The sequence below is a fragment of the Mirounga leonina genome, unplaced genomic scaffold (genome assembly GCF_011800145.1).
Source record: "Mirounga leonina isolate KUSES-001 unplaced genomic scaffold, KU_Mleo_1.0 Mir_101222, whole genome shotgun sequence".
NCBI classification, from domain to species: domain Eukaryota; kingdom Metazoa; phylum Chordata; class Mammalia; order Carnivora; family Phocidae; genus Mirounga; species Mirounga leonina.
Genome location: NW_023270085.1, coordinates 2,039,835 through 2,100,782, shown reverse-complemented (window position 1 = coordinate 2,100,782; position 60,948 = coordinate 2,039,835). Strand labels below are relative to the sequence as shown.

The 60,948-nt window shown below is 38.4% G+C and overlaps 1 protein-coding gene across 1 annotated transcript; it reads left to right on the top strand.

The window, feature by feature from the left end:
* The first annotated feature begins 973 nt into the window (after window positions 1-973).
* FAM199X (family with sequence similarity 199, X-linked) lies at window positions 974-28,432 on the top strand. The gene is made up of 6 exons (XM_035007714.1): window positions 974-1,450; window positions 9,333-9,552; window positions 18,493-18,642; window positions 18,892-19,053; window positions 21,275-21,541; window positions 22,833-28,432. Exons 1-6 carry the CDS (start codon window positions 1,254-1,256, stop codon window positions 23,001-23,003), a joined length of 1,167 nt encoding a protein of 388 aa, XP_034863605.1. The 5' UTR covers window positions 974-1,253; the 3' UTR covers window positions 23,004-28,432.
* The last annotated feature ends 32,516 nt before the right edge of the window (window positions 28,433-60,948 follow it).

Here is a 60,948-nt window from a genome sequence, read left to right as displayed (position 1 = left end):
TATTTTATATGAAAATGGGCTTCCTTTTATAAAGTAGTAGTTTAAAAAATTGTCTTCATTTGGCGAAATAAGAAATTGGAAATCTTGTGTTTTCCTCCAAATATTAAAAAAATTTTTTTACACGTCCAATATCTGCAACCACTTGTCTGGAAAGCAGAGAAAAGAGAACGAGACAGGAGGATAGAATGCTATGTGACACCTAGTAAGTTGACTTAAGTAGCACAAGTTAAGCGCCATAATGCACTTTCTACGGGAGCACTGACAGGAATATGCAAGACTCATTGGGAGTCTGGGAAGGCTTCACAGAGGAGGTAACTTTTGAGCTGGGGCTTTAAGGATTAGCAGGGGAGAACCCGCAGGGCATTCCAAGCGGAATGCATAATGCGACCAAGAGCACAGAGCACAAAAGAGCACTACGTGTCTAGCAGCTCTGAGTAGCCTGGTGGCTGTTATGTAGAGTTCTCAGGGTTAGAAGATCAAGGGTGAGGCAGGGACTATTTTTTTTCTTACTTGGCTCATTTCCCCTACAGCTCATTGCACAGTGCTGGGCACACACACTGCAAGAGCTCAATATAAATAAATACTCATTGAATTGGGACAGGGTGGTCGAGTACGCTGGGAACCAGGGCATCTGGATTCTTTCTCACGCACTCGCAGTGTGACCTTGGCCAAGTCCCTTTTCTCAGGGCTGCCGCTTGCTGCTTATTAATCAGCCGTGGGTGAAAAAACAGAGGTGGTTGGCCTGAAGCTCAGGGCCTTTCCAGCGCCAGGAAGCCCAGGTTCGATGCGTGGAGGGCGGGCGGGCGGGCGGAGGTTCAATTCCTCCTCCGCTCCAGCAGGGGGCACAGGGAGTGGCTTCCCAACGCCTTTCTCCTCCCGGCCGGCGCCGGCGGATTGCAGCAGTAGCGAGTGGTGAGCGCGGTGGGCGGGCCGGGCGGTGGCGGCGCTGGCGGCGGCGCTGCGCTGCGCTGCACTGACTGGGCTGGGCCGGGCAGCGGCCGCGACTCAGACGGCTGCCGAGGCCACTGAGGCGCTGACCGGGTGGCCAGTCCGCTGCTGTGCCCTCTAGCAGCCCCTTAGCGCGGCCGGCATTGCCCCGGCAGCATCCGGCCACGGCGCTCAGCCTGCTAGTGAGCTGCGGTGGGCACACCCCGGCTCGGCGGCGGCGGCGGACAGGTTAGAGTGGGGGAAGGGGCAGGCGCGGGAGCAGCCCAGGGCCAGAGAGGGAGTCCAAAGCCAGGCGGTCTCCAGCCATGTCCGACGAGACGTCGGCCACCACTTCGTACGAGAAGTTTCTAACCCCCGAGGAGCCCTTCCCGCTTCTGGGACCCCCTCGCGGGGTGGGCACCTGCCCGAGCGAGGAGCCAGGCTGCCTGGACATCAGCGATTTCGGCTGCCAGCTGTCCTCTTGTCATCGCACGGATCCACTCCACCGCTTCCACACCAACAGGTATGAACCGTCCCTGAGGGCAGGGGCGAACTGCCCACACCCCTGCCTCAAACGGGAGAACGCTGGGTCGCTCCCAAACCTGGCGCTCCGCCTCGGGTCTGCGCTTCTATTCGTCCCCTCCCCCACCTTCCTCCGACCAGTGCTCCTTCCCTGGCTCCTTCCCTGTCCCCCTCCCTATTTTCACCCCTGCCCTCCGATTTTCCTTTCGGCCGGCATTTTACTTGCTCCCTTTTCCCCATTCATCTTCTGGACCAGAGTGATGCCTGCCTTTCCCCTCCTACCTCATCTGTGCCCGGAGAATCTCAAATCTGCACCCTCAATTTTAAGATGCATCTCTGTTTCCATCCACCTGAAAAAGTTTAACCCCTTCCATTTTCCATACGTTCTAGAGTAGATTTCGGATGACTCAAAAACCAATCTGTGGTTCTTTTGAAAGATGGCACTTTTAAAGCTAGAATCTTCCTTTTCCCGATTTTTAATCTGCCTCACAGCCCCATTTCCACTCCCACCCCAATTTTTTTTTCGTGAAGCTCTAGGAAACCAGACGGTCCTCCCCCCCCCCCCCCCCCCCCCCCCATGAACTCTTTGCTTTACCGCTTTAGGCCCTGCCAAAATGTATAAGCTTAGATCTGGAAGGTTCCTTCATGTAGCTTATCCCTTGGTTTGCTCCCCCAGTGGAGGGATGGAGCTAAGCTTAGGATGGGCTTGCTTATACAAATTTACTCAGAGGGTGCATTTCCTAACCGATTTTATTGGAAGCTAGAGTGTTCTGGAGAATTCTCTCATGCAAGCATTTGAGTGTTATGGGGGATGTGAAGATGTACACATAGCCCCAACCTATAATATAGGTGGATATTTGAGAGATACATACCAAGGCCTGGGAGGGTGTGTGGAGAACAAGCGAGGAGATGGGTTTAACTATGGAAAATATTGGCATTGAATTAAGGAGTTTGGTTCTGATTTCTGGTCCACAATATGAGCATGAACAAATCCTTCCACATTTTAATGTCTTTTGCATGCCCTCCCCCACCTCTTAAATCAGTCTACAGTTATACTGAGCTTCTGCCAGGTACAAGGAGTGTATAAAACATCATTCTTCCCTAAAAGAAAGTTAGAGTCTGGAAACGAGGTGTTATAGTTAAATAGAAGATCAGCATAACACATTTGAAAAGGAAGTGGTAGTAAATTTGTTACGACTTTTCCAAATCTTCATTGCAAAAATGAGGAAACTGAGGCCCAGAGAGGAAAGACTAAGTTCAAGGTCATAAAACTGAGTTAGGCAAAGCCAAGATTACTTCTTTGGAGCCAGTGATGAAACTTGGAACAGAACTAATGGCTCAGATGTTATAAATGGTTGTTATAGTTTCTTAGACTGACTCGCAGAAGCTTACTTAACCCATGATGTGATTTTAACATGAGTGTAATGTATTTATGAAATCAAGTGTGCTTAGGATTGTTTGCATTGGAAAACAATATGAAAGACTACTTTTGCACATATTTGGTATTTAAGTTTTACAGCATTGGAGCAAGTCCTATAAACAGGAAAGTGAAATGATTTCAGAATTAACCTGCTCTGATGATGAGGGCAAGGGAGTGGGAAAAGAGGCTAAGGGTAAGCACTGCCAAAATTGGTAGGGTGATGAAGAGTGAAGCAGGGAGAATACATTTCTTACAGCTTGTTCTGTTCCTTTTTCTTGTTTCCATTTTTCTCTTGTGTTTTTCTATTCCTTTTCTTAGAGACCGAGATAAGGCCAAGGTTGTTTTCCAGAATGGGGCAGTTAAGATAGAGGAGGTTCCTGTTCAGCCCGTTTTCCCAAGTGAAACATTTTGCCTGCTTTTTAAAAACCTCCATCTCCTACCCTACTTTTCTGAAGGCTTGGAATGGCACTAGGATGTCTAATGTATTTTGATTTGTACCCTTTTCAACAGAGATTAGGGCAAACAGAAGTAGCAATATTTACATCAAATGATGTTTCTGCCCTAGGCTACCTTGCTTTTTAAATTTTTTTTTTTTAGATTTTATTTATTTATTTGAGAGAGAGAGACAGATAGTGAGAGAGAGCACAAGTGGGGAGGAGAGGAAGAAGCAGGCTCCCCGCAGAGCAAGGAGCCTGATGCGGGACTCGATCCCAGGACCCTGGGATCGTGACCTGAGCCGAAGGTAGACATCCAACCAACTGAGCCACCCAGGTGCCCCTACCTTGCTTTTTAAATCTTTTCTCATTCTGGAATGTTCTTCCTTCCTGCCCCTCCTCAAGGTGGCATTTGAGAGGACCATATACTTCCAGTCAGTCCTTTTCAGGGAGAAGCAAACAGCTAAGTCATGTATGCAGGCAAAGTTTAGTTTACAGAATTCTTTTATTTTGGATTTGCACGTGTCACATCTTTTCTTCACATCACCAGTTCAAGCAGCAATTCAAAAATCAGATCTCCATACTTGAGTATTGATGTTCTGCTTTGGGTTTAGTCATTATAAAACACGTTTTATTGGAAATAAAAAGCTTGTCAGTTGGTAAATACTTGGTTTACCTTTATTTTGCGTCTTCCTTGTTACCTGATAAGAAAACTATGGAGATTATTTAATGCCATTGATAAGAGCCTTATGATGATGGCAGTTTTGTGCCTGCTCATTTACTGGACTCTGGGCTCTATTTGTAATCTTCCTTAACCAGGGGGCTCAGGGCACTATTAATTTATGATCCCTAAGTTTGAATGTTTATAGTGTTCATATTAGAGTCACCTGTGACTGAGGTTGGCATGTCACTACTCTAGGTTCAGTGGAAAATTACATGAACACAACCACTTTCCTAAGAATTCACACGTTCCTAGGAGTATCTTTTAGGATTTTATGACCGAGTTGGGTTTGTCTGGAAGTTTGGTAGAATAAAATAAATTTCAATAAACTAAGAAACTTAATTATATTTTTAAAGATGTATTTATTTGAGAAAGAGTGCACATGTGCGAGAGGGGGCAGGGGCAGAATGAGAGAGAAGAGAGAGAATCTCAAGTGGACTCTGTGCTGAACCGGATGCGGGGCTTCATCTCAACCTGAGATCATGACCTGAGCCAAAACCAAGAGTTGGACACTTAACCGACTGAGCCACCCAGGCGCCCCAATTATTTTTTAACTTAAATGTATATATGGAATATATGTGGTGTTTAAGACATTTTTCTTTGGTTTTGGCACAGGATGTTTCTGATGTAATTGTGGGTTTTCTTTTAGCATTTGTCCATGGCAGCCTCCACCATTATCAAAAAGGGAAGTCATTTACCAAATTGACAAAATTATAATGATATTGGTAAGTTCTATAATTAAATTGTGAGATGAAGGAGGTTAATACGAACTACTCGATGTGTTATTATCTTCATCTTTTAGTAGTACATCAGTACTTTGACACTGAACAATTGTGAAAAGTATGTGAGAGGACAGTGTCTCACTTTTGTTCACCCTATTGGCAGGATAGGAAATGAACTATTGTATAAAGCAGTTACTCGGTTATGTGATTTTAGAACCCTATTTCAATCATTGTTAACTAGAAGAACCCCAAGACTACTATGTACCTTTTGTACTACCCACAGTTTTCCTATCTCAATATAGAATTAACACTTGCAGCAGAGCTGTGAGTTACAGGTGGGAGAACCATTGTCCGTGAAGTAACATTATAGAGGCAGGAAGAATTTGGTTTGGGGACTTGTTGAGACAAATTGAGAATAGGGATCAGGCTTGGGAGAGCTATCCAGCCTAATGTGGATTTGGGAGCATTCAGAATGGGAAGAACAGTAGAATAGTAACGTGTTAGGGGTAGAACTGTGGGTTACAAGGGTTGAGAGAAGAAACTTTTCAATAAATTTAGCAGGGAAAGGAAGGAGAAGAGATGTGGTAATAATTTGAAAAAAAAAAACAAAAGGTGAAGGTTTCGTTGCTGTTGTTGTTTGTTTGCCTTGTTTAGTTTTTCTTTTCCAAGAATAGATATTTTTAGCTCCTTAGAAGTAGCCCACAGGAAAGGGAGAAACTGAAAATATGAGAGAGTGTGGGATGACAGGAGATGGCTGGGATGAACTCAGAACACGAATGGAATATTTATTCTTAGAAATGACATGGAATGTTTTTTACTTCCAAGACTACAGAGAGGGTAAGAGGGATGGATAATGATACCAAGACAATTGAGATCACTAGGAGGAGAGTTGGGAATGTGAGTAGAGTGGGGGGATTGTGTCATCTTCTCTAACTTGGGACCTCGATGGCCTGCTGTGCTCCAAAATTGTAGCAGAGGTGGAGGGGTGGCTATATGCGGGTTTTGGCAGATAGGCTTTGCAGATAAATGTTCTTGGCTTTACTTTTTTTAAATTAAAATTTGGGCAGCAAGCCTAGTTATTGCATTAAACTCCATTTCATTAGGATTCTTTTCAACAGTTTTCTCTTAAGGTAGAAAGTCTCCTTTGTCAATAATTTTACGGTGATAGCTAGGATCTTAGCGTTAGGTAGCTATCTCCTACTGGAATAAGATGTAAGGACTTTGTAGATTTGAATAGTTCAGTGCTGAGCACATTTACACAGTGGTCATTCATTACACATTTGAAACTAACGGAGCAGTCTAAAAGAATCACACTTAAATTTTTATTACAAAAGCTCACTTTAGAAATTGGCATATACAAAACTGTAAAGATCACTCATGATCCCTTTCAGTGAAGATGACAACAGTCAGCATTTTGATGTTGTTACTTTTAATGTTCTTTTTATGTTCATATGTAATTTTTAAAAATCAGGATATATAATTTGACCAGGTTTTTACACTTACATTGTGAGTGTTTTTCTTTTCAAACAATAGTCTGAAAATATAATTTTTAGTTTTTTTATTTTTTAAGATTTTATTTATTTGAGAGAGAGAGAGCAAGTGAGAGAGAGCACGAGCTGGGGCAGGGCGGGGGGCGGGGGGAGAAGCAGGTTCTTTTCCCTTTGTTGGCTATTACAAATGATATTGTTTGGACATACATTTTTTCCCAATTTCTATTTGGGGAAGTGATAGATTCCTGAAAAGGCAATTACTGAGTCCAAAGGAATGAACTTTTTTGAAGCTCTTGATATATATACAGTAGCAAATTGCTTTTCAGGAAGATTATGCTAATTTAACACTCTCACCAGCAATGAATAAAAGTACTACCTATTTTGTTTTTGTTCAGATTGCCTTAAAGTAATAATAATATTTGGAAATTAGAAGATAATAGAATTTTTTTAAATCTCTAGTAGTAAAAATATTATTTTTCTGTTTTGTAAATGATTGGTTCCAAGTATGAACCCAGTATTTTTTACCACTGTTAATTGAAAAAAAAAAAAGAAAAAAGAGCAAAAGCTTCTAAGAATACCCAGAATCCTGTTAAATCTGTTAGAAAGTCATGGACCTAGAAAACTGAGAAACATACTGATTTTGCCCTACATTAAGAGCACAAAACCAAGCAAATTCCTGGCTTGTCCGTGATCTAACCATTAGGTTATTAAATCTAGCATAGTTTTTTGAAAAGGAAAGTCATTATTATTCACGGAGGGAAATACATTTCTACTGAATTTTTGCAAGTTCAGAAAAAAGTTCTCATTAAAAAAAATTACCTAACAGCTTTTCCTACCACATAACACAGTACTTGGCCCATAGAAGATACTGTTTGTTGAGTGGGTGAATGAATAAAGATTGAAAAAGCTCACATGCAATTTAAAGACAAAAGAAAAAACAGTTTGCCCAGAATATGGCATAGATAATGGTTTACTAAGTCTAGGAGAGTGATTGCGATTTTTTAGCTTTTATATTGTCTTATTGGACATCCAGAACAATTTGGTTAATTCTACTAGGTTTGTTGATTTTTTAAAAAATGAGGATACTGCCTGCCTAGTAAGCATGTGATGAAACTAGGTAATATTACAAGGTATTCTAAGATGTTAGATGAATTTTAGATTTTTGCCTATTTATAAAAGCTTGTTGACATCTGTATTGATGGTTACTGAACCATAATAGTTTAGAGAGTGTGTGTCTGTGTGTGTTTTGATCCTTTAAAATATTCTACGTTTAGCTAAAGGAAAAAGTGCCATAAAATTGTCAGATTGCCCAAATTTTGTATATCAAGAACTTTGAAATTAAGATTAATAATACAAAATAAGGGGGGAGTTAAAAAATGAAAAACATGGTTCAAGAAAAAAATGGGTTTAATGAATGATGAGAAACAACCTAATAATAGGTAAATAACAGGCTTTTCTTCAGGAAGTCATTATTTCAGTATCTTATTAGTATCGGATATACTAAATCATTATCTTAAGGATTAATTCCCTAGGCTACTGCCTAAGCAATGAAGATTATCTTGTTAACAGTATGAAGCTAGTGGAAATTTACAAAAGAAAATAGATTTGTAGATTTCAAGAAAAAAGTAACCCTGCAACAAATACCACAGGCAAAATGTTAATATTCTTAATGCATCAAGAACTCATAGAATCAGTAAGGAAAACATTAACACATAGAAAAACACTAGAGCAAAATAGCTAATTAATATTTTAAAATTTGATCTTGGCAGTATTTGAAGAAATAAAAATTGATATAAAAAATTTTTTTTTTCGGGACGCCTGGGTGGCTCAATTAAGCATCTGCCTTCAGCTCAGGTCATGATCCAAGGTCCTGGGATCAAGTTCCGCGTCGGGCTCCTTGCTCAGTGGGGAGCCTGCTTCTTCCTCTTCCTGCCACTCCCCCTGCTTGTGCTCTTTCTCTCTCTCTCTCTCTGACAAATAAATAAAATCTTTAAAAAAAATGGTTTTTAGAATAAAAAAAAATTAAAAGAAAAAAAATTAAAAAAATGTTTTTTTTCCCCATCAGATAGGTCAAACTTTAAAAATGAAAATTCCAGGGGCGCCTGGGTGGCTCAGTCGTTATGCGTCTGCCTTCGGCTCAGGTCATGGTCCCGGGATCCTGGGATCGAGCCCCTCATCAGGCTCCCTGCTCAGCCGGAAGCCTGCTTCTCCCTCTCCCACTCCCCCTGCTTGTGTTCCCTCTCTCACTGTCTCTCTCTCTCTGTCAAATAAATAAAATCTTGAAAAAAAAAAAAGAAAGAAAATTCTAGTGCTGTTAAGGTTGTGGTGAAATGAGCATGTTTTATATACTGCTTTGGGGAGTGTAAATTGGTGCAGCCTTTCAGAAAGTCATTTGACTAAGTATGATATGACCTTGAGAAGTGTTCATATTCTTTGACTTAGTACTTTCCTTTCAAGTAATCTATCTTGAAAGATTATGTGTTTTGTTTTGTTTTTTTAGTCTTTTATTAAATTAATTATAAATTAAAAAGTCTCATGATCTATTTGACCTTCTTCCTTCGATAATACTTAGGCTGTTTCCATTTTTTTTGGTATTACAAATAATACTGAGACGAACCTTTCTAATTATAATTATTTATCAAAATACATGAACCCTGCGATCATGACCTGAACCGAAGGCAGATGCTTAACTGACTGAGCCACCCAGGCAGCCCTAGATACAATTTTCTTTTAAAATATTTTATTATAAAAAATTTCAGACAAATACAAGAGTAAAGGGAATAGTGTAATGAGCGTCATATATCCATCACCCAGCTTCAACAATTATTCACATATGGCAATGTGTTTTATAGCATTACTTGTTCCTCAAACCCTTATTATTTTGTGAAAAATCCCAAATATATTTCATTTATAAATGTTTTAGTATACATCTTTAAAAGATAAGGGCTCTTTTGAAAATAATCACAATATCATTGTCATACCTAAAAATATATTTACATTCTTCATAAGTGTCTTGAATGTATCTCCTATGAATATCTTAAAATTGTGTGGCTTCTGGAGTTCCTGTTGTGATTTCTTTTGTGTTGTGTTTTTAAGGTGGAACTTAACTTCTTGTGGAACAAGTGTTGCCAGCTCAGAATGCAGTGAGGAGCTATTTTCATCAGTTTCTGTTGGCGATCAAGATGATTGCTATTCACTGTTAGATGACCAAGACTTCACTTCTTTTGATTTATTCCCTGAGGGGAGTGTCTGCAGTGATGTCTCTTCTTCTATTAGCACATACTGGGATTGGTCAGATAGTGAGTTTGAATGGCAGGTAGGTTTGTTGTTTTTTTTTTCCCCCTTATATTACCATCATTACTCCATAAATAGAATAATGAATTTCTGTTTTGATATTTTCATCTCTGACAACATTAAGAATTAGATGGAATATGTATCCTTTATTTTTGCTGATGTACCATTTAGGCTTCTGATGCTACAGATACCTTTTTGTGGATTTTCATGTAATTTAATACTTGTATAATGTTCTCATTATTATATATTATCAGTACTTTTCTATGCATGAATCCAAGCAAATGTATTCTTCCTACATTATAGTAAATAGCCTTTGTGTCCTTACAGGCACAATATCCTTGCATTGGTTATGTTCTATATATCTAAGATCACAAACCATTGTTATCATAAAAACATAATTTTTGGTTCTGTTGTCAGAAATATAACAATTTCTCATTTTGTAATCTCTTCATATGTAGGGATGTTTTTTTGCCCTACAGTGTTTGTGTGTGTGTGTGTGTGTGTGTGTGTGTGTGTAGCATATATACCATGTAAAATAGCTTTGTGGCAAATTGTTGGGGAATTCTGCCATATAATGAGTGCAGTCTATCAGAAAATGTAAATCATGTTATTGCAACCCATTTTCTGATTGTAAAAGACAGTAACATTTGAGGAAGCTTTCCTTGCATAAAGCAAATGTTATATTCAACAGATACTTGAGTGCCTGCTATGTTTGAAAGCCATCCATATCTTTGAATTTATATTCCAAAAGAGGAATCAAATATTATTTTATTTCAAACATTTTCTTATTAAAATATGAAAACAGACTGGCATGAAGTTAAAGATAATTCTCCAAATCCCACTCTGCTGTGGTTACCATTGTAAGAGCTTGTGTAGATACAAGTATGTTTGCACAGTGTTAAAAACACACAAATGGGATCATACTTCAGCCACTGTTTGGCCCTTTGCTTTTTTTCAACTAATATCTCATTCTTTTCTATAGCTGTGTCATAATTTATTTAATCTGTTCCCTAATAATGGATATTTAGATTGGTTTCAGTTTTTTTTTGTTATAAAAATGCGACACTTAGGAGTTTTTAAAGAGGAAAAAATAATCTAAAACCCCTCTTTTTATATTATTTCAGATGTTTCTATTTTATGTACAGTTGTAAATACCATTTGCATAAAAATTATAAAATATTTTCAGCTTTTAAAAAATTGAGATAAAATTTGCCATTTTAATAATTTTAAAGTGTATAATTCAGTGATTTTTTATTCACAGTGTTGTACAGCCATCACGACTGTCTAACTCAGGAACATTTCCATCACTTTAAAAAGAAATCCATACCTGTTAGCAGATAATCCCAATTCCCCCCTGCCCCCATTACCTGGCATCCACTAATCTACTTTCTCTATGGATGTGCCTTCCTGGACATTTCATAAAAATGTACTCATATCATATGTGGCCTTTGTGTCTGGTTGCTTTTACTTGGCATGTTTTCAAGATTCATCCGTGTTGTAGTGTGTGACAGTACTTCATTTCTGTCTTAGCTCAAACTGCTATAACAAATATCATAGACTGGGTGGCTTAAACAACAAACGTTTATTTCTCACAATTCTGGAGGCTGAAAGTCTAAGGTCAGAATGCCATTGTGGTCGGGTTCTGGTGAGGATCCTCTTCCTGGTTTGCATATGGCTGCCTTTTGCTTTATCTTCACATGGAGAAGGGAGAGAGAGCTGTGGTCTCTTCATCCCCTTATAATTATGGTTATCAATCCCATTATGGGGGCTCTACCCTCATGTAAATGTAATAACCCAAAGCCCTACCCTCAGATCCTCCTAATTGGGGATTAGGGCTTCAAGATAGGGATTTGGTGGTGGTGGTGAAGGGAGGGTGCACACATTCAGCCCACACCAATTCCTTTTCATTCCTGAATAGATATGGACACATCACATTTTGTTTATCCATTCATCTGCTGATGGGTGGTTTCCAGTTTGGGGCTGTTATGAATATACTGCTGTGAACATTCAGATATAAGTTTTTATATGGATGTATCTTTTATTATTGAAGTATAGTTGACATATTATGGATGTATATTTGTAATTCCCTTGGGCACACACTTCGGAGTGGAATTGCTGGGTCATGTGATAACTTTATGTTTAACTTTTTGAGGAACTGCCAAAATGTTTTCCTAAGTGGCTGTACCATTTTACATTTCCACCAGCAATATATGAAACTTCTAATTTCTCCATATCCTTGCCAAACCTTGGTATTGTGTGTCTTTTTGATTATAACCATCCTACTGTGTATAAAGGGGTATTTCATTTTGGTTTTAATTTGCATTTCCCTAATGACTAATGATGTTGAGCATCTTTTCATATGCTTACTTTTCATTGATTGGTATTCTTTTTTGGAAGAAGGTCTGTTCAAATCCTTTGCCCATTTTTAAATTGTATTGTCTTTTATTGTTGCATTGTAAGAGTTTATTATATGTTATGGCTACTAGATCCTTATACATGACTTACAAAAGATCTTTCCCTTCCTGTGGGTTGTCTTTTTACTTGATACTGTCCTTTGACACACAAAAGGTTTTAATTTTAGTAAAGTTCAATTTATTTTTTTCTTTGAATACTGTGCTTATTATGTCATATTTTAAAATACCATTGCTTAATCCAAGGTCGTGCAGATTTTCACCTGTTTCCTTCTTAAGAGTTTTACAGTTTAAGTTTTTACATCTAGTCTTTGATCCATTTTGAGTTCCTTTTTGTATATGGGATACAAATACAAATGTATAAGGGGTACAAATTCATTCTTTTGCATGTAGATACTCAGTTGTCCCAACACCGTTTGTTGAAAAAACTATATTCTTTGCTTATTGAATGGTCTTGGTACCCTTGTGGAAATGAATTGGTCATAGATGTGTAGGTTTAGTTCTGGGCTGTCAATTCTATCCCATTAACATATATGTCTATCCTTATGCCAGTACCACACTGTTTTAATTGCTCTAGCTTTGTAGTAAAGTTTGAAGTCAGGAAGCATGAGGTTCTTTGTTCTTCTTTATTAAGATTGTTTTGGCTATTGGGGATCCCTTCTGCAATTCCACATGAATTTTAGGATCAGGTTGTCCATTTCTGCAAAAAGGGCGGTTGGAATTTTGGTAGGGATTGCATTGAATCTGTTATTTTTGTGTCCAAGCCTTGTACTTCCTTGGTTCAATTTATTCCTACATATTTTATTCCTTTGATGCTGGTGAAAATGTAATTGTTTTCTTAATTTCATTTTTGCATTGTTCATTGTTAGGGTATAGAAATAAAACTGATTTTTGTATATTGATTTTGTATTCTACCACTTTGCTGAACTCATTTGTTGGCTTAAGTGATTATTTTTTTCTGTGTGGATTCTTTAGAGTTTCTATGTTTAAAATCTTGTCATCTGTGAATAGAGATAGGTTTTCTTCTTCCTTTCCAGTCTGGGTAGCTCTTTTTTTCCTTGCTTAATTGCCCTAGCTAGATCGCCAGTGCAGTGTTGAATAGAAGTTGCAAAAATGGGCATCCTTGTCTTTTCTGATCTTAAGAGAGAAGCTTTCAGTCTTTCACCATTGAGCATAATGGTAGCTGTAGGTTTTTCATAAATGCCCTTTATCATATTAAGGAATTTCCCTTCTCTTCCTAGTTTGTTCAGTGTTTTTATCTGAAAGAACTATTCAGATTTTGTCAAAATGCTTTTTCTGCCTTTATTGAGATGATCATGCAATTTTTTCCCTTCATTCTATTAGTATGATGTACTACATTGATTTTTGTATGTTGTGATCCACCCTTGCATTCCTGGAATAAATCTAAATTGGTCATGGTACATACTCGTTTTAATATGCTGCTGGATTTCATTTTGCTGAGAATTTTTGCATCTGCATTCATAAGGGATACTGGTCTGTAGTTTTCTTGTGATATCTTTGTATTGCTTTGGCCTCATAGAATGGGTTAGGAAGTATTCCCTTCTCTTCTGGATAACATACTGTAATACAGTTTCCCATTTAACACATAAACTTTTTCATGATCTTCATAATGACTCTTTTAATGACTATATAATATTCCTGGTACTATTCCTGGTACTATAATATTCCTGGTGCCAGAACTTGTGAGACCATTCCTTTTACATCTGTTTCAAAATTTTTTCTACTATTGGTAACACAGCAGTAAACATCTTTGTGTGGGTACCTTTTTATTCTGTGCTTCATTTTTTAAGTGCACACTTTGTATTTAAAATCAGACTACTATAAGGATTCTTAATAAAGTATAATCGGATGGAGTTCTGATAATTCTGAGAATTATTTTTTCTGATTACTTGATTTAGAGTTTTTATCCATAATGTTGCAAAGTGGCAGGCGTTTTTGAATTTTAATTGCTGACTTCACTCATTTCATGAGTAGAGTGGAAAACTATCCCCAACTACTCACTAAAAATGTACATGGCTGACTAGAACATTGGAACAAAAAGGAGGCCTGCCTTAGCAATGTGTTTCCCCACTTCTGAAAGTGGAGTGTGGGTAATCTGTTACCATGGATGTTTGCTATTTAAATATTCTGAAAGGTTTAAAATGCTCTCTTGTCTTTGTGGGACCTTGTAATGATGAGCAGTAAATTATCCAAGAAGATAATTATAAATTATGTGTTGGGATTAATATAGATTAAAATCGTTAACTATAACTTAAAAATTCCTGTTACCTCTGTTGTGATTAAAAACTACATTTGTTTAAATCTTTTTAACAGATGTTTCAGTTACTACTAAAGTAAATATAAAGGATTCATAGATTCTCTGGGAAGAGAAATACTAACTACTTGATAAGGCAGGGTTTTAACCTTACAGTGAAGTAGCATCAAAGCATTTTGCTTTTCTGATAGTCTTCTTTGCTTGCAGTCCTTTTATTATTAAAGCTATATTTGACTAGTGTTAGAGCTTGAGAAATTATTTTACTGTTGAGCAGGGAGCCATAGAAAATTTAAAGAGTGAGTAATTCAGCTGTCACACTTGAAACCTAAAGGTGCAATTTGAAATTACACATCAGTTGTTACAGAAATGAGCTTACTCATAAAATTTTGCTGCATACTGCAGAAAATATGGCAGAGGTTTGATTTAATTCTCCCTACTTGTCACAGTTACTGATTATAATATAAATATACTAAATATTGTCCATGAAAAATACGGAATAAGAATTATTAAGCATTTTTAGCTTGAGATATAAAATGGAAAATTGCTCGTCTAATAAATATAGAGGAGCTCATACAGTTAATTCTGATGTACATCTGCAGCTCTAATCCCATATCTCCAATTGACTACTTGACATTTCCACTTGGATGACCTTATTATTTAATGTACCTATTATCTGATGCCAAGTCCTTGATCAGTAATGTAACTTCCAATTACAGTGTTTCCATGGGAAAAAAAATAGACTCCGCTTTATGACATGTCTTACAGTGTAGTGAAAAATGACTATTGTCATTTTGAAGGACATTTGCACTTGCTTCTTTCATTATCACTACAAACTTTCCATATTCCAAATTGCCTTCTTCTCTCATTCCAAACTACCTGCAAGGCAAGACAGCCCAGCATAGTTGAAAGCACCAGACTTGTGTCCCACTTTGGATACTGGCACTAGCCATATGACCCTCCCTAGACATTATTTTTCCTTATTTGTAAAATGAGGGTGTTGGACTAGAAGATCTATAATATTGCCTCAGGTCTCTTGCTATAAAAAATTGAGGTCTTTTAAGTGCATTACCCTGGATGGGTTGTATGACTGTGAAATGTGGCCAGTTTTCTTCTGGTTTCAACAAATGGTCATCTATCATCCATTCAGTTGTCAAACATCTGGCTGTCTCAGTCAGAAAAACATGTGACTCTTGATCCCAGAGTTGTGAGTTTGAGCACCATGTTGTGTGTAGAGATGACTTAAAAATAAAATCTTAAAAACAGCTTTGTGAATTGTTTTTCATTTGAAATTCTCCGTTTATTCCCATTTTTCTTTGCATTTTTATCTTAGTCCAAGTCTAGATCAAATAAGAACTTCCTGTCTGATTGTAGTCTTTCCTCACTCTGTTTTGTCCCTGTACTGCTTTTTAACTCATCTTCCCTCAAGACTAGTTTCATCAAGTTACTTCTACTTAAAAAATGTTACTGGCCTACTTCTGCATATCATATAACAGCTTGTTCATCCATTGAGCTTTCAATTCCATAGCACTGATTTTCTGTTGTTTTTTTTTTTTAAGATTTTATTTATTTGAGAGAGAGAGAGTGAGAGAGAGCATGAGAGTGGGGTGAGGGGCAGAGGGAAAAGCAGACTCCCCACTGAGCAGGGAGCCCAGACGCAGGGCTGATCCCAGGACCCTGGGATCATGACCTGAGCTGAAGGCAGACGCTTAACCAGCTGAGCCACCCAGATGCCCCTCATTTCCTTTTTAATTATATTAGTCTCCTTATCCTCATCCTATTTTTTTTTTAATCTGTGGTTTTACCAAGTTGTTCTTCTTACTTGAATGCCTTCTCCTTTTCCCCATTCTGTGATTCTGAGAGTACCTTGTGAAACTTCACCCACTTTAGCAACATGTGGCATTCTCTGATGGCTTATACTACCTTTTATAAGGGTACAAAACCATGGAAAGAGATGGAAAAAGGAAGACACATTTGTTTATTGAGGGTTGCCTTGTGCCAGGCCTATCACCTCATGTAAATTTCTCAACAATCCTTTGAGATGGGTGGCATTAACCATAACTCTGGGGCTCAAAGAAGCAAACTAACCTCCACAAGATCACATGGCTAGCGAGCAGCAGAACTGGGATTTGAACTCTGGCATCTTTTTACTTCTCCCTGAAAAAAAAAAAATAGCTGAAGAACCACTAGTTGCCTTCTTTATCCCACCCTCCACCCCCCCACCCCCAGCAAACACATAAATAGAACCAAAGGCACAAATTTAAGTGCTTAACATATAGTCTGTTACCTAGCAGATGTTCACTAAAGATTTAGATGGAAATTGTTCTTAAATTTTGAGAGTATACATATTTTGATAGTTCCTTTACCTAATACATCAAAGGAGCTTGAAGTAGGGGAGGCCTTTCATCCGATAAGGACTGTTTCATTTTGTTTTAGGAACCCCAGGGAGATCTTTAATGTAGTAGTGTTGTGATTTGAAGTCTTTCAAAGGGAAAATAGCAAAACATTTTCTTTTTTGACATTAAAGACTGAAAAAATGGCCTTCATCTATGCATTCAGCAATCATTCTTTCATGACACTGACTAGGTAACATCAAAGCTAAGGGTGAATGAACAATTCAAGCAGTGTTAGTTAATGAGATTTTAATGGAAGTCATACAAATTGTTGGTAGTCATTTATGTACTTGGACTCATCAGTGACTGTTAAAATGAAAATGTGGTTTTTAACAGTAGTAGCTAACTTAGACAATTTCATTCTAAGCATCATGGTCACCTTGCATGGTGATCAACCCCATTTTTGTATCTTCGTTTATCTCTTCTGTGCAGCTGACTCCCCATTGCCTGTCCCCTTGTAGCTCTCCTAAGCTTTAATCCTGCAGCTTTAACTCACTGCTAGATATTTCTATTGATGACCTGTCATTTCAAACCTAGCATTTGTCATTTGCTATTTTGTATAATTGTATGTTTGTGTTATAATATTATCTTCCCCAGTAGAGTATAAAGTTTTTGTATAAGGACCATGACTTAAAATCCTTTGAATCCCCTGTACCTATTAGAGTGCTCCAGGTATAGTAGTTGGCCAGATGTGTGTGATTGCAATAATCTTCGTGGCAAAAGTAGCTTTTCTCTTTTGGTAACCTCAAAAGCCTAGTAATCTTCCAGAGTTCAGATGCAATTGCAAAGGACAACAACAACAAAAAGGTGATATTTTGTACCTTGTAAAAATGAAAGCATTATCTTTGAAAATTACCTACTCCTTGTAGAAGAAATCATCTTTCTGGTGAATGACTTAAATGTATTTATTTGTTTATTTTTAAAAGTTTTATTTATTTAAGTATCTCTCTACACCCAATGTGGGACTCAAACTCATGACCCCAAGATCAAATGTTGCATGTTCTTCCAACTGAGCCAGCCAGGTGTCCATAAACACATTTAAAATTAAAACCATTCTGACTTTTGGAGGTGATCTATTTATTACCCTGATTGTGGTGATGGTTTCATGGGCATATGCTTATGTCCAAAGTCCTCAAATTATATGTATTAGATATGTACTATTCTTTGTATCACTTATGACTCAAGATAGCTGTTAAAAAATGAAATCCATTCTATTTTTATTAGGCAGTATAAAATTATAGCACTTTTTTTTTGGTGTGCATCTCACTTTAAAATGATTTTCTGTGTATTAGGCTTGCTTGCTTTTCTCCTTTGTCTACACATTGTCTCAGCATTTTTCTAATTTTTCTTTTATAATGCTTCTGTTTTTAAAGTGTTTTGCTCTATATTAACAGCATATTTTAAATTATTTTAATTGCCTTGTGGTTAATACTGACTTGAGCACAAGGACCATGGCTTATTTGTCTCATATTGACGGTATGTCCAGCATAGTGTTAGGCAAACAGCCAGGTAATGGCAGATCAGTCCTGTCTCCTGAGATGGAGACCAGTGTTCCTTATTCATCATGCTGTGTGAGCCCTAGCCTACATTCACACTGTGAATTAAAAACCCTAATGATGATTGACTCTTAAGTTAGCATTTTATTAACAAGTCTTGATTATGATTTTCAGCTTTTGGAAAGTATCTCATTGAGTAAGTGACTATATACAAAGAATATGTTGATGTTGCTGCTTTGTCTAAAATAGGAGTGATTCAGAATTAATGTCTTCTCATTCTGTATTTGTCATTAAAAAGTAATTTTTAATCAGTATGAAATATGTTGTGGTATTTAAAATGTATTTTTGAAAAAATTTTGCTTTTCCTACCCCCTTCTTATTTTTATAAAGTTACCAGGCAGTGACATTGCCAGTGGGAGTGATGTACTTTCTGATGTCATACCCAGTATTCCCAGTTCACCTTGCCTGCTTCCTAAAAAGAAAAATAAGCACCGGAATTTAGATGAACTTCCTTGGAGTGCAATGACAAACGATGAGCAGGTAGGGATCTTGACGTTCTTAATTGAAAGCATATACGTAGAGACTATGTGAAACTCAGTGTATTGCCTGTTTAAAGCTACTGGGTAAATGTGGATTGCTTAGTAAAATCTGAGTGGGAGCTTTAACTGTTTTGCAGGGAACACCTATCATGTTAAGTGCTTTTAATATTTGAAACACATTATAAATGACACACTAAAATATCAGAGGTTTTGGCATTGATCTTGTTTATTATAATTTTTCATCGCATAGGTGGAATATATTGAGTATCTGAGTCGTAAAGTCAGTACGGAGATGGGTCTTCGGGAGCAACTTGATATTATAAAAATAATTGATCCTTCTGCTCAAATTTCCCCTACAGACAGTGAGTTTATTATTGAACTTAACTGTCTCACAGATGAAAAACTGAAGCAGGTATGTAAAGAAAATACAGATTGTACAGCTATGAAGAAAACCATTATTTTATAGTATGTAGACTTGAATAATCATATTTTAAAATACACAAATAATTAAGGTCCAAATCACTGCTCTGAAATGTAGTATTAGAAAAAATGATGGCAGTATTTGAGAGCAAATGGTTGTAAGGTTTTAGGTACATCTCACCTGGCAGTGCCTTTCTGGGATCATGTGGATCTAGAACCTCCTGTTTAGTTGTGTAGGCTTTGCAACTTAATTTTACCACTTAAGGGGTGGTTATGCTGTTTGTTTATTCTAACTCACCTTAAAAAAGAGTAATTGACAGAATCAAAATACTGATTATTGAGGGCTATCTATACTTGAGTGAACATCTGAATTGGGGGATTTGAGTAGTCTTATGGAGTAATTGAGCCTGGCTAGGATAAAATGTAATTTTCCTTCTGCTATTCTGAAATACACATTTCTGGTATCTTCTAAATAGTCTGTACTGCTCTATTTTTTTTTTTTTCGGTACATAGTTGAATGAATACTTATGTTCTCTTTTCATTTTTTAAGGTTTTTTTTTTTTGCCTTTATCATCACTTAAAATTTTTTTTATTTCACTATTTCTCTCAACAGACATACTATAATTTTCTACATTCCAGCTCATTTTTCATTAGTATTGAAATTGTGCCTTGCATTTGAAGACAGGTACCATGGGCCCCTACCTAAGATTTAGGAAACACCCTAATCTTAGATATAATCAGCAACTCACTTAAATCATATTAAGACCTTTAAAAAATGCCTAATCTGATTTATTTTATTGTTAATTTCTCTGAGTGTTATTTTCTTTTTTTTTTAAGACTATTTATTTGAGAGAGAGAGAGAGAGAGAGAGTAAGCCGTGGGAGGGGCAGAGGGAGAAGGAGAAAGAGAAACCAGCAGACCACCTGCTCAGTGCAGAGCCCAACTCGGGGCTCGATATCATGATCCTGAGATCACGACCTGAGCTGAAACCAAGAGTTGGACACTTAACGGACTATGCCACCCAGGCTCCCATAAGTGTTATTTTCTTATAATCCTAAATTCTGGAGGCTTGTAGCCTTCCATTTGCTGATTATATTTTATATGTTTTTTTTTAAATTTTTTTTAAGATTCTATTTATTTATTTGACAGAGAGAGAGAGACAGTGAGAGAGGGAACACAAGCAGGGGGAGTGGGAAGGGGAGAAGCAGGCCTCCTGCGGAGCAGGGAGCCTGATGTGGGACTCGATCCCAGGACCCTGGGATCATGACCTGGGCTGAAGGCAGATGCTTAATGACTGAGCCACCCAGGCATCCCTGTTCATCTGTTTTCTGTCTTAAATTCCACATAAGAGTGAAATCATACAGTATTTGTCTTTCACTGACTATTTTGCTTAGCATAATACACTCTAGCTCCATCCACATGGTGGCGAATGGCAAGATTTCATTCTTTTTGATGGCTGAGTAATATTCTCTTATATATATATACATACCCCATCTTCTTTATCCATTCATCAGTTGATGGACATTTGGGCTCTTTCCGTAATTTGGCTGTTGTTGATAATGCTGGTATAAACATGGGGGGGGGGGCATGTATCTCTTCGAATTAGTATTTTTGTATTCTCACAATACCTAGTGGTGCAATTGCTGGATCATGGGGTAGCTCTATTTTTAGCCTTTTGCAGAGCCTCCATACTGTTCTCCAGAGTGGCTGCATCAGTTTGCATTCCCACCAACAGTGCAGGAGGGTTCCCCTTTCTCCGTATCCTCACCAACACTTGGTGTTTCTTGTGTTGTTGATTTTAGCCATTCTGACAGGTGTGAGGTGGTATCTCATTGTAGTTTTTTTTTTTTTTAAGATTTTTATTTGAGGGAGAGAGTGAGCGGAGGAGAGAGAGAGAACATGAGCGGTGGGGGGGGGGGGGGGGGAGGAGCAGAGGAAGACGCAGACTCCCTGTTGAGCAGGGAGCCTGATGGATTGGATGCGGGGCTCCATCCCAAGCCTCCAGGATCATGACCTGAGCCGAAGGCAGATGCTTAATGATTGAGCCACCCAGGGGCCCCTCATTGTAGTTTTGATTTGCATTCCCCTGATGATGAGTACATCTGTAGCACTTCTGATAATGTCTTTCATTATGTACAATGTTCTTTTTGCCAGTATTTTGAGGGAGCACGTCAAAGAACGACACTGACCAGTTTTTGTGTGTGTGTTCCAAGGTCAGAAACTATATCAAGGAGCATAGCCCTCGCCAACGGCCTGCAAGAGAGGCCTGGAAGAGAAGCAACTTTAGTTGCGCAAGCACCAGTGGAGTGAGCGGGGCCAGTGCCAGCGCCAGCAGCAGCAGTGCCAGCATGGTCAGTTCTGCAAGCAGCAGTGGGTCCAGTGTTGGAAACTCTGCTTCAAACTCCAGTGCCAACATGAGTCGAGCACACAGTGACAGCAACTTGTCTGCAAGTGCAGCAGAGCGGATTCGGGATTCAAAAGTAAAATGTCTAATCAATACAAAACTTTACCTTTCAATATTAACATTCGTACTCCTTCATATAAATATCTTGAAGAGTTCAAATCATCTTGCTCTCTAGATGCCTGTGGATTTTGGCTTTAAGTGAACAAGCAGGATACTCTGCTGTTGAGTAAAGCCCTTTAGGCTGAGTGCTTTGAAATACTGTTTTGACCCACAGCCGTATCACATTCAATTTCATCTGATTTTTGTGTCTGTTTTAAGTAAGATAAATTGATGGAAATAGTGAGTCTCAGGATTGCAGTATTGACTGCAACTCACTACTGAGCGGATCTCACTATGTTGCTGATGTTGCTGTCTATTAGCTCCTAAGAATGTTCTGCATGTCTTGTGTGTGTGTATTAAATGTTTTCTGAATGTTTTAATCTTGTATGTTCTTAGATCTTTTAAAAATATAATAACACCTTCTCTAATTTCTGCCTATTCACAGCTGAAGAATTCTTTGTAATACTTTTGGGCACATAAAAAAAATAGGGAGGTGTAAGTGTATTTAGAATGGTTTTGTGGTGCTTAGGTAAGTTCGGTTCCTTGCAGTGGTGACAGTTTGGAGCCAACTTAAGGAAGAGAAGGGTATCTCTATAACTCTTTGGGAACCCAGTGGGTGACTAGAAGATAGACAGTGATTCCTTCCCTGGCTCTTACCAAAGTAGCAGAAACATAGCCAGCTTTGTTGGTTGCCTGGGGATTCCTCTGGATATGTGGTCATTCCTTTTTTGCATCAGTTCACCAGTGACAAGGAATGGGAGTACCCACTGGGTTTCTAATGGGCTTTTAAGATGGTATTTGCCTAATATGGAAAAGACATGATTCTTTCCCAGCCATTGTAAAATCGCTTCTGCTTTTGGATAAAAGACACCTTAAAAGCATAAGCATTAGAGATTTTGGCAATGTTCTCTACATTGGTATTCAGTATTGTTTATTATGTGTTCACTCCGCAGTGACGCCAATGTACCTTAATCTGGTAAGAAAAAAAAAAAAAAGAGGCTTGGAAATGACTGATTATCCATAACTAGGCAAAATGATCGGGTTTCAATTCTTCCTAAGATTCACTGGTCAAATACCATAAAAATAGGATCTTGAAGAATCATTTTCAAGTCTAAGCCAGTGGCTCACTTACTGGAACCAGGATCGTACTGCAGAGGAATTTGAACATCTCCAGAGATTCTGAAAATATAGAATTTGATCCATAAAGTATTCTGGGGTGGATATGCCAGAACTGAACCTTACTGATTTAGAAATTTGTATTTTGACAGAAGCGATCCAAGCAGCGGAAGTTACAGCAGAAGGCTTTACGCAAGAGGCAGCTGAAAGAACAGAGGCAGGCTCGGAAGGAGAGGCTCAGTGGGCTCTTCCTTAATGAAGAAGTGCTGTCCTTGAAAGTGACTGAGGAAGACCACGAAGCAGATGTAGATGTTTTGATGTAATAAGGGTGAATTTATCAGCATTCTTTCTAAGCATTTAAGTATTCTGTCCTTTTATTTGTTTACATGCATCTTGACCAAATTTTTGGTTAGGGCTGTGCTGATGTACCATTAATTTAGGCCAGTGGTTCTCAGCAGGTGGTCCCTGGACCAGCAGCTTCAGCATCACCTGAGAAGTTGTTAGAAATGCATACTACCAGGCCCCATTCCAGATCCAGTGAATCAGAAACCCTGGAGGAGGGGCCCAGCATTGTGTTTTAACAAGCACCAGGTTATTCTGTTGCACGCAGCTCTTGTTTTAAGAACCACTAATTTAGTAAATGTTTTGACTATTTAGACTTTAGGGTGGTTTAAGTGGGCTTTTTCAAGAATTAGTACTTTTACAGTTTAGAGGATTTCAAGGTACTGCTGACAAGTAGTTTATTATGTCAGTATAGGTACGTACGTAGCGATCATAATTCAGTTTCCTTTTTAATGTTACAGTTCCTTAGTTTGCCTTTTCTAAAGGGCCATAGTATAATTCTCAATTCCTAGTGAAAATCCTTTTTTGAGGTTGTGGGGGTGGGGTGTGGATTGCTGTTTACAATAGTGCCTTCATTAGGTTTGGTTCTGTTTTCATTTGTTATTAACTTAAAGGTGTAATAACAGGCCCTAAGGTCTTTCCTGTTAGGTTTGTTTTTCACTTTATGTAAATTCAGAATCCTTTTGTAAGTGAGGACTACTGAGGAAATAATGTTATTAGTAGCTGAACTTTAGACTTGATGCTATATTGATTAATATTCAAATGGAGAAAGCAATTAAGCAAAACAACCGATTCTGCTTTTCCACTGCTTTTTGAAATTTTAGGCTGTGAAGCTGTCTCAAAGGCAAAAACTATGTCTTAAGTTCTTTTTGTAGGTCATTTTTTTTTTCCAGCACAGCTCTAATTTTTAAATATTTGGTATAACAGCTTCTGGCATGTGAACAGGTTAATGTTCAAAGTTAACTGAAGAAAACCCTTACAGTTCTCCTAAACTTCTCTATAAATCACTAGAAATACACAGAACAGTGAGATGTAGGAAAAAACCATAGCTTGTTGGCTGTTAATAGAAGTCTAATTTTAGATGTGAAATCATGGAGTTTCTTTAAATGTTTTCATGGAGAGTTTGTTATCATGAACATTAGGAGTAGTGTAATTCCTTTTCTTCTACCACATGTCTTTAAGCATTCACGTGGGTTAAAGAAGATGGAAACTGATACTACTGACAATCAAACTGCTGACTTTCATAATTTTCTTTTTATTGTGGATAACTTGGGAGGTAATCATGATTCTGTAGAAGGAGTTGTAATCAATGTTTTTTTAAACTCTAGAGTCAGGTTGATAGGATTTTTACTTTTTTTAACTTTATCATATCAAGTGACTCGTTAAGAAAGAGATAGACTTAAATTCTTAATTCTCAGTTGATATAAAGGCTTAACCTTGGCTTACAATCATGTGTTTTGAAAACTTGATATTATTTTAATTCCTTGAAGGTTAAAGAATTGAAACTGAGGATAAAAATTGATGTATTGCAGCTTTGCTGAGGTCTGTGGTATGGTAGATTACGAAGACTACTAAATTCATACTTAAAAATTTTACCTAAAATGAAAGTATGTGTATATGGTTATCAGTTGGATTACTCCCTCTGACTTTCCTCTTACCCTTTCTTTGATGCTCCTAGCCACCTTTAGAGGGCCCAAAGAGAGCTTGGGGTTAGACCCCAGAATACTTTGAGGAAGGTAACCCTCATTGTGTTTTCCCTTCCAAGTATAGGAGGAGTAAAAGGAGAGAAGAGCAAATCTGAATTTTCTACCTGCTCCTAGCAAAAGCAGAATCCCAGAGAATGACTTGTCTGTTCTCTTTACCTACTCTTCCAGGAAAACAGGCCACTTTTGGAGACCATAGAGCAGCATTTATCTGTTAAATACTTGGAAACAATTGACAATGACCAGTAAAAGAAAGTCCTAACAGGGTCATGATAAAGTAAGACCAATTTTTCCACTCTCCCAACAATCACAGTCTTATTACCTTAGATTTAACTTAAGTCACTATTAAACAAATTTACCAAAGCACCACAAAGCCAGTTTTAAAAGTTTATAAAGATTTGAGTGTTTATAGTAAAGTATGCCATGAAATTTTGTGTAAATCTGGATGCACTGTCTTTACAGTACTATAAATTAGAGATTGCCCATAAAGTTGGTTTAGAGGAGATTGAAAGTAATTCCTCTGATTAAAAGAAAAAAATTAAAACAACCTGGGTTTGCTTGTGATGTGGAAGAGGGAGATTACAAAGTCTTTCTCCATCTCTCCCACCATAAAAAAAAAAAACAGTAAAAGACAAAAGTTCTCTTGTTTTCGTTAATGTGCTATACTGTGTTTTTTCTGTTTTAATATCTCATGTAGATAATTCAGGTTGGAATTCTTTCTTTCTTGGAATAAGTAATAATTTATTCAGTCTGGTATATCTCTGAGTTTAAGACAAATCCAACTCATTATTTTTTCTTTTTAAATATAAATCTAAACTAACCAATTAATAAAAACGTGAGACTTATTTGCTCCAGTGTCCGTTGTCATCTGTAGAGAATGGACACTGGAGCAAATAAGTTTCTTCCCCCTTTAAACATAACCTTTGTTTAACTTAGGGCATGATCAAGTTCCCTCAGATTTTTTCAAAAAACATTTTATTAGAGATCTTTATGTAAGTTTAATTATATCTCAATAAAACTGGAAAAAAAGGAGCTCTTGTAGAAGTCTGTCAGTGCCCACCACATGTATGAACTTTGAGTTAAACAAAATGGCATGTCTTTTTCTACGGTTTTACAGCTGAATTAAAGTATGGCAAAGTAGTATAATGTTTAGTGGACTATAAAGAGCGAATTCATTCTGCCCTAACAAGAACATAGAATAAAATAATGCTTTTTTTCATGAGAGAGACTTGTCTCATTTTTTCTTAGGCTGGGGCAGTTTTGTCCATTTAACTATAGATAGGTATTGCTGAATTAATCCCAGAAACTGACTTGTAATTTAATGACTTTATGAATTGGGTGGAGACCTCATTTTATTTAGCTCCTAAAAGTGCTAATTCCCTCTTAAAGGAAAAATTCCTAGAAACTACTGTATAAAGGTATCCAGATTCCGATGAGCTTTAAAAATTGTGAAATTTATCATATATCTTCATATTTAAGCCAAAAATGTTAGTACTTGACAAATATAGAAGTCTTGTTTCCAGATTCTGTAGCAGAGACTTTTGTTCATGGCTTACTTTATAGCCTCATGTGCCTTAAAGGTGAACTCTGTACTTTTTCTCAATATCAGGCTTTTTCAAACTCAAAAATAATCTAAATATTGTAATTTGTTTTATAAAATCCCCATGCTGTTGGATATCAGTAAGCAAAAACATTACATTGAACCAATCAGTGGTAATAGTGTATAACAAAACAGTAACCTTTCAGATCTTAAATTTCATTACCTAACTTCATTTTTGGCCCAGCTAGGTCATTGAAGAACACTGAAAGTTACCTTAAGTAGAGCTTAATGTATTCTCTCATTTTTTTCCCCTGAAAAAGGTCATAAGCCAGAATGCTTTTTTAATGCCAGGTAATTCTTAGTATCTGGAAAGATAATTTTCAAGACAAAAGTACGTCAAGAACAGAGATTATATAGCAGCTTGATTCTCTTAGAACTTTAGGGATTCTTTGCATTCATTTGTGTAATAGCTGGAACACTGCCCTCCCCTTTAACAGATTACCTGTTAGCTCTTCTATCTTCAAGAAATGTTTGCTTAGAATTGGGAGGGGGTTACTTAAAGTCAGTTTATAGTTTGAGACAGTTGATAGGAAAATTCCCAGTTGTATTTCAAATATGGTATTGGTGTTGAGCACACTGACATTCAACATGTCTAAACTTAGAGGTAAATCTAATCCTGAAAAGGACTGTTAGTTAGAAAATAAGTATTTGTATACACATGTATTGTGGTAACTTTGGATTCATTTTAAGTCTGACAAAGTAAGATAAATTCTATCTTTATAATGAAATTATGTTAAGTGGGTGAGAAACATCTGAGATATTTAGACCTAGGCATGTCTGTCAGCATAGTATCTGGAACATAGCTCCTTAGAATTCTAGCTTAATTCTCATTTCTTTGGAAAATTATTTATTTATTCCAAAGGCTTAGAAGGAACCCTGAAAATTCCTCTAATTTACTGGCTATTAATAAGAGTACAGAAGTTGCATGCTATAGCTGCAGATCTAAGTTGACTCGCTTAAATTGTATTTTCATATTTTTTCTAATATTAAAATTATTTTAAGCCCCCCTCACAATTTTATTTTAAATTAGTTATTAATGTTCTAACCTAGATCACATGATGGTAAGTTAATTTTTAATTTGACATTCATACTGAACTCTGAAAAACTGGTTTAGTCTTCTCTGATTTCAATATATAGTATTTTTTCTTTATTGTCAGGTTTGTTACATCTTTGTGGTCAGTGGAACCTGTGGAAATCTGTGTTCTTTTTTTGTGGTGAGGGCTAGGGGTAGAAAAGAGGAGAATTGCTCTAATTATACATATGCATTTTGACTATATAAAGGTAGTTGTAGAATTAATATGTATAAATGACAAGTTAACACTTACCTACTCTGACTTGTTCTAAGGAACAGTGGCCTGAAGCCATGGCTTGTTTTCTGGAGCTGCTTGCTCTTCAATAGTAGCTGACCAATTGGATTTAAGTTTGGACTTTGGGGTTAGGTTATCTAGCTGAGGCTTTTAGGAATGGATCAGACTATGTCTGTTCCTGTAGTGGATCAATTTAATTTCCTCTTTGAGTACTCTAATTTAGGTATAGTTATTATCCATTCTAAATCTTTGTGTTGGGAGTTTAATAGGACTATTGTCAAAGGCTATTAAAGATAAACACAAGTATATATAAAACATTTCATTTCACGGATGGTTAAAAATTTCACTTTTTTTCAGTTTCAGAGGTTAGTTATGTAGCATCAATTTCATAACCAAAGCAAGTAGAAAGTTGACTGGTTTGGAGAATCTTCAAGTAGTCTTAAATACTGTAATGTATCAGATTGTTAACCAGGATTTTTTTCCTGTATTTCTGCTAAATGTATTACTATATTAATGCACTTTTGTATATATAACTGTCTTCTGTACATTCTGTACTTACTACAGTGTATATAAAAGCTGTTTTTCCTGAAAGCTGTAAGGGAAAGACAATAGCTGTAACACAGGTCGTTTCTATTTTGAGTTCCTTCTTGTACTTGAAAGTAGTAGTTCTGTAGTTAAATCTCAGTGTGTATGTATGGTTGTAATTAAAACTGGCAATGTGGCAGAACTGTCTTTTAAAGCTGAATATCAGACTGAACAGTGTGTTGTTTTGGGTATTAAAATCTCTTGTAATATTTTAATTGTTTCTTTTGATGTACAGTGAATTTTTACAAACCCCACTGCTGCTTACTACTTTATACTTCATAATTCACTGCTTTCCATGTTCCATCCCAGCACATTTATCAACAGAGAAGAATTAGGTCTCCTCTCTTTTGCTCACAGTTTGGTTAAGGCTCCATAAACTTCAGTTTCGTTGAAAGCCAGGATTTCCATTGGCAAATCATTTTTTCTGGAGAGATCAGATTTCTAGAGAGATAGCATTCATAGCAAGTGAAAATTCAGTCTAACTTTTGTTTACAAAAAATCATATCTGTTTTCCTTATATATTAATCTAGAGTCTTTAGGTTATAATTATATAAAAGAAATGTCTGTGAGCAGTTTTATATAGTTTCAGAAGCAACTTAACTTTCAACAGCAACTTTATCTCTTGCCACTAGAGGGAGGTCTGTGGTTGCTCTCCTGAAAATGTCTTAGCTGCTTTTCTTTCGTTTTTAATTTCAGAGTTTGAAATCAGCCTCATTTTCAAAATTCCTTTTGTGATATTAAATACTTTCATTGATTAGTGGAAGGTAAGTTAATTGAGCTTGTTTAATAAAGCAAATCTTATGCTTTTCTGTAATCTTCAATTTTTAATAAATGTGAGTTAGCTATTAAGTGAAACGTGTGTGTGTTTTTCTTCTCTTAGGTACTTTAGAACTGTACTGTCCACTGTGGTAGCCATTAGCCATATGTGGCTATTTAAATGAATTAAAATTTAAAATTTAGTTCCTTGGTCCCATTAGCAATACTCCCAAGTGCCCAGTAGCCACATATGGCAAGAGGCTACCATATTGGAAACCCCAGGATACAGAACACCTCCACCATCACAGGAAGTGTCTACTGGACAGAGGAAGTTCTACTAGAGATTTGATGGTTTATATAGTGCCCACTGTCATCATCTTACCAGTGAACAGTAATCAGTGATTCAAAATTGCTGCCCACAGTTAACTGTTGTAGGTGATTTGTGAGAGGTAGGGGAGCAAGCTGGGCTTCATTTTTCTACTTAATTAAAGCCACTACCAAAGTTGGGACTTGGTGGTTTAATAGAGAAATTTCTCAAATACTGAGTATTTCACTTGACTGTGAATAAGATTTCTTAAAGACTCCATTTTTCCAAAACTGCTTAGAGTGTTTCTTTATTCTTGTGATGTGAGAGCCTTAACAGGGTCACTGTGCTGGGACTGATAGTCCTCTGCCCTCTCCCAGTCAGTTTGAATCTCATGGTTAAGTGGTATTTTTATATTACATTATCTGTGTTTCTTAGTAATAGGTTGATAGATACTAGATTTAGGTACAATGTTATTTCCCTTTGTAAAGGGTAAATAACATTTTTAACATTTTAGTTTATTCATTTGGTTGCCAGGATCTCATTATATGCCTTTTCTTTTTAAAAGCAGCAGATAACTGAATTTATATATTTTCAGGTTTGTCTTATAAAGATTGTCAAGTAACACAGTAAAATAAATCCCCACATAGCCATATCTACTTCCACTCTTCTCTCGTGGCCAATCTTGTTTCTTTTAACCTCTACCCCCAGACACCTTACCTGAACTCCCAATGATGCTCAGGCTAACCCCAGATGATATTTCATTTTTATATGTTTCAGTATCAGATTTTTAAAAGATAAGGACACTCCTATTTTATATATAAATATGGCCATATACCTCCACAAATAAAAATAATTCCTTAATATCAAATATCTGGTTTACTTGCTTGAAATCAAAACCGTAACTTTAATTTCAAAATCATTCTGCATTTTGTTAGCACTAAGGTATAAGAATAATTTTTGTTATTGCTTGGCTAAGTCCTGACAGTATATCTTCACATTTTTATTGAAAGTGAGATATCTATTGCTTTTAGATAAAAACCCAGCTGTTTTCCTTACTATTTTGGTAAGCCATGAAATAATTTGGGTAGCAGGAAGGGAGGGAAATAACTGTTAAAGATGAGTTGAACAGTTATTTTCTGTCTCACCTACCTTTGAGTTCAAGAATGCTCTTTGTAAGCCAAAATTGGCACACATGGTAAAGATCTGAATACCTACTATTTATTTTTCTTTTTTTAATTTTTAAACATTTTTTTCAAATTAAGAAATTTTATTTTTTTATTTAAATTCAATTAGCCAACATATAGTACGTTATTAGTTTTAGATGTAGAGAACAGTAATTCATCAATTGCATATAACACCCAGTGCTCATCACATCATGTGCCCTCCTTAATGCCCATCACCCAATTACTCCATCCCCCCACCCACCTCCCCTCCAGCAACCCTCAGTTTGTTTCCCATAGTTAAGAGTCTCTTGTGGTTTGTCTCCCTCTCTGATTTCTTCCCATTCAGTTTTCTTTCCCTTCCCCTATGATCCTCTGTGCTGTTTCTTATATTCCACATATGAGTGAAAGCATATAATTATCTTTTTCTGATTGACTTATTTCGCTCAGTATAATACCCTCCACTAACATCCATGTCGATGTAAATGGTAAGTATTCATTCTTTCAGATGGCTGTGTAATACTCCGTTGTATATATATATATACCACATCTTTTTTTTAAATTTTATTTTTTTGAGAGAGAGCACGAGCAGGGCGTGGGGGCAGAGGGAGAAGCAGACTCACCACTGAGCAGGGAGCCTGATGCGGGGCTCCATCCCAGGATCCTGGGATCATGACCTGAGCTGAAGGCAGACACTTAACTGACTGAGCCACCCAGGCACCCATGGCCACATCTTTATCCATTCACCTGTCGACAGACATCTTGGCTCTTTTATAGTTTGGCTATTGTGGACATTGCTGCTATAAACATTGGGGTGCATGTGCCCGTTCGTATCACTATATTTGTATCTGGAGTAAATACCTAATAGTGCAATTGCTGGGTTGTAGAGTAGCTCAATTTTTACCTTCTTGAGGAACCTCCATACTGTTTTCCAGAGTGGCTGCACTAGCTTGCCTTCTCACCAGTAGTGTAAGAGGGCTCCCCTTTTTCCACATCCTCGCCAATATTTGTTATTTCCTGACTTGTTAATTTTAGCCATTCTGACTGGTGTGAGGTGGTATCTTACTGTGGTTTTGATTTGTATTTTCTGGATGACAAATGGTGCTGAGCATTTTTCATGCATCTGTTGGCCATTTGTATGTCTTCTTTGGAGAAATGTCTGCTTGTGTCTTTGCCCATTTCTTGACTGGACTATTTGGTTTTTGGGTGTTGAGTTTGATAAGTTCTTTATAGATTTTGGATACTAGCCCTTTATCTGATATGTCATTTGCAAATATCTTCTCCCATTCCATAGGTTGCCTTTTAGTTTTGTTGACTGTTTCCTTTGCTGTGCAGAAGACTTTTATCCTGATGAAATCCCAATAGTTCATTTTTTATTTTGTTTCCCTTGCCTTTGTAGATGTGTCTAGCAAGAAATTACTGCAGCCAGGGTTAAAGAGGTTACTGCCTCTGTTCTTCTCTAGGATTTTTTTTTTTTTAAGATTTTTATTTATTTATTTGACAGAGAGAGAGATAGAGCAGGAACACAAGCAGGGGGAGTGGGAGAGGGAGAAGCAGGCTTCCTGCCGAGCAGGGAGCCCAATGTGGGACTCGATCCCAGGACCCTGGGATCATGACCTGAGCCGAAGGCAGACGCTTAACGACTGAGCCACCCAGGCGCCCTAGGATTTTGATGAATTCTTGTCTCACATTGAGATCTTTCATCCATTTTGAGTTTATCTTTGTGTATGGTGTAAGAAAATGGTCCAGTTTCATTCTTCTACATGTGTCTGTCCAATTTTCCCAATGCCATTTGTTGAAGAGACTGTCTTCTTTCCATTGGGTCTTCTTTCCTACTTTGTTGAAGAGCAGTTGACCATAGAGTTGAGGATCCATTTCTGCGTTCTCTGTTCTGTCCCATTGATCTATGTGTCTGTTTGTTTTTGTGCCAGTACCATACTGTCTTGATGATTACAGCTTTGTAATATAGCTTGAAGTTTGGCATTGTGATGCCCCCAGCTTTGGTTTTCTTTTCAACATTTCTCTGGCATTTTCTGGTTCCATACAAAGTTTAGGATTATTTGTTCTAGGTCTGTGAAAAATGTCGATGGTATTTTGATAGGGATTGCATTGAATGTGTAGATTGCTCTGGGTAGCATAGACATTTTAACAATATTTATTCTTCCAATCCATGAGCATGGAATGTTTTTCCATTTCTTTGTGTCTTCCTTAATTTCTTTTGTGTTTGGTAGTTTTTAGAGTACAGATCCTTTACCTCTTTGGTTAGGTTTATTCCTAGGTATCTTAAGGTTTTTTGTGCAATTGTAAATGGGATCAATTCCTTAATCTCTCTTCTGTCTCAGTGTACAGAAATGCAACTGATTTCTGTGCACTGATTTTTATAACCTGCCATGTAGCTGAATTCTTGTATGAGTTCTAGCAATTTGAAGACTTTTGGGTTTTCCACATAGAGTATCATGTCATCTGTGAAGAGTGGGAGTTTGACTTCTTTGCCAATTTGAATGACTTTTATTTCTTTTTGTTATCTGATTGCTAAGGCTAGGACTTCTAATACTATGTCGAACAACAGTGGTGAGAGTGGGCATCCCTGTCCTGTTCTTGACCTTAGGGTAAAGCTCTCAGTTTTTCCCCATTGAGAATGATATTCGCTGTGGGCTTTTTGTATGTGGTTTTTATGACATTGAGGTATGTTCCCTCTATTCCTACACTGTGGAGAGTTATAATCAAGAAAGGATGCTGTAGTTGGTCAAATGCTTTCTCTGCATCAATTGAGAGGATCATATGGTTATTGTCCTTTCTTTTGTTAATGTGATGTATCACATTGATTGATTTGTGGATGTTGAACCACCCTTGCAGACCAGGAATAAATCCCACCTGGTTGTGGTGAATAACCTTTCAATGTACTGTTGGGTCCTGTTGGCTAGTATCTTGGTGAGAATTTTGGCATCCATGTTCATCAGAGATATTGGTCTGCAATTCTTGTTTTTGGTGGGGTCTTTGTCTGGTTTTGGGATCAAGGTAATGCTAGCCTCATAGAATGAGTTTGGAAGTTTTCCTTCCCTTTCTATTTTTTGAAACAGCTTCAGAAGAATAGGTATTAGTTCTTCTTTAAACGTTTGGTAGAATTCTCCTGGGAAGCCATCCGGCCCTGGACTCTTGTTTGTTGGGAGATAGATTTTTGACTACTGCTTCAATTTCCTTGCTGATTACTGGTCTGTTCAGGTGTTCTATTTGTCCCTGTTTCAGTTCTGGTAGTTTATAAGTTTCTAGGAATGAATCCATTTCTTCCAGTTTGCTTAATTCATTGGCATATAGTTGCTCATATGTTCTTAAAATTGTATTTTCTTGGTGTCAGTCATAATCTCTTCTCTTTCATTCATGATTTTATTAATTTGGGTCCTTTCTCTTTTCTTTTGGATAAGCCTGGCCAGGGGTTTATTGATCTTACTAATTCTTTCAAAGAACCAGCTTCTAGTTTCATTGATCTGTTCTACTGTTCTTTTGGTTTCCATTTCATTGATTTCTGCTCTAATCTTTATAATTTCTCATCTCCTGTTTGGTTTAGGTTCTATTTGCTGTTCTTTCTCCAGCTCCTTTAGGTGTAAGGTTAGCTTGTATATTTGAGACTTTTCTAGTTTTTTGAGAAAAGCTTGTATTGTTATGTTCTTCCCTCTTAGGACCACCTTTGCTGCATCCCAAATATTTTGAACAGTTGTGTTTTCATTTTCATTTGTTTCCATGAATTTTTTTAAATTCTTTAATTTCATGGTTGACCCATTCATTCTTTAGTAGGATGCTCTTTAGCCTCCAAGTATTTGAATTCCTTCCAAATTTCCTCTTGTGATTGAGTCCAGTTTTAAAGCATTATGGTTAGAAAATATGGAGGGAATAATCCCAGTCTTTTGGTACTGGTTGAGACCTGATTTGTAACCCAGTAAGTGATCTATTCTGGAATATATTCCATGTGTACTCAAGAAGTATGTGTATTCTGTTGCTTTATGATGGCATGCTCCGTATATATCTGTGAAGTCCATCTGGTCCAGTGTGTCATTCAAAGCCCTTGTTTCCTTGTTGATCCTCTGTTTAGATGATCTGTCCATTGCTGTGAGTAGGGTGTTGAAGTCCCCTACTATTATTGTATTATTATCAATATGTCTCTTTAATTTTGTTATAAATTGGTTTATATAATTGGCTGCTCCCAAGTTAGGGGCATAAATATTTACAATTGTTAGATCTTCTTGTTGGATAGACCCTTTAAGTATGATATAGTGTCTCTCTTCATCTCTTACTACAGTCCTTGGTTTAAAATCTAATGTGTCTGATATAAGGATTGCTACCCCAGCTTTCTTTTGATGTCCATTAGCATGATACATGGTTTTCCACCCCTCACTTTCAACCTGGAGGTGTCTTTGGGTCTAAAATGAGTCTCTTATAGACAATATGTGGGTCAGTCTTGCTTTTTTATCCAGTCTGATACCCTGTGTCTTTTGACTGGATCATTTAGCCCATTTACATTCAGAGTATTGGAAGACAGGAATTTAGTGCCATTGTATTACCTGTAATGTCCCTGTTTCTGTATATTGTCTCTGTTCCTTTCTGGTCTATGTTACTTTTGGGCTCTCTCTTACAGGATCCCCTTTAATATTTCTTGCAGGGCTGGTTTAGTGATCACAAATTCCTTAAGTTTCTGTTTGTCCTTAAATCTCTTTATCTTTCCTTCCATTCTGAATGACAGCCTTGCTGGATAAAGTATTCTTGGCTGCATGTTTTCTCATTTAGCACCCTTAATATATCATGCCAGCCCTTTCTGGCCAGCCATGTGTCTGTGGATAGGTCTGCTGCCAGTCTAATGTTTCTATCCTTTTAGATTAAGGAATTCTTGTCTTGAGCTGCTTTCAGGATTTTCTCTTTATCCCTGAATTTGCAAGCTTCACTATTATATGTTGGGGTGTTGATCTATTTTGTTAATTTTTTGTTCCCTGAAGGCTTTCTGTACCACATTAGAGGATGAAAATAAAAATGGTGGCGCCCCAGTCTCCAGCTCCAGAGCTGAAAGATCGCGGCCCCCTCTCTTCAGTAAACCCTCAGGGAAAAGCAGTCTTCACTTGTGTGTGAGCCAAACTCTGCAGACTCCTGAGGTGTGCACCCAAGGGGCCCCTCCCGGGGGAGGGAGGAGGGTCGCTGGGGGCCTGTTGCTTGCAGGGCCCCCGCACAAAAAGTGGTCGCCCAATTGTGGGCTTGCCTAATTGTGGGTGCACCCGTGCTGGCCCTCCCAATGGAAGGTGGAGGGTTGTCGTGTTTCTGCCTTTTGGAGGGCCCCCACATGGAGAGGAGCCACCCATCATGCCAGGATTCGTGGTTTATGGCAAACTGAGCTGAGAACCCACTCCCGGCTCTCTGACTGTAGTTGGCTCCCCATCTCCAATGCTTGGGAACTCTGCCGGTGCCTGAGCCGGCAGAGCCGGTCCATCACCCTGGGGATCCTGAGACCACACTGACCCACCTAGGATTCTGCCCCATTTTGCCACCTGAGCACCTTTTAGGCAGGGACATCTCTCACTGGATCAGATTTCTAAAAGTTCCAATTTTGCCCTCTAGGGCTATATCACTTTCTGATAGCCGGCTTAGGCAGGCTCCCCCCACCCCCCACCCCCCACCCCACCCCACCCTGCTGTTTACCTTCCAATATATCCCCTTAGATTCAGTTCTTCGCACTTCCTACTTTGCAAAAAGTGGTCACTTTTCTATTTGTAGAATTCCAGCAATCCTTTTTTTACATCTCTGGTTGAAGTCACAGCTGTTCAGAATGATTTGATAGATACCTAGCTAAATTTAAGGCACTAGATGAAACAAGGTCCTCTACCCTTCTACCATATCCCCCCCCCCATTTATTTATAAAGAGTTTTGCAAGGATGCTCTGGGGGACATAAGGAAAAATAGAGATTCTTATTTTACCCCTTAGCAATTAATTTCAGGAAATCTTTTTTAATAGCTGTGACTGAAATTGTAGAATTTCGGAGCTTGAAGGGACTTTGGAGATCATTTAGCTTGGTGGTTCTTAAACTTGAGTGTGCATCCGAATCCCCTGGAGAGCTTGTTAAAACACAGATTGCCAGGCTCCACTCCCAGAGTTTCTGATTCAGTAAGTCTCAAGTGGGGCCTGAGAATTTGCATTTTTAATGAGTTCCTAGGTGATGCTGATGCTGTTGGTCCAGTGAACACATGGAGAACCATTGATGTAGCTCAATCCCTTTTTCTCTTACCTCTGTTTTTGCAAATGAGGACATTTACACTCAGTGGAAAGTGACTGCTTTGCTCAAAACTGGTTAGTGACATGGCCAAATCAGAATCCAAATCTTGAGGTGCCTTATTCACATTGGAAAAGTCCAATGCTTTTCCTATTGTGCATTTGTTTCTTTCATAATATTTGCCTCCAAATTCTTCCTTTCAAGTCTTTTCTGAACATTTGGGTTTTCTTGATACTGGTAAATCTTTATTTCCCTAGATCTGGAGTTTCTCAGATCTGGAGTGTCAGAATTAAAATTGTTGGCAATTCTTTTTTACATGCCAATGTATTTTTCTGAGGAGGGCTCCATATATTTTATCAAGTTCTCAAATGAGTTTTCTTCCCCTTAATGGCTAAGATTCTGTCCTTTAAAGCCATTTTGGTTTTTAGAAATAACCAAGGATCATTTGGGAGGCTGTCTGGTGGTTTATGTGTGTAAGAAACCTGGAAATTGCTACATTTGGTCAACGAGGTATGATTTTAAAAGTAAGGACTGGCTCTTCTCATGTGGCCTAAAAACTAGGGCTTTGATGTATATTAACAAAAAGAGTTCTAGAAATACTTTGGGCAATGACAGCATCATTGGATTAGGTGTATGTATGGTGATGACATGGAATGGGGTTGTTATTGATTTGGATGTATTAGCTTTGGCTTATTGATTAAAATAGTCATTTCCTCATAATCATAACTTGCATTCTAGAGAAAACTCTTCCACTAATGTTTTAGAAATATCAGGTTAGATTTCACAGACTTGTTCATCAAACCTGAGATAACAGAACTAGATGGTAATCTGAAAACTTGAAAGAGGTATAGACTTTTTGACATAATGGTCATTAAACCAGTCCCTTTATTTTGCAAGTGAGAAGCTTGAGGCCAAGAGAAGTGAAGTGATTCATTCAGGTCCCTATAGCTGAATGATGACACATGAAGGATGAGAATCCAAGTCTCTTGAGCTGTAGACTAGTGCTTTTTCCACTATATCACACTGCTTTATGTCATGCTACTACTTTCCAGTGGTTCGTGAAAAACACCTTCAAATTTTGGCATAGAGCACTGGGTTAAAGTGTGGATCCCACACCAGCAAAATTAGCATCACCTGAGAACTTGTAAGAGGTGCAAATTCTCAGGCCCCACCCCAGACCCATGGTATCAGAAACTCCCGGTGTGAAGCTTGGCAATCTGTGTTTTAACAAGCTCCCCCAGAGGATTCTGATGCACACTCAAGTTTGAGAACCACTAGTATAGACTTATGATTCTCTACTCTGGCTGAACATCAGAATTATCTGGGGGAACTTTTAGAAAATAATGGCTCTTGGGGCGCCTGGGTGGCTCAGTCGTTATGCGTCTGCCTTCGGCTCAGGTCATGGTCCCAGGGTCCTGGGATCGAGCCCCGCATCGGGCTCCCTGCTCCGCGGGAAGCCTGCTTCTCCCTCTCCCGCTCCCCCTGCTTGTGTTCCCTCTCTCGCTGTGTCTCTCTGTCATATAAATAAATAAAATCTTAAAAAATAATAATAATAATGGCTCTTAACCATTACTACCGTCCTTACTCACCCAGACAAATCAATCTCAGAGGTGAGGCCTAGGCATCTATTGTTTTGTAATAAGCATTGGATTCTGGAATAATTTTAGGTTTATAGAAAAATTGTAAAGACAGTATAGAGAGTTCCTGTATACCTGTTACTTAGTCCTCTAATGTTATGTCTTTCATAACTATGGTACATTTGTCAAAACTAAGAAATTAACATTGGCATTACTGTTAACTGTAGATTTATTCAGATTTCCTTATTTATTCTTTATTCAGATTTCATTAATTCCACCCTTTTTCTAACCAGAATCCAGTCCAAGATTCCTCATTGTATTTCATCATCATGTCTCCTTAGCCTCCTCGGGTCTGTGACAGTTTCTCAGTCTCTCCTTGTTTTTCATGATCTTGACAAATATAAGGAGAATTGGTCATTTTGTGGAATGTTATCCACAATTTGGGTTTGCCTGATGTTTTTCTCACAATTAGACTAGCATTTTGAGATTTAGGGAGGAGTACCGGAAAGGTGAGGTGCCATTCTTATCACATTATCTTGAGGGTACATAATGTAGATATGACTTAACCGTAGTTAACGTTAACTTTGGCTTGTGGTTGCCAGGCTCTTCATTGCAAAGCTACTATTTTTCCCTTTCTAAACTCTGTTCTTTGGGAGCAAGTCGTGCAGTCCAGCTCACACTCAAGGAAGAGAGAGAAAATAGGCTTTGCTTCCTGGAGCGAGAAGTATCTACATATATTATTGGGATTTCTCTATGGAAGATTTGCCTCTTCTCCATGTATTTATCTACCTGGCCATTGATATCAGTATGGATTCATGAATATTTATTTTATACTTTGGCCTAAAACCTAATACTAAGATATTGCTCAAAATTTTCCACATTTGGACATTTGGAACTCTTGAAGGTTGCTTCTAGTGTCCCTTTGACCTACCCATATCCATTTGTATTTTGAGCGCTTTATTTTCTGGCATTACACAATGCTCCAGCCCTAGAATCAGCATTTCTTCAAGAAGCTGGACACTTCTTTTTAAAAGTTCCTCAGGTGATTCTAATGCAGAATAAGTGTGGGGACCCCTGATGTTGAGGATGAACCATATTCTTCTGTAAATCTCCTAATGCCTTTATCAGACCAGATTCTATCTTGCATCCTCATAAAATGTAGTCATCTTTGATTCATTTCTCTTCCTTTTCTTTTCATGTTCAATCTTTTCACCAAAGCTGTTGTCTCCTTAGCAACCAGAGCAGCACTCTTTAAACTTTAATGTACATAGGATCTTGTTAAAATGCAGATCCTAATTCAAGAGGCTCGTTTTGTATTTCTAGCAGGTATCCAGGTGATAGGAGCGCTGCTGAGCCATGAACTACATTTTGAGCAGCGAGTGTCAGAACAAAATGCAGACAACTTAGAACATTTCAAGAGCCTCCATGGTCTGCCTGACCCCAGTCTGCTTTTCAGCTTAATCTCCCATGCATTTCTCCATTTACCTTATGCTCAAACCAATCAGTCTACTCAACATTTGTAGTAGTCACCTTCTGATGTGGCCCCCAAAGGTTGTGGTGATTCACTTCTTTGTTGAATTCCTTTCCCTTGGGTGTGGGAAGGACCTAGAGACTTGTTTCTGATAGAATACAGCAAAGGTGATGGGATGTCACTTCTGTGATTACATTACAAAAGACTGTGATTTCTGTCTCACTTGTACTCTTTATTTTATTTTTTATGTTATGTTAATCACCATACATCATTAGTTTTTGATGTAGTGTTCCATGATTCATTGTTTGCGTATAACACCCAGTGCTCCATTCAATACGTGCCCTCTTTAATACCCATCACCAGGCTAACCCATCCCCCCACCCCCTTCCCCTCTAGAACCCTCAGTTTGTTTCTCAGAGTCCATAGTTTCTCATGGTTCGTCTCCCCCTCCGATTTCCCCCCCTTCATTCTTCCCTTCCTACTATCTTCTTTTTTTTAACATATAATGTATTATTTGTTTCAGAGGTACAGGTCTGTGATTCAACAGTCTTACACAATTCACAGCGCTCACCGTAGCACATACCCTCCCCAATGTCTATCACCCAGCCACCCCATCCCTCCCACCCTCCACCACTCCAGCCACCCTCAGTTTGTTTCCTGAGATTAAGAATTCCTCATATCATCTCACTTGTACTCTTGTCCTCTCGGTTGCTCATTCTGATGAAGCAAACTGCCAGGCTGTGACATGCTCTGTGAAGAGGCCCACATGGCAAGGAACAGAGGGACTGAGGCCTTTGTAGAACAGCCCATAGGGAACTGAATTCTGCCAACAACCTTGAGTGAGCTGGGAAGTGCTTCCTTCCCAGTGGAGCCTTGAGATGACTGTAGCCTTGTGACAGATCCAAGGCTGAGCTCAAGCATCCAGCTAAGTCATGTCCAGATTCCTGCCCACAGAAATTGGGAGGTAATAAATGTATTGTTTTCAGCTGATAAATTTTGGGGTAATTTGTTAAGCAGCAATAGATAGCTCATACATTACTTACTTAATGTGCAATGAAATGACTTCCTGTTGCCTCCTTCTCATCCTCAGATGCTCCTGACTCATTCATTTATTCAACAATATTTGCTGGATGCCTACTATATGCTAGGCACTGTATCAAGCACTAGGGGATACGTGGTAAATAAGCAGGTTCAGTGTTTGTCTGCCCTTACATCACTTGCATTCTTTTGCATTGATTTTCAAAGTCTTACAAAAGAGGAGACCAAGGGGCATCTGGGTGGCTCAGTCAAATGTCTGCCTTCAGCTCAGGTCATGATCTCAGGGTCCTGGGGTCGAGCCCCATGTGGGTTTCCTGCTCAACAGGAAGCCTGCTTCTCTCTCTCCCTCTGCCTCTCCCCCTACTCATGCTTTTTCTCTCTCCCCCCTCTCTCTCAAATAAATAAATAAAATTTTTTTTTTTAAAGAGACCAAGATACATTTCATTAAAGGAAAACTATTTTTTTTAAATGTAGGCTCCAGGCCCAGCATGGAGCCTAACACAGGGCTTGAACTCACGACCCTGAGATCAAGACATGAGCTGAGATCAAGAGCCGGCTGTTGACTGAGCCACCCAGTTACCCCAAAGGAAACCTATTTTTAATGCCAAGAAAGCAGGAAGGAAATAATCTAAAGAAGCTTTATGAAAACCTTTTCTACATTGTCATTTTTGTCATTTTGCTATAGACCAGTTAAAACTTCATTATGGACTAGTAGAGGTCACATTCAGACATTTCTGAAGTCCTAGTTCTAGTGCATTTTAAGTCAACCCTAATTCCTCCCAAGTAGAGTGTATTACTTTTTCTAAGCACTACTAAAATGTTTATTGTACCTTTATTTTGCTTGTATGCTATTCTGCCTTATAATTAGAGAGGTTTATTTGTTTTCCCCACTGGTTCTCATTTTCATTTTTACAACTCCATGGTTTCTTGCACATGTGCGAAGAACTTTGTTAATTTAATATTAGTAATAGCTGTGTCAATCTGAAATTAATGGCGATTTCATTCAAGCAGAGTTATTTTAAAAATCTAAGCACCATTATTCTTCATTTTCTCTTGTTTTAAGAGAGTATTTACTGAAAGCACAAATACTGTTTGTTTCTTTGTAAATCCCTGCTCCTTTAAAAATGATTTAGATTGTGATAATGCTCCCTATTAAGGTTACAAGTTCTAGTCATTGTAAAATAAAGCAAAGCCATTTACAGGCTGATGAAATGAAGATGATTCATGACTAGTTCTCTTGGTATTATATTAGCCAAAATTTACCTGTAGTTGATTTCATTTTATATATTTGTACAATATCCTGAGTGGTAAAAAATATGCCAAAATATAAGGTAGTCATCATTTTATGTAATTTCACACAAATTTTCTGAATACTCAGATGCTGTGTCTCCTTCTAGCCAGAATAAAAACATTAGCTTATAAATTTAGAGCTTCTAACTGCCTTGCAAGAGAAGAATAGTCACTCAGAGAGCCTAGTAACATTGATTTGTCATTAATCATTTTACTTGATGACTCATCTATGATCACAGTACAACAAAAATGTTATGTTTGCTTAGTGGTATTAACTCCATTTATCTCAGGTACATTTCAGAAAATCACCTTGTCATCAGTGTACTATATCTAAATAAGACAGTTATTAAAAAGATTTATTTCCACAGGGAGTATGACCAGTTAAAATCCTACCAAAATAATTCAGATTGAGTAAATACATTATTATAAAATTTTAAAAATCATCATTTGTAGCAAACATTTAGTGCTAATTCAAGTATCATAGGAAAAGACAAAAGTCCCTTAAGTGAGTTATATATTTGAGAAACAAATGCATCAAGATAAGGGTGGCTAATATATATAAATCTCCGAAGAAATAAGTCAAGGTAACCATTCTACACAGTAGAGAATGCATTTGTCCCCTCTTTCCATTCTCATTACCATTACTTAGTTGAGACTGTAATTGTCAATTATCTGGATCTCTCCCTGTAAGTTCTATTCTGCAGCAGAAGATAAGGATGATCAGTCTTCCTAAAGCATTAATGGGGTCACCACCCTGTTTAAAAACCTTCAAACAGGCTCTAGTATTTCCTTTGACCCCACATCTCCTCCAACTAACCCCCATTTCTCTGCTCCCTTTCACAGTACAGTGCCTCAAAACAGTTGTTTCTACACTGGCTATCTTTATTTCCTTACTTCGCTTTCTCTCTTATACCCATTTCATTCTAGCTTCTGCTCCTGAACATTAAAAAAAAAAAAAAAAAAAAAAACCTACTTATTTTTTAGGTCACCAGTGATCTCCATGTTGCCAACTTCAATGGTCCATTTTCCTACCTCATCTTGGTCTCAGCAGCATTCCACATGGCCGTCCATTGTCTGTAGAAACACTATACTAGACTCCTCTTCTGACTTATCTTCCTCTCTCCAACATCTAAATGTTGGTATCTCAAGTCTTGGTTGTAAGAAACAGCTATCTATATTCTTTCCCTATATGATTCCATCTAGTCCTAGCTTGAAATACTACCTAAATACCATTTCCCAAATTCACATCATCAACCAGACCATTTCTGAAATTTAGCTTCATTTATCTAACATTTTATTTGATATTTCCACTTAAATACCTCAAATTCAACATGTCAAAAGCAAAACTTAAAAAAAAAGACATTTGATAATTTTTTAAAAGATTTTATTTATTTGACAGAGAGAGAGAGTACAAGCAGGGGGAGCAGCAAAGGGAGAGGGAGAAGCAGGCTCCCCGCTGAGCAGGGAGACCAACAGAGGGCTCTATTCCAGGACCCCAGGATCATGACCTGAGCCAAAGGAAGATGCTTAACCAAGCCCCACTCTGGGTGTCGAGATTACTTAAAAATAAAATCCTTTAAAATATAACAAGACAGAGGTTCATAGGGGAAGGGAGGGAAAAATGAAACAAGACAAAACCAGAGATGGAGACAAACCATAAGAGACTCTTAATCTCAGGAAACAAACTGAGGGTTGCTGGAGTGGAGGGGGGTGGGAGGGATGGGGTGTCTGGGTGATGGACTTTGGGGAGGGTATGTGCTATGGTGAGTGCTGTGAATTGTGTAAGACTGACGAATCACAGACCCATACCCCTGAAACAAATAATACATTATATGTTAATAAAAAAATTAAAAAAAGAAAAAAGAAATTAAAAATAACTATCCTTAATATGTTAAAAGTGATGTGGCAAAATTCAGAATTTAGAAAAAAGACTAGAAATTGAGCAAGAGACTTGAACAGGTGCTTCACAAGATCTCCACATGGCCAATCAGCATATGAAAAGGTGCTCTACCTCATTTGTAATTAAGAAAATGTAAATTAAAATTATGAGATACTACTATGTACACTTCCAAATAGGTAAAATTAAAAAACTGACAAAACCAAGTGTTGACAAAGGATGTGGAGCAATAGGAACTCCCACGCACTGCTTGTGAAAGGGTATTTTGGTGCAACCATTTTAGAGAAGAGCTTAGCATTATCTACTTAGGTGAACATATACATGCCCTGTGATTCAGCAACTTTACCTGTAGGTATATACCAACAGATATGTTTGCATTTGTGTACCAGGAATATTCAGAGCCACATTATTTGCAATATCCCCAGTTGAACAGTCTAAATCTCCATTAACAACAGAATGGAAAAATTACAAATGTGTTATCTTTAGATAATAGTATACTATACCATGATGTATGCTCATAACTACATGGATCAGTCTCACATTTACAATGTGGAACAAAAGAATTAGACACAAAAAGAGCACTTATTGTATGGTTCTGTTTCCATGAAGTTCAAAAACAGGCAAAAGTAATCTGCTGTTAAAAGTGAAGGTGATGGAGGGCACCTGGGTGATTCAGTCAGTTAAGCGTCTGCCTTCAGCATCTGCCTTTGGTCAGGCTCCCAGGGTCCTGGGATCGAGTCCCGTGTCCTGCTCTCTGCTCAGCAGGAACCCTGCTTCTCCCTCTGCCTGCCACTCCCCTTGCTTGTGCGTGCTCTCTGTCAAATAAATAAATAAAATATTTTTAAAAAGTGATGGTGATGGTAGCCTTTGGAGAAGGAGAAAGTAGTAATAGGGAGAGGGCAGGGAGGAGCATCTGGGTGCTGGTGAGGTGCTATTTCTTGACCTGTGTGGTACTTATACATTTATAGTGACTTTGTGAAAATACATTGAGCTGTACATTTACTTCCTGTGCACTTTTCTGTATATGTTATACTTTATAATAAAAAATTAAATCTCTATACATCATTTTCCATTTCTAACCTACTTTCATTCATTGTTCATTTTGATGCTCTAGAACCTATCTTATTCAGCTCTCACAACTGGCTCATCTCCTCTATGAGGCCTTTCCTAACTCCTCTACATAGAATTGTAGACTCCTTTCTTTGGGTCCTTACTGTAACATAATACTTGTAATAATATATTATTCTTATGTGTTTGCTGTCTCCTATTACAAAGTTGTAAACCCCTTAAGGGCAAAGATTATTCATTTTTTAATGTCCAAACTGAGTGGAACACCTACTACTATAAGCATTTAATGCATATTTGTTGAAGGGTGCCTGGGTGGTGCAGTTGGTTAAGCACCCGACTCTTGGTTTCAGCTCAGGTCGTGATCTCATGGGTCATGAGATCAAGCCCTGCGTGGGGCTCTGTGCTTAGTGCAGAGTCTACTTAAGTTTCTCTCTCCCTCTCCCTCTGCTCCCCACCCCACCCCACCCCCTGCGTGCGCACTCACTCTATCTCTCTCTGAAATAAATAAATAAAAACCTTAAAAAAATACATATTTGTTGGAGGAATGAGTTGTAAATATTCTTTCCCATTTTACACATACGGAAACCAGTACTCAGAAAGGTAAAGTATCCTGCCCAAGGTCACACACTAGGTTTGCACCCAGATCTATCTTATTCTAAAGCTCGTGCTTTTGTTCTCTGCAGTGGCAGGTTACCTTTGTTAGCTTACTTAATCTTTACTACATCTTCATGACCTCAGTACTAGTACCATCCCCATTTTATAGATGAAGCAGCTGAAGCTCAGAGGGGCGCAATAACCTGTTAAAGATCATACCCCTGAGAAGTAGTCAAGCTGTGATTCAAATTTAGGTGTCCCCAATTTTTAAAGCCCTTGCTCTTAATACTACATCATAATACACTTGTGATGTACCTCATAATACATTTAGAGTATGCAGTATTTCATAATCATTTAGACTGCTTCATGTCAGAGCAGAGTACAAATATAGCATTGCCATTTCAGGGTTTGGTGTCCAGAAAGCTCCTATTCTAATATCATTTTGTCTTTTTTAAGGTGGTATCTTTTCCCAATAACTATACAAATGGAATTTTTTATCTTTGAAACCCCCAGTGTTACAGATGGTGGATAATAGAACTCTGGAACAGATTTGGGTTTGAATTTGGGCTAATTATGTAATCTCCTCTCCAAACTCTATTTCTTCGTCTCTAAAATGGGGCTAATAATAGTACTTACCTCATAAGGCTGTTGTATAGATTAGTGCCTGACAATAGAATTATTATTGTGTCATTATTATTGATGATGTTGCTTAAGTTCCTATTTTATAAAAAGCAAAAGAGAGGGGCGCCTGGGTGGCTCAGTCGGTTAAGCCGCTGAGCGGGGAGCCTGCTTTTCCCTCTCCCTCTACCTGCTGCTCCCCCTGCTTGTACTCTTTCTCTTTAATAAAAATAAAAAATCTAAAAAAAAAAAAGCAATAGAGAAGCATGAGAGGGGTAAGGCATTTATCTGTTCTAGGTTGTGTTCTCCAACAAGGTTTTACTTGAAGAAAAAGCACACTTGTAGAACATGACTGGATTTTGCTCTAGTTTGTTCTTTTAGGATAAACTGTTGAACACTATTTTCATCATTTCTTCCTACTCAGTAACCAAACAGTTTTTTCTCACTGCTTTTTGGATCATGTACATTCTCATCCCAGCATCTGTGGCTTTGCAGCCTACCCACTATTTTGTATTCTCTCCAAAGCTTCCCATTCCTCCAATGACAGCACTCATTGCTCCCCTACCTGGTCCCTGGGCTATGAGCTGGCTGCTCCCCTCCAGCCATCAGTCAACTCAGACCACTGATCCTTCTACTCTAGTTTCTTCCTTACTTGGAAAGCTGGTTTCCTTTCTTATCCATGGCCATGTCCTTTAAGACCTGGCCAAAGATTCCCATCTTCCAAGTGTCACACTCATTTATTTAACAAATATGATTTAAGTGGCTACTCACTGGGGATATTGAAATGAAAGAGACAGCCAAGACCTGCTTTCTGTCCTGGAGCTTACATTCTAGGGGGTGAGTGAGAAAGGGAGGGAATGGGGAGGGAAGGAGGGAGAGAGGGAGAGAAACAGAGGGAGAAAGGATCATTTCACGTACTCAAAAGCACTACAAAGAAGATAAAATCAGGCAATGTGATGGAGAGTGATCAGTGAAATGGGTCACTTAGGACTGGAGAAGACCAAGGAAGAAAAATTTAAGCTTTGTGTTAAAAGACAAGATTAGGAGGCTGTCATGCGTTCCTGGCAAAAGGACATACTAGGGCAAAGAGACAGCACAGCACAGTACTGAATACAAAATAGGTGCTTTGCAGGTTCCCGTTGAACACATAAGGATGGTTGCCCATTACCATTGCTTTTTAAAGTTAAAATGTGATGACTCTTTCTTTAAGCAAAACAGTTCATGGTTTAAAAAAAATCCTCTCCAGGGGCGCCTGGGTGGTTCAGTTGGTAAAGTGTCTGCCTTCAGCTCAGGTCATGATCCTAGGGTCCTGGGATCGAGCCCTGTGTCAAGCTCCCTGCTCAGCAGGGAGTCTGCTTCTCCCTCTCCCTCTGCCTGCCGCTCTGCCTACTTGTGATTCCTCTCTCTCTCTCTGTCAAATAAATAAATAAAATCTTAAAAAATAAAATAAAATGAAATTACAAAAAAATCCTTTCCATATAAACACATAACTGATCACAATAGATTTAACCTAATACCCACCAAGACAAGAGAAGGGAGAACTGCTAAGGCCCCCAAATAGATCTGGCTGGCCACCAGCTACTTTTGCTAACCAAGCCTTGTGGTTCTGCCAAGGTCCAGCTGGACTCCTGGAGGCATAATAGTACGCACAATGCATTCTACAGGGGTTCCCACTACCTAGGGAAGGCATGCTCTTTAGGCCAGGGGTTTCAGGCTAAACAAGAATGCTACCCAGTGGCACCCAGTGATTCCCTAAGGGGGTTGTTTCCAGGGAGCTACATAGAAAATTAGTCCCTTTTTTGAGTTAGTTGCCAACGCTGTATCAGCAGAACTGCTCCAATTCTCTTTATCTTCTCCCTCTATATCTCCAACTTTCAGTAGCCCCCCCCTCCTTTCTACCAGTCTGCTGCAGGGTTGAAATTCAATCATAGCGCCATTCCTGCGTTTAGGATTTATTTCCTAGAATCCCTGTTAAAAAGCATATAGTCCTAGGAAGGGGAAATTGCCATCCCATTACTTTCTCTTAATACAGTACTATAACTTGATCAAATTGTGCTAAGATTATACAACCTGGGCATGGGACCAGGCTTCCCAGTAAGCTTTGAAATGCAGAGTCAGAACAACCAGCAACATTTCTGCCACTGCCTAAGCTCTGCCCTTCGTGGCTAAGGGGGAAAAGAAGAGTAATAAGTAAAAAAAAGAGTGCGATAAGCAACCGTTTTCTTTGACACTACCACTTCTTATTCTATAGACTCCTTCATGTTCTCATTAGCCTTCCTTCCTTCCCCAAGCAAACGTGCAATTGAGAGTTGTTTAGAAAAAGAAAAAAAAGTCAGATCCCCAGGCTCCTTGCCTGAAGATTATGATCCAGCAGGTCTAGGTGGGAGCTAGGAATGTATATTTTAATGCTCCAAGTGACTCTGATTCTTGTCTTCCTCAGACCACACCGAGAACTCCTGATTTAAGGTCATACAAATAACCGGGGGGCAATTAGGACTGGAATCTGGATAAACCCTCTATAACAAAATACACCAAACTGGGCACTCACTGGTCAGAGAAATGATTTCAACAACTTGGCAACCATTTTGAGAAAGAGCACTGCAAGTCCTGTTACCGCAGGAGACTGGGAGGAGAATCAGACAAAACAGCTGTCACTAGACAATGGCACATGTATAGAAGGGGGAGATGTGGTACGCAGCGATGGTTGTCAGTCTCACAGGGGCTTTTCCTGCCCAGAGATAAAGGAGCATAGGCACCTACCTGAGCAGGTGCAGCTACTAAAGTATGTTATAGAGCAGAGAAGACTGGAGAGGCGCTGGGGTTTGAGGGGTGGGGTCATGGAGCTAAAAAGGGCAGGACTAGAGTGTGAACCTATGACCCTCTCATCCCAAAATTCCATGCTTTGAATCTCCCACAGTAAGTCACACCTTTGCTGGAACTGTTGCCTCTTTCTGTCATCTCTGCCTGAGGAAATCCTGCCCACTTCAAATGCAGCCCCCTCTTTGAAGCCTTCCCTGATTTCATGCCCCCTATCTCTAACAGATGTCAGCCCCCCTGTTGCTATGAGATGGGGGAATATGAGAGACCCAGGCCTTGGAGGGGTCAGAGCAGTAAATTTAGAATTTCAACCACACAGCCACCATGTTTGGGAGGAGGGGAGTTGAGTGGGGGTGAGAATACCCCACTGAACAGGAAAGGGGCCTTTTGTGCCTAGAAATCAAGGCCAATAGGCCACTCTCTGAGCATGTGCAGTTGGAAGGGTGTTGTTATGTGCCACAGTAGCTGGAGAGTTGTGTGTCTGGGGACAGGTAGCAAGAATACCAAGAAGGCGGGCGCCTGGGTGGCTCAGTCGTTAAGCGTCTGCCTTCGGCTCAGGTCATGATCCCAGGGTCCTGGGATCGAGCCCCGCATCGGGCTCCCTGCTCAGCGGGAAGCCTGCTTCTCCCTCTCCCACTCCCCCTGCTTGTGTTCCTGCTCTCACTATGTCTCTGTCAAATAAATAAATAAAATCTTTGAAAAAAGAAAAAAAGAAATACCAAGAAGGCAAAATCATGTGAGAAACTTGTTGTAAAAGTAGACTGGTGGTTCATATTCCCAGATATTGTTGATTGATGCTTGCAATAGAGCCTGGGAATATGCATTTTAAAGAAGTGCCTCAGATATTTCTGATGCAAGTGGTCTGTGGAACACTCTGAGAAAAGGGCTCAAAGTAAGGTGATCTGGTTACCTTGGCAGCACATCTCCTGGGAGTTTTAAAACTAACAATGGCCCAGCCCCACCCAAGACCAATGAAATCAGAATCTCTGAGGAGTGGACCCAGGTAAAAGATTTTAAAACTCCTCAGGTGATTCCAATATGCAGCCAAGGTTCATAAGCAGTGATAGGAGTGATAGCAGGTCCTTTCCCCTGGGACCAGGAAGAAGTGTAGAGAATTTGAGGGGTCGAAAATAAATACATTAAAAAGACGAGTATATCTTATTGTGATTTTGTAGTTTAATACACCTCATATATTCAGGCTATGTTTTTTAAAGATTTTATTTATTTGAGAGAGAGAGAGCACGAGATGGGGGAGGGTCAGAGAGAGCACGAGATGGGGGGGGTCAGAGGGAGAAGCAGACTCCCCGCTGAGCAGGGAGCCCGATGCGGGACTCGATCCCAGGACTCCAGGATCATGACCTGAGCCGAAGGCAGTTGCTTAACCAACTGAGCCACCCAGGCGCCCCAGGCTAATTTTTTTAAGCATTACTTTTTAATCGCTCTTCTATTTGAGGAACTCTGAGCAGAATTCGTTCAAGAAATATGTATTAGTTGGCAACCATGGATGCTCTCTGGACCCTGCAGTAACTAGGAAGATGATGGTACTAGTAACGACACTACATGCTGCAAAGCATCATCATCACATTTTCTCATTTAATCTTCATTGCAATCCTATGAGGTAGGTCATTTTATTGTTCCCATTTTGCAGATACTCACATTGAGACACAGAGGGGTTAAGCAATTAGCCCAGATCACACAGCTATAAGCTACAGAGCTGGGATTTGAACCCTGGCAACAAGACACCTGAACTTCACTGTTCAATGCAATAGCTACTAGCCATATGGGGCTATCAAGCACTTGAAATGTAGCTAGTCCAAATTGAGAGGTGTTGTAAATTTAAAATACACACCTGATTTCAAGAAGAATATAAAATATCTCAATAATATGTCTATATAGCCACATGTTGAAATGCTAATTTTTTGATATGAATTAAAATATATGATTATAATTAATTTTACTTGTGCTTTTTATTTTTTAAATATGGCTCCTCGAGAATTAAAAATCACATATGTGGTTCACATATTTTCATTGCACAGATCTGCTCCAGAGGCTGCATGCTAAACCATGACGTTTGCTTGAACGAGAGATTAAGCAGATGTTTCACACTGTCAAGAAGCTTGCAGTTTGAGTAGGAAGGATGTAAGAATCAAATATTTCTTTCTAAAAGCATATTGTAATCAAATGCTATGAAAGAGAATGGAGATTTTCTAGTGTGTTCTGTGTCGGGGGAACATTTAACCTAGTCTTTAGAAAGATTAATAGTGAAGGTGAGAAAAAGGGAAAACATGGGTACCTTTGGAAAAAGGCTAGTAGTCTAGTTTGGGGAATAGGATAACAGCAAGGAGAATAGAAAAGGCTGGATAATTAAGTGAAGACCAATTCTAACAGGCCTTGAATGCTGAACCAAGGAGTTGGGACTTTATGTTGTTGGTTCTAGGGAGCCATTGACAGGTTTCAAGGAAAGGAGTCATAAAATGACTTGGTTTTAGGAATGTTAGCCTTCCAGATGTATGGAGTGGAACTGGGGTTGGAGGGGAGATGAGGTCAGAGCCAGAGAAACTGTAATAGGGAAAAGTTAGGAGGCTTGTGATAATAATTCAGGGGAGAGGCAATGAGCACCTGAACCGGATTGTTGGCAGTAGGAATTAGGAAGGCATGGGTTTAATTTGGACAATACTACTGAAGTAAAATTACTAGATTAGGCAGTAGGTTGGTGCAAGTCCTAGAGAACAAGTCAAGTATGATTCAGTAAATGCAAACAAGTGGGGTTCCTCAGTTTTAGGGACTGACAAAGCAGGTCAAATGGGTTGGGGTTCCTGGGTTCTAGACATAATGTGACTTAAATGGCTAACCTTAGAGTCCAGGCTGGTCCAGAGACAAGTGAAGGCCAGTTGGAACAAAGAAGAGAGGAAAGAAGAAAGGCAATGCTTCAATCTTTGGGACCTGGGGGAGCCACTTCCCTTTTTGGCTTTAATTTTCCGATCAAAAAAGGGGAGATTGAACCAGATGATCCTTAAGTGTCCTTCCAAGACCAATATTCATTCTAAGATCTATGCTGATAGTAGAGGATGTCAATAGGGCATAATAAAATTACCTTAGGTACCAGCCCTATTTTGTTCTTGAGATCTGTTTCTGTTAGCTGCATTTCCCCCCTTGAGTTTGTGATCAACTCTCCCCAAAGTTTTCTATCATGACAAATTTATCGGTGTTAAATTTGATGAAAGAGAGGGGGGGAAAGGGAGAAACTGTGAAAGATTTAAAGATCATTTAAATATTCAGTTGCCCAAAAAGGTACAATGACTGATACAGAGGGAAAAATATATAACTTAACTGCAGGGAGTTACCGAACCAAAAGTGATTAGCATCAGCTTAAAGCTTTCAGGCCTTTCCTTCTTATTGAATCTAAACAGAATAAATCTGTAAATGATAATAGTGCTCAATTTAAATTACTTCCAGCAAGTGCCACTTTTCAGGGCTTGTCAGACATCATGCTGCTCTTTTAACTGCACTTTGCGTGTACAAAGCAAATTAATGTGGATAGAAACGGTTGTAATTTAGGACAATTTACCAGTGTATCTTTTCACTGCATACAATTGTTTTTGACTTAAAGGGTGTTAATTGCATATATAATGTGGTCTATGGTTTTCTACACAGATAGCCCTACTTCAAAAAAAAAAAAAAAAGATCCCAACAATGGGTGCCACTCTGTCAGACTCCTTCAGAAGTTGAGGAGAGAAGGTACAGGCCAAGAAGGTGGAGAAGCAGAAGCAAATATGATTTCAGCAGGGAGTGATCCACAAAATGCCTCTTCCTCTGAGAATGTCACAGGTCTCAATAGAGAACAAGTCCTTATCAAAATCATCAAGTGGGCAGCCAGAGCAAAGGGAGGAAGCCTAGGGTAGAGTGTTATCTTGGAGGCAGGGGCAGGGAAAGTTTGAAGAAAAGTGTGTCTTTGCGGCCCAGGCTGTTGTAAACAAATGATCCTGAAGCTGAAGCATGAGGAAACTGTGAGCATCGTCATCCAATGCCCTTACAGCAAATGTAAGTTGCCATGCTCAGGATGTCTTATAACCCTTACCGTAGTTTTTATCCAATGGAGTCTAGGAACCTCCTGTGTCAGGATCAGGGATTGGGGGAAACTTTTTTAAAACATGGAATCTCTGACTCCCAAGTTCCATTCCAGATCTACTGAATTAGAATTTTTGGAGGTGGGGCCTAAGAATATGAACTTTAATAAGCTCCCAGGTGACTTGAATGCATACCAGAGTTTGAGAACTACTGCCTCACTACAGCAGAAATCCTTGAGGTGCATCTCATGTCATGTGTAGTGCTTGGCAGTGATGTTTAGTGAATCACTGCAGAGTAAGCAATGCTATTAAGTGATTGGCCTCTACATTACTTGCCCAAAGCCAAGTTTTCTTTTCCTTCTTTATTAGTTCTTCAATAACTCTGAACAATATCAGAATGATAGACTGAGAAGACTGGGCATTGGCAGAGAACATTACCTCCTTCACAGAGAAAACTGAGACAATAGGTTCAACTCCCTCAACTTCCTTCTTGCCTTGTTCCCATTCTTTTCTTTTAGATTTAAAATCTAAAAGAATTTTAAAATCTAAAAAAAATTTTATTTTTTAAAAAAAAATTTTAATATTTTTTAAAAATATTTCATTTATTTATTTGAGAGAGAAAGAGAGAGAGTGAGTGGAGGGAGGGGCAGAGGGAAAGAATTTTTAAGCAGACACCCCACTGAGTGTGGAGCCTGACATGGGGCTCAATCCCATGACCCATGAGATCAAGACCTGAGCTGAAACAGTCAGATGCTCAACTGCCTGAACCACCCAGGTGCCCCTAGATTTTATTTTTAAATAATCTCTACATCCAACATAGAGCTCAAACTCACAACCCTGAGATCAAGAGTCACATGCTCTACTGACTGAGCCAGCCAGATGCCCCACCTTGTTCCCATTCTTTTTTTAAAAGATTTTATTTATTTATTTGAGACACAGAGAGAGGGGGCACGAGCAGGGGGGGAGGGGCAGAGAGAGAAGCAGACTCCCCACTGAGCAGGGAGCTAGATGTGGGACTCCATCCCAGGACCCTGGGATCATGACCTGAGCCGAAGGCAGATGCTTAACCCACTGAGCCACCCAGGAAACTCCCTTGTTCCCATTCTTAAGTGGAAGACATTCAGTTTATTACCATTGCAATATTAACTGCAGATTTTTCATAGCTGCCCTTTAACAGATTAAAGAAATTTCTCTCTATTCCTAGATTGCTAAGAGTTTTTTTTTTTTTAATTCAGAAATGGAGGTTGAATTTTGTCAAAGGCTTTTTCTGCATCTATTGAAATGATCAAATGGTTTTTCTTTTTTAGTCTGTTAATATGGTAATTACACTGATTTTTGAATGCTTAAACTTTGTGTTTCAGAAACTCATGAAAGATTCCAAAAGTTGGCATGAAATATTCTCAACCAGAGATAACGGCCTCGCTCTGGACCTAACTTATTTGCTGAGGTCACCTCAAAAGTTAAAGATTTTTTGTTTGTTTTGTTGTTGGTGGTGATTGTTTTTTAAGAGTAACATTCCTTGTAATTTTTAAAGATATAATTATTTATTTATTTGGGGGGGAGAGAGAGAGAGTGCACAAGCAGGAGGAAGCGTAGAGGGAGAGGGACAGAATCCCAAGCAAACTCCCTGCTGAGTGCAGAGCCCTATGTAGGGCTCAATCCCACAACCGAAAGATCAAGACCTCAGCCCAAATCAAGAGTCTAACGTTTAACCAACTGAGCCACCCAGGTGCCCCCCTTATATTAATAGAATGAAAAGCTAACATGATTTGGGGCAGTATAAAAAACATAAATTCTTTTTTGTTTTAATAAAACATAAATTCTTTGGGAACTTTTTATTATATATCTTGTAATGTGTGTCTATTGTATTTCTATTTTGTAATTCTATTTAAAGAGTGATATTGTCATGCCCATTTTGTGTTAGGCAGCTTTATTTGTCTGTGCTATAGGAGGCAGGTGATCTTAGGACCAAAAGAAATGATCTCTTAGTAAATTAATCCATTACTAAATTCTAAGTACCATCCCTGTTTACTGAGTATCTAAGGAGATAACATTGCAATTTATTTATTTGCTCTATCCTGTGCTTGTAGATGACATCCAGCTCTTAGCCAAAGAGGTGATGAAGTGATGGACATACCAGATCGGCTGCTCTTAGAAAGTTTACTTTATGTAGTGTCCTGCTATAGAGTACATTATGTCAGTCTGTCCACTTTGTTTAATGGCTCCTCTCTTTCATGGTTTGTTGGGCCTCAATTTTAGGCTAACAAGTAAAGCTAGCAGTAAAAATAGTTTTAGAGTAGTTCCTCCCACTGAAAAAAGACTCCATTTGTGAACTTATTTTTTATATTAATCTGGCTTGCTTCTCTTATTATTCTCCATCCCTCTCCTCAGCTCTCCTGTTTACTCAATGCATGTGCCAAGGGGAGGATATTTGACAATGACTTGCTACAAATACCCAGAATTACTATGAAAATCATATTCAAATTCTTTAGCTATTTGTATTTTTTTTGATTGGTGGAAACATTCCAGAACACTTAGTAGTAAGGAGCAAAGGAGGGAAAGTGACATTTTTCTCAGCTGGGATGATTTTTTTTGCTTTTTGGTGGGGTAGGAGTGTTAAGTCACAAGGGTGAATGGGTAGAAGGAAGACATAATTAAGCACTAATAGTATTATGAAAAGATAGATTACTACTGTATACTCAGGGGCACCTGGCTGGCTCAGTTGGTAGAGCATGTGACTCTTAATCTCAGGGCTGTGAGTTCGAGACCCAGAGGTCGGATGTAGAGATTACTTAAAAAATAAAATCTTTTTTAAAAAAGATTACTACCATATATTCAGATGACTTAAATTTTTCTATTATAGAATTAGTTTTATTCTTCAGGAACTTCTTAAAAGGAAGTACTAGTAATGCAGTAATAAGTGTGGGGTGAGATAATTTGAAAAGTACCTAGAGAACTGTCAGAAAATATGCTAAGAGTGGAAGGTGTGTACCTGCTTTATTTTTGGAGGCAGAGGGGAGGTAGGAGGCAAAGAAAGATATTGCCATCTGTAATTAGTAATGTCACCTATTTTTTCTTCCCTCCTGTATCAGTCAAGTTTTGCTGAGTAACAATCTCAAAATCTCAGTTGGGCACAATAACAAGTATTTATTTCTTACATATCAGTTAGGGGTTGTCTGATCTAGGCAGCTGGGTTGGGACACTATGCTTCAAGCTATAGTCTGACTAGGGTTGGCTCATTGCTGCTGGTTGGTCCTTATCTGCTCCAAGTGTGTTCATTCTGGGGGTACTGGCTACCCAGGGCAGGCTGTTCTCCTGGCTATGGCAGAGGCACAAGAGTTAAGTGGACAAAGGATCTGTACAGATACTTCTCCAAAGATGATATACAAATCATCAATAAGGACACAAAAAGTTGCTCGGCAATAGTCATCAGGGAAATGCAAATAAAAAACCACAGTGAGATGCCACCTCACACAAAAAGTTAAAATGGCCAAAATCAAAAAATTAGATAATAAAAGTGTGGGTGAGGATATGAAACAATGGTGCATTGCTGGTGGGAATGTGAAATGGTGCAGCCACTTGAGAACACAGTTTGGCATTCCATTCCTAGATATATACCCAAGAGACTTGAAAACCTCTGTCCACACAAAATCTTATACACAAATATTCCTAGAAGCATTATTTATTATAGTTGTGGAAATGTGGAAACAACCCAAATGTCTGTCAACTGATGAATGGATAAATAAAATGTGGTATATGCACATAATGAAATATTATTTAGGCATAAATAGGAATGAAGTACTAATTCACATTACAACATGGATGAACATATGCTAAGGCTAAGAAGCCTATCACAAAGAACCACATATTGTATGATTCCATTTATGTGAAATGTCCAGAGTAGGCAAATCGATAGAGGCAGAAAGTAGACTAACAGTGGCCAGGGTCTGGGGAAGGAGGATATGGAGAATGGGGAATGACTATGCTAAAGGATACAGGGTTTCTTTCTGGAGTGTTGAAAATATTCTAAAATCGATTATGGTGATCATTGCACAACTGTGCTTTACCAAACACCATTAAATTAATTGAATTGTACATTATGTGAATTACATCTAAATAAAAAGTACACACATACACAGAGAGAGAGAGAGAGAGAGAGAGAGAAACATTCATTGCCTTTTAAAGTCTAGGCTCTGAACTGACTCTCTATCACTTCTATCTATATTCCATTGGCCAAAGCAAGTCATATGCCCAAGGTCAAAGGGTATGGAAGTACACTTGGCCTTTACTATGAGGAACTGCAAAATCACATGGCAAAGGACATGGATGCAACGTGGAGTAAAGAATTTGAGTCAATAATTGAATCTACTACACTTCCCTAACCTTTCTTCCTTTTCTTCTTATTCATATTTATTCATATTCTAGGGCTAATTCAAAGACTAGAACAACTGTCCATTACTGTTACCCTATTGCGATATTCAATACAGATACCTGAAAACAACACTTAGATAACTTTATATATAATTTTCCCTTTCCTTTTAAAGACTGCATAAAGATGTATGCTCCTGGGATGCCTGGGTGGCTCAGTTGGTTAAGCATCTGCCTTCGGCTCAGATCATGATCCCAGGGTCCTGGGATTGAGTCCCACATTGGGCTCCTAGCTCAGTGGGGAGCCTGCTTCTCCCTCTGCCTCTGCCCCTCTCCCTGCTTGTGCTCTCTCTCTCTCTCTGACAAATAAATAAAATTAAAATCTTAAAAAAAAAGATATATGCTCTTTAAATTTTTTCAGTTAGACATTATTTTCCCACACTTGGATTTTCTCTGCAACATCTGGTTAAAATGGGCTAAGAATCATGTTCTCAAGACATATCCTTCAGTACAATACCAGTTTTCAAGAAATAAAAACAGGTGGAAGCCACCTGCTATACAATACTTAGGACAATTGCCTGCAGTATTTCTCACTGTAATAATTCAACTGAGACTTTCAAATGATACTCCAAATAAAGAATGTAAATGCCCTTGCTCCACAGTAAGAGTGGATTTCAGAGCAACCCAAACTCTTTTGTTGTAGTAAAATTTTGGTGAAAATGGTATTGTTTGGAAATAGGTGTGTATGAGTCTTAAAAGCTTTTCATGAGAGCTTCTTTTTACTTTATAAAACATATACACTTTGTTTTTGTCATAGTAAGCAAATGTTCAAACATTAGATGAATACACCTTACACTAGTTAATCTGTATTTCTCTCAACAATATCACGAAGAGCCTCTTGTGATAACAGAGAAGAGATGTTTCAGAAATAAGAAGTAATAAAGGTCAATTCTGAATCTGGTAATATGTGTCAAGCTTTTGAAATGTGCGTATCTTCTGATCCAGTAATTCTATTTCTAGAAATTATTCAACATAATACATACAACACAATGGGTCTATGCCAAACTCTGGGAAACAAACTGAGTTACAGAAGGCAGGGGTGTGGGGGGTTGGGGAAGCCGGGTGATGGGTATTAAAGAGGGCATGTGTTGTGATGAGCACTGGATGTTATATGCAACTAATGAATCGTTGAACACTACATCAAAAACTAATGATGTGGGGTGCCTGGGTGGCTCAGTCGTTGAGCATCTGCCTTCGGCTCAGGTCATGGTCCCAGGGTCCTGGGATCGAGCCCCACATTGGGCTCCCTGCTTGGCGGGAAGCCTGCTTCTCCCTCCCCCACTCCCCCTGCTTGTGTTCCCTCTCTCACTGTGTCTCTCTCTGTCAAATAAATAAAATCTTAAAAAAAAAACTAATGATGTACTATACGTTGGCTAACTGAACATAATAAAAAAATTATAATGATTTAAATGTATTTTTATTGTCACCAAATGATTATGTTCAGGATATATTAAGAAAAAATAATATTACAAAACAGAACTTATAATATGATTTAATTTCATTAAAATTATATATGTCTGTATGTTAATACGTATATTTAGATGAGGTGACTGGAATAATATACACCAAAATGTTCATAGTCATTATCTCTTGGTTGTAGGACTGTATTGTTACTTTAATTTTTATAGTCTACATTTTAGTTCTTTTCTTTTTTTTTTTAAAGGTTTTATTTATTTATTTGAGAGAGAGAGAATGAGAGAGAGCACATGAGAGGGGGGAGGGTCAGAGGGAGAAGCAGGCTCCCTGCCGAGCAGGGAGCCCGACGCGGGGCTCGATCCCGGGTCTCCAGGATCATGACCTGAGCCGAAGGCAGTCACTTAACCAACTGAGCCACCCAGGTGCCCCAGTTATTTTCTAATTATTGATGATAGAGTATAATTTTAAGTTATGTAGACATCAATTCTGTAAGAAAATCATAAGTCATGATCATCTGTGGTAGGAAAAGACACAAATAGTTTTGGAACATTTGGTCGAACCCAGCATTATTTTAAAGCATCATGCACAATAAAAAAAAACTTGCATTTAGGAAACCATGTTTCCAGCTTGCAGTATTTAAAACAAGTTGAAGGTGCACATATAGATTTTATGAGGTATCTCTGAGCTAATTTCCTTGATCTGGTGAAAATTATTTGCCATTATTTTTACAACTGTTGCATTATAGCATAAAGATTAGAGAGCAGTTCATTCACGGTGCATTCCATTTGGGGGGAAATATAGCATATAGGTAATTGATCAAATAAATAACCTAAAACCTTCTGAATACAGCCCTTCCATTTACTACCCATATGCACACTCACACCCCTCCCCCATATTTAAAGAGAGCAAGGGGCACCTAGGTGGCTCAGTTGGTTGGATGTCCAACTCTTGATTTGGCATGGGTTGTGATCTTGGGGTCCTGGGATTGAGCCAGGTGTCAGGCTCTGTGCTCAGCGGGGAGTCTGCTGGAAGATTCTCTCCCTCTCCCTCCGCCCCTCCCCCTGCTCACTCTCTCTTTCTCTCTCTCTCTCAAATAAATAAATAAGTCTTTAAAAAAATAAAGAGAGCAGATAACTTTCTTATCAGGAACTATTATATTTTTATATTTAAATCAGTCCATACAATTGGGACTAAAAGGGAAGGCTTTTCTTTTTCAACGGAATATAATATTATGTTGGATAATGTCACAATAGAGAACATATTTTAAAACATATTAATTAGCTTTTGACTTCGGCTTCCATTTCAAAAGAAAAGTATTTATTATTTCAATATTGATCTTAATACATTTTGGAAGGCAGCTATGCTCACCACTATACCACCAATGCCCGCTTTAATACATTTTGACATGAATTAGACTTGTGAAATTCAAGAAGACCTGAAAAATCCAAAATGGACTCATTATTATCACTAATGACATGTAACAAATTTTTGAGCATAGTGAAAACGTTTGTCAATGTAAACAAGAAAATAAATACATTTGCTAATTCTTCGTATACAATCAGCATTCATCATAGTACTGGTTTTAGGTGCATAAGTCTGTGTGTGTATGTGTGTATATAAATCTGTAGGTTTATATGTGTGTAAATACCCACATTTAGATCTATCTGCCTATATGTTTGTGTAGATTGTGTGTGCATGCATACATATGTGTATGATTGCATGTGGGTGTGTTCATGCATGTGTGTATATATACATATATATGTATATCATGTTTATGTGTATATGTTGTGTACATATGCATATCAGTCCAAGGTGGAGAATACTTTAGGACCATTCAAAACCAACTTAAATGTCAATATACTCTGAAAGAACCCTATTAGTAATGGAAACATAAAGTTACTTCTGATTTTTGACAAGTAAGATAAATAAAATAATGAGTCCATTATAGTTATAGTATACTTGTGAGGCACTGAAGCTTT

Excerpts from the sequence above, each read along its gene's own strand:
- FAM199X (XM_035007714.1), top strand. The coding sequence starts at position 1,254 with ATGTCCGACGAGACGTCGGCCACCACTTCGTACGAGAAGTTTCTAACC. Across the intron at positions 9,553-18,492 it reads ATAGTGAGTTTGAATGGCAG|TTACCAGGCAGTGACATTGC; the intron begins GTAGGTTTGTTG and ends ATTTTTATAAAG. Across the intron at positions 21,542-22,832 it reads AGCGGATTCGGGATTCAAAA|AAGCGATCCAAGCAGCGGAA; the intron begins GTAAAATGTCTA and ends GTATTTTGACAG.